Source organism: Molossus molossus, unplaced genomic scaffold (assembly GCF_014108415.1).
Source record: "Molossus molossus isolate mMolMol1 unplaced genomic scaffold, mMolMol1.p scaffold_m16_p_13, whole genome shotgun sequence".
NCBI lineage: Eukaryota > Metazoa > Chordata > Mammalia > Chiroptera > Molossidae > Molossus > Molossus molossus.
Window position 1 is genome coordinate 48,475,827 of NW_023425348.1, and position 66,000 is coordinate 48,541,826.

At 39.4% G+C, this 66,000-nt stretch overlaps 5 protein-coding genes and 1 pseudogene across 7 annotated transcripts; 1 reads left to right on the plus strand and 5 right to left on the minus strand.

Moving 5' to 3' along the window:
• Window positions 1–4,367: 4,367 nt before the first annotated feature.
• On the minus strand, window positions 4,368–11,841 carry LOC118628480 (olfactory receptor 51I2-like). 3 transcript variants are annotated; one of them, XM_036259473.1, is made up of 5 exons: window positions 11,824–11,841; window positions 8,566–8,681; window positions 6,637–6,716; window positions 5,950–6,026; window positions 4,368–5,360 (listed from the first exon to the last, which is right to left on the minus strand). In XM_036259473.1, exons 4-5 carry the CDS (start codon window positions 5,977–5,979, stop codon window positions 4,368–4,370), a joined length of 1,023 nt encoding a protein of 340 aa, XP_036115366.1. In that variant the 5' UTR covers window positions 5,980–6,026; window positions 6,637–6,716; window positions 8,566–8,681; window positions 11,824–11,841. The 3 variants fall into 3 exon arrangements, with proteins under 3 accessions (XP_036115366.1, XP_036115364.1, XP_036115363.1); XM_036259471.1 differs by having other exon boundaries at window positions 6,637–6,755; XM_036259470.1 differs by having other exon boundaries at window positions 5,950–6,029; window positions 6,637–6,755.
• Window positions 11,842–27,404: 15,563 nt separating this feature from the next.
• Window positions 27,405–28,749, minus strand: LOC118627627 (hemoglobin subunit beta). Its single transcript, XM_036257991.1, has 3 exons — window positions 28,588–28,749; window positions 28,250–28,472; window positions 27,405–27,659 (listed from the first exon to the last, which is right to left on the minus strand). The coding sequence occupies exons 1-3, from the start codon at window positions 28,677–28,679 to the stop codon at window positions 27,531–27,533; spliced, it is 444 nt and encodes a 147-aa protein (XP_036113884.1). The 5' UTR covers window positions 28,680–28,749; the 3' UTR covers window positions 27,405–27,530.
• Window positions 28,750–34,291: 5,542 nt separating this feature from the next.
• Window positions 34,292–35,598, minus strand: LOC118627626 (hemoglobin subunit beta). The gene is made up of 3 exons (XM_036257990.1): window positions 35,449–35,598; window positions 35,111–35,333; window positions 34,292–34,521 (listed from the first exon to the last, which is right to left on the minus strand). The coding sequence occupies exons 1-3, from the start codon at window positions 35,538–35,540 to the stop codon at window positions 34,393–34,395; spliced, it is 444 nt and encodes a 147-aa protein (XP_036113883.1). The 5' UTR covers window positions 35,541–35,598; the 3' UTR covers window positions 34,292–34,392.
• Window positions 35,599–39,468: 3,870 nt separating this feature from the next.
• LOC118627629 (hemoglobin subunit epsilon-2) lies at window positions 39,469–40,922 on the minus strand. Its single transcript, XM_036257993.1, has 3 exons — window positions 40,831–40,922; window positions 40,488–40,710; window positions 39,469–39,597 (listed from the first exon to the last, which is right to left on the minus strand). Exons 1-3 carry the CDS (start codon window positions 40,920–40,922, stop codon window positions 39,469–39,471), a joined length of 444 nt encoding a protein of 147 aa, XP_036113886.1.
• A 7,243-nt stretch (window positions 40,923–48,165) lies between these two features.
• Window positions 48,166–53,179, minus strand: HBE1 (hemoglobin subunit epsilon 1). The gene is made up of 4 exons (XM_036257992.1): window positions 53,132–53,179; window positions 49,485–49,633; window positions 49,138–49,360; window positions 48,166–48,313 (listed from the first exon to the last, which is right to left on the minus strand). The coding sequence occupies exons 2-4, from the start codon at window positions 49,574–49,576 to the stop codon at window positions 48,185–48,187; spliced, it is 444 nt and encodes a 147-aa protein (XP_036113885.1). The 5' UTR covers window positions 49,577–49,633; window positions 53,132–53,179; the 3' UTR covers window positions 48,166–48,184.
• On the plus strand, window positions 51,282–51,919 carry LOC118628579 (annotated as a pseudogene).
• Window positions 53,180–66,000: the final 12,821 nt, after the last annotated feature.

The window sequence follows — 66,000 nt, forward strand, 5'->3', positions numbered from 1 at the left end:
TCATGGTGGTGATATCCTTACTCATGCTGTTGAGCTTCCTCAAGATCATGGCTCTGAACTACCTCTGATAATTTGTTTAGCTACATTTCATTGATCTCATCTTTGATAAAGTTCTCATGTTCTTTTATTTTTGATTTGTTTATTTGTTTCACTATTTTGGCTATCTCAGTGGGTTTTGAAGCCTGCCAAATTTTTCCTGTGGGTGTTGGTGTTCTGCTGTTTGTGGCTCCCTCCACTGGGTTTGGATAAGCCTGGGCAGGCCCACGTTAAACACCACTGTGAAGTCTTAGTTTCCTGGGGAGATTTTCAAGTCCAGGAATGGTTCAGTTATCCTCTAGCTTTTTCCTGGTGGCTAGTAGTCTCAGTTACTCAGTGCCTTGGAATGTAGCCCTGGTGTTTTTTTAAGAGGATTTCCAGAGAGTGGGATAGATGCTGGTTGTTAATGCGTCTCAATTTTTATTTCTTTGCCTCACCTGGGAAAGGCTGAATCTCCGGGGGAAGGGGCGGGGGGCTGCTGCTTTCCCCCACAGCTCTGGGAAGGAGAACACTGGCCACTGTCCTTTGTGGCCACAACTCAGCAAAAACTCTGAGTGCCCTCTCAACCCCAGCTGTCCCCACAGAGTTTCAGCCCAGTCTGCCTTCCTTCTGCCATAGCCCCCAGTTGAGTGGCTGTGGCTATTCTAGGGCTCTGTCCTGGCTCTCCACATTGTGGAGAAGGCTTGGTCTTTATTCCCCAAGGGCACTGCTCACAGCTAAGACTGCTGCTGTCTGTGGGCTCCCAACCTGCCACCCTCTCACACCTCCATAGATCTTACCAGGTTATATGGTTATATGGTCCTATCTCTGCTGATTTTCTTTTGCTTTTTTCTGAGGATTTGTTTTTATTTTAGTTGTAATTCCTGTTTTGTCCTGAAAGATTGTCTATGTAGCTTCTATTCACTCCCCTTCCATTTTCACATCCTCTATGCCTATGTCACACAGGCCTCTCTGGTGCTTCAGCACCCCGCAGGTCCCATGGGTAACTGTATAGCACAGTCCCTGCTGGGTTGAGCAGGCCTCTCTGGTGCCCCAGCACTCTGCAGGTCTAGTGGGCGGGCAGCTGGATGGCACCAGTCTCTCTGGGGCTCTGGCTTCCCACTGCTCTTGTTGCCTACTGGACCGCATAGGCTTCTATGGAGCCCCAGGTCTCGCCGCTGGTGGTTGGGGAGTGCTGCTGCCCTGTGGGGCTCAACTCTTGCTCAGCTTTTTCTGTAGTCTTTGGGGATGGGTCTCAGCTGCTGCTCTGTGCTTCTGTTGCCTGGGGATGGATATATGCTCCCCAACCTCTGTTACTGGGGGTTTATCTCGACTCTGATAGGGCTGCTACTATGGGGGATGGTGCTGAGCTCCAGGCTTTCTGCAGCTTCTGTTGCCAGTGCCTTGGGAGCTACACTATTGTGCACTGGTCTGTGTTGACAGTGTCCACTGGTCTGATGGTGCCAGGTGCACTTGTGGGCTCGGATTGCTGGGCCCTAGCCACTCCCACTGCCTCCTTCGAGGGAAGACCCAGGATCTTCCAAAATGGTGGGACCTCCCTGTGGCTCAGGGAGAAGTGCCCTGAAGGGCAGCTTACCGTGGTAGCTGGCTGCTCAGGTCCACAGCACAGGAACTTTCTGCTCTGCGTCTCTGCACTGCTGGGGTTTGGTTGTCCACCTTCACATCCACTCACACTCACATACTCGCTCACTCTCTCACACACTCACCCTCCTTCTGGTCCTGCCCGCTGCCATCTTCCAGATTCCAATTTAAAAAATGGATTTGAATTGTTAATTAGAGAACTCAGAATATGGCCAGTTGGAAAATAAGCATTTGAATTTGATTGTCTAGTTTTAAATCTGGATTCTGACATGTACTCACTCTGTCATTTGGGGGATTACGCCGGACTTTTCTGCTTTCATTTCCCAGACAGCAATGTGTAGAAAAGACTGATAATTGTTTCATATGTTATTTCTTTTAAATAATTGATTTAATCTCTATAAATCATTTAGCATGATATACTGTATTGAAACTTTCATCAAATAAGTTTATGACTTTAATTATGATGTTTTTGAACTTAAAATTAGGACATAGAGCTATTACGATCAGACATTGTGAAATTTGGCTGTGAAACTCACATATTGATCAGATTTGGTGTAATAGTATAATAATAATACAATCAAGGTTCTTAGTAAGCAAATTCTACCAGGAAATATGCTAATTGTTTTACATCCATCATTTTATTTATTTTTAAACCATATTTTCTTTGTGTGGTTTGGATACTTTTTGAAAAAAATGTTTTTATTGATTTTAGAGAAAGAAGAAGAAAGAGGAAGAGATAGAAACATCAACGAGAAACATTGATCAGCTACCTCCTGTAAGCCCCCTACTGGGGATCTAGCTCTAAACCAGGGCATGTGCCCTGACTGGGAATCAAATCACAACCTCCTGCATGGGCCTATGCTCAACCAATTGAGCCACATAGGCCTGGAAGTTCTGAAAAATTCATGTAGCATTTTTATTTTCTTCATTTGTATAATGAGATAAATAATACTATGTAATTTAAAGAATTGTCATAGAGATTACCAACAATTATTGTTATCAAATGGCTTCTGAACTACCTTAAAAAATTAAAGACTAGGCCCTGGTCAGTGTTGCTCAGTTGGTTGAGCATCATCCATGCACTGAAAGGTCACTGGCTTGATTCCTGAAAAGGCCACATACCCAAGTTGTGGTAAGGGCACATGTAAGAGGCAACAGAGCTATGTTTCTCTTTCACATCAACGTCTCTCTTTCCCCTTCCCTCTCCCTTTCTCTCTCTAAAAATCAATAAAAAACTTATTTTAAAAAATTAAAGACTAGGCTATTAAAAATATCCTAGCCCATTTTCATAATTTCAGTGAACTGAGCACTTTCAAAGACAGATATATAAAAATAAACAACTCAATAATTTAAATGCATTAGATAAAAGCATAAAAAAATATATAGATGATGCCACCCATTATCTTATACCCTTATCGTTTAATTTAAGACAGGAACCTCTCTTAATTACTTGGTTGACCAAAAATCATTCAAGTCTCTCTGGTTAATATGATATTCACCACTGTAGTTTGTGGAATGTGAAAATCATTTGGGAAAAAAAAAACAAAAACTTGCAAGCCCTACCTAAGGGAGTTACTTTAAGTTATTTCTTTCTTCCTACCTTCCTTTGACCAGAAAGTGTCTACTACTGAAAGATTTGTATCAACTAAGACTATTACAAAAGCAGGGGCTTATTTTTTTTAGTTGTTTCTTCCTAAACCATTATTCCTAGATTGCTGTGGTTTTTTTTTTTGTTGTTTGTTTTTGTTTTTCTAACCTTAGCTCATTAAAAATAAAACGGTGTCCTAAAGTGAAATCATGTTCTGACCAAATCATTTTGACCAACTGAAAGTTGTCTGCTTCATGGCACACATTCAATAAAGATTTAATATTATCACCATTAGTATATTGTTTTTATTTTTATTATAATTTTTCTAACATATACAAAGTAAACAGACTATTAAAATGAACTTCCATCTACTCATCATCCAGCTGCAACAATTATCAACATTATGCCATTCTTGTATCTTCTATACTTCTACCCACCATGTAACCCTGTGATTATTTTTATTGTTATTATTAACCTTTCAATTATTTTTATTATGAGTTTAGAGGTAAAATCGAGATATACTGAAATGCACAAATTTGAGCATTATATCCCTAACACAACTTAGAGTATTTCTCTGGGCCGACACTCTAACTGCTGAGCCAAACCAGCCAGGGCAATATAAAGTATTTCTGTCGGCCACTAAAATTTTTCACATTTCCCCAGTCTTTCTTCCCCCTCTACATCCATCACAAGTAACCACTGTTCTGTTGTTTTGGGCACTAAAATACTAGTTCTTCAACTTTACATAAAGATAATAACACAATACACACTCTTTTGTGTCCTGATTCTTTTCGTTCATAAATATGTATCACTAAACTGCACATACCTGGAAACAGAAAGCCTCCAGGATCCATTCTACTTATTTGAAAAGGGGAAAAATGAATTGAATATTTAAGTATTTGATAAACAAATGGTGTCCATACCAGAAAACACACCAGGTCCCATGTCAGAGTAATGACATTACTCTATTCTCAGGGAGAAAGGGAGGGACTATTTTTCTTTTCCTCATCAATTACAGCATATATATATATATATATATATATATATATATATATCATTCATAAGCAATAAGAAACTATGGAATTATTCCCATTTGTAAGGCTAAGATCTAGGCAATAGTTCTGATCCAAGTTCCCATGTCCTCAGGGTATTGTCTGTTTGATTAGACCTCACCCCTCTTTCTAGACAGTGTACGAACAATGCTATTGCGAATTTCCTTGGTTTTGATACTATAGACAATGGGATTAACCACAGGTGGGAAGAATAGGTATGCATTGGCCATGAAAGTTTGGAGGAGTGGAGGTAAATGCCGTCCAAAGCGGTGCAACAAAGAGAGGCTGATCATGGGAACATAGTACACGAGCACAGCACAGATATGTGACACACATGTGTTGAGTGCCCTCCACCGCCCTGCCCCAGAAGCTATTCCCAGGACTATGTGAAAAATCAGCATATACGAAACCACAATAAGCAGTGAGTCCAGCCCAAATGTGGAGGTAATAACAAACAGACCCAGGATGCTATTGGGGCGGGTGTCTGCACAAGGCAGTTTGATCAGATCTGAGTGGAGGCAGTAAGAGTGTGTGAGGGTGTTGTGGCCACAGAAAGGCAGATCCTTCAGAAGGAAGAGCAGTGGTAACATGAGCATCACACTTCTCAAGGCAATGGTGGCACCCATCCCAGTGATGCGGGGAATTGTCAGGATGGTTGTGTACCGCAGTGGGCTATAAATGGCCACAAAGCGGTCTACAGACATAGCCAGAAGGACACCTGACTCCATGAGAGTGAAAGAGTGCATAGAAAACATCTGCAGCAGACAACCACCAAAACTGATGTCATGAATGCCAAAGAGGAAAATGCCTAACACAGTAGGCATGGTGGAAGCACAGACTCCGAGTTCAACAAAGGCCAGCATGGCTAGAAAGAAGTACATTGGCTGATGCAAAACAGGGGCAATCCGAATGATATGTAGAATGATACCATTTCCTATGAAGATGATGCTGTATGTCAGGCAGAAAGGGATAGATATCCAGATGTGCTCTGCTTCCAGTCCTGGGATACCAACAAGAGTAAATGTTGCAGGTGTGAATTCAAAGGAACCGTTGGAAATAACAGAGGGAGACTTCATTCGAAGATACTGGGAAGTACCTGAAGACTGGAAAATATGTATCACTTGTCAGTTATTGTACATTAAAGTCTGAGTCTTGACAGTTACAATGAAGACATTTTCTTAGAGAAGAGATAAAAAAATTATTTCTGAAACAAGGGACATGAAAACCACAGAGTATGGAATAGAAATCTGATTAGATGTATGGAACAGTATTCCCTCATGCCAAACACAGAAGGCAGTAATAGAAATCTCAAGCTGGGTCATTTATGACAGTGAAAGGCAGTGATAGTAATCACAGAGATGACAATTTTCTGTGAACATTAAGGACTGAAGGACCAGGTAGCTTTCTGTTGTTTGTACAGAAGTGAATGAGTACAAAAGTGATATAGTAGTAGTCAAGAACATTCTTGGTTCTTATATTTAATAGACATGTATTCTTGGGGGTGTCACATACCTCAGATCCTGGTATTCACTAAAAACACAATAATAGCAATATATGATGCTATATTTAATTTGTTTGTTATATTTGACCACAGTAAATATTCAATGCATGAAATAAAAAAATTAATGCATTAGAAAACTGGGATCGTTTCTCCCAGTTTTTAATATTTTCCAATGCTTTTCTTTAACTTACCATTTCGCTCCTTCTCCACCTGCTATCCATGGATGATGGGTAAAGCTTCTCTGTATCTTGCAGTCAGTCAGTGTCCCCTGCTGGAACAAGGGGTCAAGGTTGAGAGTAACACTAATACATCAGGGTCCCACCGGCTGAGGATGATCATGGTGCTAGGATTCAGCACCAAGGTTCTTTCTCCAGGAACCAGTTTATTACCCTAAACTTCCACTCATCTGTAGCAGAGTCTTGGATTGAGATTAGGGGCCAGAAATGGGATTCAGAATGGGTCTCAGAAATGGCAATGGTGAGTGAGAGTGAACTCTTCCTCTCATACTGGGATAGGGTCCTTGGTTAGGTATAATCAGTGGAGTGCTAATAAATGTTTAACAATCAGCTCTCTGAGTGAAAATACCCAGATCTGTACCAGTTATCAAGTTCTTTGGATAAATACTTCTACTGTGAGCAATTTTGTGTCACCACCGTGATAATGTAGAACTGAGATGTTTACAATCAGCTTTCCTAAAGTGGTACAAGCCAGTATCAGTGTATCATTAGGCATAACTATGGCTAGGTAAGCCTAGACATCAGATACTTACTTATCCAGCTGGAACTGGGAGCAGGCACATTCATTTATGCATCCTCTTTCCTGCTGTTACCTTCTAACTGGGCGGTAGGCAGTTTCCACTTCTACTTATATGCACTTACCTGACTAGCAGGGGAGGCAAGATGACATATCCCTGAAGGAGCAATTAACCGTGACTATTCTCAGAATCTTCAGCTAGATGCTAGAGAAGGCAAGAGAATGATTCTCCCTAACAGGCATGCTGGGAAATATATATAAGTACATGCATACACAATCATTAGATATAATTTAGATGTCGAACAGGTTTATATTTTAGACATTTTGAATATAATTTTCTCTTGTCTTTTGACTTTGTTCATTTGGTCACATACAAACTTTTATGTAGTCAATTTAACATATTTTTATGACATACTATTTATTCTTAAGAAGCATACCTGCTTAAATAAAAACCTTCACTCTTTTAGAAAAAATAAGCTTTTCCATACATAAAGTCAAAAATACAGTAATTAAGATAGAAACAAAACAGTGGATGGAGATAGAAAGTGATATAACTAATGATTAAGAGAAAAAGAGACAGCAATAGAAGAGGGAGAGAGAGAGATACCTTGATTTGTTCCAGATATTTATGCATACATTGGTTGATTGTTATTGGTCATTGATATGTGTCCTGACGGGATCGAACTTGAAACCTTAGCATATGGGACAACACTCTAACAAACTGAGGTACACAGCCAGAAGTCTTCTCACTTTATTTAGCCATCTCTTATTGCCCTAATTTTTTAAAATATATATTCTATCTGAAAGAGTATGTCTGTTTTCTTTAAGCACCTTTGGAACTCTCCATTTCTACTTTGTGTGATACTCTGTCTTCCTTAGTCATTGTTAGCTAGCTGAGGATTTAGTGGTCAAGGATACAGGGGGACATAAAAAATCTTCAACAGCTCCAGGGCCACAGCACAGTGTTATTGCATTCCCCAGTTAAGCACAGACAGTGATCTCCTAACTCCCTTCAGCATGTATAAATTCCCGAGCCAAGTTTCTTTAAAACTAAAGCTGTCAATTGATAGTTTGTTCCTATCCTCATCCATTGTGAATATGAAACTGGTATTTTCTTTGTTCCCTACTGCCAAGTGCAAGCATAACAATTGTTTTAAGGCTACTTAATCATATATTCTGTCATCATTCTGTAATCTACTGACTCTCTTACTCCCCTTCATTTCTTAAAGATTTTGCCTTTGAATCAGAAACTTCTTATATGCTGCAACTGCTATCAACATTTTATGTGGCGTCAGTATCTAGAATGGTAACCCATTCCAAACATTTTTTTCTGAGAATTATTGGAAGCAGGCGTAGGTTTTTTGGTAGATTGGGTTCTTTCATGCATTTATTCATAAAAATTACCATCATTATCAAAGCCGAAAATATTTATTTAAATATTGAGTATGCCATATGACACATTTTATGTAATTATCAAACCAATGAGGATGGTACTAAAATAAATCCATTTTACTAGTAGATAACCAACAGTTAACATAGAATGCCAATTTTATACAATTAGTGTCTGACAGGCAAACCAGAATTACTAAATCAAAGCTTTTTGAACCCCTAAAATTAAAGTGAATAGAATATATATTTCAAATCAAGGTAATTCTCCAGGACATCAAGGGTCAAGTTAACAAGCTAATAACCTTTTAATTTCTTACACTGAATGTCAGTATTAATTTTTAACTTACCTTTGTGTTAACTGATGAACCTTTTCATAATACATATATTGCTATTCTAAAAAGTTACCTGAATCATATTTTTCTTTCTTAAAGTTATTACTAGTTCCACATTATTTGGACAAACCTGGGTTCCTGTCCAAACCTGACCCTTTCTTTGAGAGCTTTAGAAAATAACTTATCTCTCTGTTCTACATACATGGCCCCACCTATCAAGTGCAGATATTGTTACTTGCATTAATTAATAATTAATTATAATTATTATAACTATAACACTAAGCATAAATTTCACAGCAAAATATCTGAAGTTTTATAGGAAAAAATACCTACTTTGAATTTTAAAAAATGTGGCGGTGAAATCCAAATATTTCGAAGATAAAACAAGTGTTTATTTAGCCTAGTACCACTAGGCACAAATCACTTGTATTTTCTCTGTCTTTTTCTCCCTTATTCAAAATAAAAATGATATAGGAAAGTCTGTTCAAAGCTTTCTTTTTTTAGGGTTGACGTGTGTGTGTGTGTGTGTGTGTGTGTGTGTGTGTGTGCATTATAAAGAAACAGACAAAAAAATCTAACCTTCAAAAGATTACAAATATTTAAGGCAATATTTCAAAGTTGTTGTTTTTTGTCTTTGTTTAAGTGTAAATAAGGTCAGATTTGACATTCTCATGGCACTATGCTGTGCCTTGAGAAGTAGAGATTGTATATATATTTTCTATGAAGGAATTAAGGTACAGTCTATAGATAAATTCATGGATAATTTCTATGACCTTCAATACATTTAGTCGCTCTTATAGATATGTCTCTGGTACATTATCTGAAATCACTGGGTTACATTTATTTTCATTACTCACCCAAGTATATTTTTCTATTTATCATTAGATAGAGTGAGAGGGAAGGAGAGAGAGAGAGAGAGAAACAGAGAGAAACATCGATGTGATAGAGCCACATCGACTGGTTGCCTCCATGTCACATGACCCGACCAGGGCCGGGGATGAACTGCAACTGAGGCAAGTGCCCTTGACTGGAATCAAACCTGAGACTCATTGGTCCATGGGCCGACCCTTTAACTGCTGAGTCAAACTGGCCAGGGAAGGTTGCAATTTTTTAGAAAAATAATTTTCTAGATTTTAGAAAAGTTACAAGATCATATTCTTGATATTAGTTAACAATATTATTAGGGTCTTGGTGAGTCCCTTATAATCAAATATTATTTCAACAAACATAGAATATAAACTATGCAGATAGCCTCACAACAGTTTATGTCAGGTTTTGTCATTGCTTTAGGCCAGGCTATGCACCCAAAGCTTCAGGTTTCAAAGTTCTATGGATTTCAGTAGAATTAATACGGGATTGTGGCTCCGACACTAAAATAATTTCTTGAGCCTTGGCTCTCTTTTCTGAAAATTGAGGATGTTGAACTGGCTGGAAATTTTCCCTTTAAATATGTGTTAATATTTAAGTTTCTCTAAGCTGACTTTACATAGCTGTTTTACAGGTAAGAGAAATTCCTGAATGCTGCTAGTATGTCAGCCAAAAAGTAAGAAAAGTCTAATAAAACCCTCATCTTACCACAGGATAGAAATAAAGACAAAAAAGGCATCCTCTGTGCTCCACCTCCTCCACCCTCCCACCCTCAGAACAAAATTCACTTCCAGCTAAAAGGCAGTGGAGTCCACATATAAAAATATAACAAAAAGTAAGGCTTTCCATTTAAAGTAGGTGTGGTAAAAGTTGAATCACAAGTCGTATTTGATTATATGTTCTTTTTATATTCTACACCTGCACTGCCCAATACAATGGTCTTTTAATACTTAAATATAAATTAACTATAGTTATCCAGAATTTTAAAAGGAGTTGCCCAGTTGTATTCAGAAGCTGTATATAGCTATTGATCTATTTATTGTATATTATAGAACATTTCCATTATTTTAGAAAAATCCTATTGGATAATTACATTCCATAGAGTTATCACAATATTCCCATGAGTTTGATATTTTTCCCATTTTGGAGATTAATTAACTGAATCTCAGCAAATTAAAAAGTTGCAATTTATCTACTTTTGAAATTGGAAGACCTGGAATTTAAATTTAGCTTTGTTTTACTGCAAAGAAAATTCTTGGAAGTCTATTTTGGGCACTTAACTACTTTTATACTTTCTTGAATAGGATTATACTTATGGAATAACCTACATATGTTTTGTTTTGCACAAATCAACACTTGATAGAGTTTATGAACCTGCAGCTCTAAGAACAACTCATTTCCAAGACATAGATGAAAAGGGAGTGTGTTTGTAGGTGATTCTCTGACTACATTTTTTTTAAACTACCACAAATTATGCAGTCAAGTTTCTCATATTTGAGAGAGAGAGAGAGCGAGGGAGAGAAATATTGACGTGAAAGGGACACATCGAGTGGCTGCCACCTGCATGACCCAACCAGGGCCAGGGACAAACTGCAACTGAGGTACCTGTCCTTAGCAGGAACCAAACCCAGATATCTCTGGACCGCAGGCCAATGCTCTAACCTCTGAGCCAAACCGGCCGGGGCTATCTCTTTATTTTTTTAAAGACCTGCATATCCCAATGTATTTTCAGAGAAAAAAGTCTGAGCATTCTCTTATGAATCTGTTGGGTCTTGACACTGTAGATGAAGGGTTCATCAAAGGAGGGAAGAGGGTGTAGCTGTTGCCATGAGGACATGAGCCATGGGGGAGAGAGGGCACCATTGTTAGGCACTGTTGATAGGAATATAGAATATGAGGGCAGCACATATTCTGCTGTGGGAGATGCAGGCAGAAATGACTCATGCAGCTCCTCCTGAGAGGCAATTGCCAGGGCTGACTTAAGAATCAGGACATAGGAGAAAAGGATAAGTACAGCATCTAATAATGGTGTGCAAATGACCAACATCAGGGCATAATAGCTATTGATTCAGATGTCTGGGCAAACTCGGTGGAGAAAGTCCTGGTGCAGGCAGAACGAGTGAGAAAGAATGTGGGGATGGCAATAATTTAGGAACTTTAGGTGAATGATGACCAGAGGTATGAGTAATGTACTCCTACATAAAATTAACACCCCAATTTTTATAATTTCATTAGTTAGGATGGAGGAGTAGCATGGTGGGTGACCAATGGCAATGTAGTGGTCAAAAGCCATAGCGAGGAGGACAGAGGACTCACGACCTAGTTCATCTCCTATACTGTAAACCATGCCTTCACTTCCTAATCTCTAAGCATCTTTCTCTTCCTCAAAACAAATTAAGACTATTCCTGTTTCAGGACCTTTGCTCTTTGTCTTCTCTCTGCTTAGAATTATCTACTCCAGGTATCTGCATAAAATCTCCTTTCCGCCCTGGCCAGTTGGGCTCAGCAGTTGGAGCGTTAGCCTGTGGACCAGAGAGTCCTGGGTTCGGTTCTCGCTAGGGGAATGTACCAAAACAAAACAAAACAAAACAAAATCTCCTTTCCTCATTCAGGTTTCAGTAATGCTGCTTCCTCAGAAGAATTTTTATAACCCCACCATCGTCTGTTTTCTGTCAAATAAGTGACTCTTACTGGAATAATCTGATTTGTATTCATACTACTTACATGCTGATTATCCATTAGATCTATTGGAAGTTCTAGAGGAACAGGAACCATATCTGAGTTTTGCTCATTGACATGCAAAATGAGGTTTAACATAAAGCAGGTATTTATTAAATGACTGTTAGATTAATGAATTCGATTAGTGAATGAATCTATGAGTTAAAAGCTGCACAATTACATCGGTAAAAAGAACAAGGTAAATGCAAATACATTGTAAAAATGCTCTGAGACCTAAACACTCTTAAAGCACACATCTGTTCCTTGCTGCCCACACACTATCAATCTGGTGTCACTGACATGGCATACAGAACAGAATCCGTATTGATTTTGGTCACAACTCTCAGAATTCAAATATGAGTCCTATCATTCTCAGCCTGACCCAGACAAATAGACAAAGCCCTGGGATTGATGACGAAAGAACCAGAGGATTTAAGCATATATTACAAGCACATACTCTCATTTAGTCTCCTTCAAACTAACCACAAATGTTAATGGTACCTCCACAGAGACTATCAGCATTTGAGCAAAGATCAATAAATGCTGGAAAAAAATTTAACTTCTATTTTGAGATACAGAATGGGAGTCAGGAGATGATAGTGTTGATGAGACCAATCAATGAAGATTTCAAGAGAAAAGTGTTCAGATATGTCAGATGCACCATGAACTCTACCTGCACTAAAAAATAGAGGAAAAAAGGCCCGTCATTTCCCTAAATATCATGTTGTGCTATGCCACCCCAAAGTCAGTATGCATAATAATTTTCTGAATTTCTAGCAACCAGATCATTGTCTAGCATAAAAAAATTATTTAAACAGGATAAGCAGCAGTGAATATGAGTCCGGGGCAGTGATAGGATTATGGTATTCCTTCTGTGTACTTTGTCTGGAATTCTGTAATGTTTGTTTAGAAAGCATATCTGTTATCAAATTAAACAGATCATGCTTTCAGGGGACTTTGTTCTTATCTTTTCTAATTCAAAGTGACCTACATGTCCAGGCATATGTATTCTTTTCTACCCTTGGAAATGATTCTCTATGTAATAACTCATTGCCTTTTTCAGATTAGGTAGGTTAATGACCAAAGGTCTTTGCTTACCCTAAAGGCGGAAGAGTAGTGGGTCTAGAAGTCAGTGGCTATAATTGTATTGAATAGAAAACATTGGAGGTTTTGTTTTTTGTTTTGTTTTTCAAGAAAGTCTGGGTTTTTGCTTGTTCTTCAGCATAATCATTTAATGACACGCACACAGAAAACCTGCTTCGAACAATTAGTTAATTATATTGCCACTCTTGGGTAGCTAATTCCTCTAATGGTCCTAGCTGGCCACCAGCAGGGGGCAGAAGCAGTCCATTGATATTTATCCTTTCTTCAAGGAGGCATAAAGCCGATTTGTTTCAGAGCTGGTTAAGCATAAGTGGCACTGAAGGGTCCTGGCATGGCTAAAGATCTAAGAGCCTTCTGCAAGGCTAGCCCAAAGAGCTGTGTGTTCAAAGGTTCTGACATGCTAAGCCTGGAGACAATTTCGTCACCACAAACCCAGAGTAAGCGTAAAATCTGTTTTCATGAAGGGTTATGATTATTAATTTTGTGAATGAGCTCTTTATTATATGTTATCTTTTATATCTTTATATAGTCTTTATTATATATTTATATATTTATATTGTATAAGATAGCTATAAATAATACTGTCATCATGATTGAAATAGTGAAACATTATTCTCCATAATTTAGAAGCACGATACATGTTACATTGCATGGTGCATCTGTTTGTGGCCATCTGGGTATGAAAACATTTTCCTTAGGATTCGTATGATTTGATTAAACTATGACATAAATAATCTCTCTCAGGGGAGTTTACCTGTTTTATTTTAATACTATCTTATATCTAAGAAAATGTGAAACAACTTAAATAAAAAGCAGATATAGTAAAATGACAGTCAATGAAAGATGAAATCCAAGCAGAAAAGTTCAAAGAAGGTGGCAACTAAATCTGTCTTTAATTACATTAAAGTGCACATTAAAAATTTTAAGAATAAAATACTTAAAGTGTTATACATATTTTAAATTATCCCCTGAAAATTACAGACTAGGCCGATACAATCTAATTCAATCCTCTCATTTTCAAGATAAAGACACTTGAAGGGGTTTTCTAAGAAGTTAAGTACCGAAACCCAGGTCTGAATTGTTCTCCAAGGCCTTGTTCTGGCTTCTGTGAAGCCATCTGTAATCCCCATCTCTGCGCTTTCCTCACTCTCTGATGCTCACATGGGACAGAATAGCTTTTCCAGCAAAAATTAAAAAACAAAACAAACAAAAACAAAACCCAACATGTTGTATCAAATCAGTGAGGTCTTTAGAAAAAGACTGTATGACCTTATGCGGTTGTTCTAGGTTCTGCCTTCCCCTTCTATAGGTAGAGTTGTAACTTTTTTATGTCCTCTTTCTTCTCCATGGAGTTAAGACTGTCTACCAAGATTTAGGTGCAAAAGCTGACATGGTGGCGAACTTTCAAACCTGTTTAATTAAAGCCATTTAAGAATGTGTTAATACCTCAGTCTGTAGGCATTCCTTGAAATCCAAAGAAATAAGCTGACTTTATCCGTCAATTTAAAAAATATGTATTTAAAGTGTAGTATTCATTTAGAAATGCAAATAAATCACAAGTGTACAGCTGAATTAACAATTGCAAAATAGTACACCCTGGGATGACAACTCAGAGCAGGACGCAGGATATTAAGTTATCCTGGAAGTGCCACACATGCGTCCTCTTTGTCACTAGCCTCGTTCTCTCCAAAGTTAACCACTATCCTGACTTGTCCCATCTTATCTATCATGATTGATTCATTTTCCCTTTTTTGAGAAATATATGAGTTGAATGTTACTCTGCTCTTTGTGTCTGAACTGTTTAAGCAACATAATATTTGTGAGTTCCATTCATGCCGTTGCCATAACAGTAGTTGATTCTTTTTCATTGGTGTGTGTTATTCCATCTCATGTATATTCCACAATAAATGTATTGATGCTACTTCTGATGGACATGTGGGTCTTTTCTAGCATTTGACTTTAGTAAATAATCTTGTTATGAATATTCTTGTACACTTTTCTAGACACAAATGAACACACGTGTACATATATGTAAATTTCTGAAAAGTGCTGGGTCATAGGGTATGCGTGTTTGTCTCTAGTACATACTGCCGAACAGTTAATCTTTACATTGAGGAAACTGAGTTCCAGCAAGTTTAAATTGTCCACGGCTATATCCTGGAACAACAACTACCAGGCCACATGTTGTCCAGACTTGCCCAGGAATCATATGAGAACAATTGTACGGATAAAGTCAGCTTATTTCTTTGGATTTCAAGGAATGCCTACAGACTGAGGTATTAACACATTCTTAAATGGCTTTAATTAAACAGGTTTGAAAGTTCGCCACCATGTCAGCTTTTGCACCTAAATCTTGGTAGACAGTCTTAACTCCATGGAGAAGAAAGAGGACATAAAAAAGTATGATGCACATACAAGAACTGTTAAAGATTCACAATTAGGTGTGCAATTGTGTGTTTTATCATGGGTGATCTGATGTAAGAAAAAAAGAAGACAAAGCTACAGGGAATGTCATACCAACTGACCCCCAATCCAGATGAAGCTTTTAGCAAATCTCCCAATTGTCTTTGGCAAAGAAAAGAGTAGTCATTTATTATTTGAGAGCACTTCAGGTAGAATTTTTATCAATTCCAGCCTTTTTGTCAACCTCACTTATTTGTTTTCCCCAGAACATTTTTTAGCTTCCAAGTCCCCTTCAGTTGATGTCTCCTTTGTTTTCTTACAAACTGAGTTGTATCTGGATCCATGACTCTGGAATCGCCAACAAAAGAGAAAGTTAATCCAAAGTCTGAGGTCTGAAGAAGACAGACAAGATCTTTGGGTGAGTGTCATTTCACAAACTGACATGTAATGAAGGGTCCAAGAATCCAGTACAGCACCGGCTTCCAAGCACTGAATGATTCTTCGACCTCTGTTAGAATTTAGCAGCAGCAATACTTCTGTGCTCTTATTATCTGTTCTTGAAAATACTCAGCAACGGAAAAATGTAAGAGATCATCAGATGACCGATGCAACAGCCACTGACACGTTTTCATATTAATTATTGATGTCTCTGTCTCTTTGTTTTTGTTTTATTTCAACGAGGCTATTTCCAAACCCCTTTCTATCTTCAATCATTTTTGTGCTCATGATTTGATCTCTTCATTTGAAAATATCTGAATTATAGATGAGAGACTTTTCCCAAACTTGTTGATTCCAAATGCATGTAGCAATTCAGTTTGTTTTCTAGATCTGGATCCTGTTAGCATTGCCTTGATGTTGTTCCGGTCCATTAAAAGCAAGGTTCCAAAATTCCCTACTGCTCCGTATCGCCACCCCAACCTGAGACCTTTGAGATTTTAGGAAGAGATGTTAAATGAGTCAACTTACTCTGTGTAAATTCTCTTCTGGTACAATTTTATGTTAAAAGGCAAAATAAGGAAGTCACTTCTTATGATTCAGCTGTGCCTAGTGGTCCCTGGCATCATGCCTGGTCTTTCGTATTCCAAAGTTAGCTCTTCCAAATTCCTGCTGACAGGTTTTCCAGGATTAGAATGGGCTCACTGCTGGATCACCATCCTGATATTCCCGTGTACCTGGCAGCAGTCCCGGGCAATGCCACTGTCATTCACTTTGTCTGCATAGAAACACCCTTATATCCGCCTATTCATGTACTGCTTTTTGACCACGTGACAGGAAATGACCTGAGTCTCTGTGTGTCAGCCATATCCACAGTACTGAGACTGCTAGGGCTAAATTTTAAAATATGTCTGTGTCTTCCAGCTCTATTTTGTCCACTCCTTTTCTTTCATGGAGTCAGCCATGCTTTTAGCCTTGGGATATGATGGCTTTGTGACCGTCACTGACTTCTAGGATGTCCCTCATTTCTCACCAGCTCCCTAGTAGTGAAGATCGAGCATTTGGGGGGATTCTTAGTACATTACTCACCACCCCTGGCATGTGCCTCTGTGGATTTTCCTACTGCAACAAAAATGCCCTTTCTCATTCCTACTGTCTACACTAGGGTATGATCTGACTCCTGTTCTCACACACGGTCCAAAGCCTCTGTGCTTTGCCAGGGCTCAGACTTCCTTTTCATATTGTTCTTTAATACTCTTCTGATTCTCAGATCTGTAATGGCCATTGCCTCACACAGGGAGCCACTCAAAGCTCTCAGTACTTGTGTATCTCACATTCTGACTGTCCTAGTATTTTATATTTCTGTGCTACGACTTTCCACTCTGCCCAGGGGTGCAAGGCATTCCTTCCTGCTCATCCATGTCATCATGGGCAATGTGTACATCCTATCTCCACCATTTCTAAACCCAGTCATGTACAGCATCAAGACCCAACAGATCCAGATCCGCATAGCCATTGTCCAGGTGTTTTCTCTGAAATGGACGGATCTAGTATGTTCTCAGTTAGTCAACTCCCCTTCAACTGGATTAGTGTTTATAAAATTTCAGGTCTTGTTCAGCTCTAATGTCAGTCCCTCATATATGTCTGGGAATGAATCCCTTTCACATTTATTTGTGAGAACATAGTCCATGTCTTTATTTTAACATAACTCAGAGCCAAACAATCAAACACTAAAAATCACCCTTGAAGAAAAATCAATAACTTTATAAGACAAGTTTCAGAACCAAGATTAACTTTGAAGAAGACTCTGGCTCTGACCCATTTTACTAATATGAATAATTGAGAGTGGCCTGTACTCTTTGGCAGCTTTCGAAGTGAAAGACTCCTTTTTATGAGAAGCACAGATGCTACTGGACTTTCAAACAAGAGTAGTGATCTAGTCCTATGATAAACACATGCTCTGCTCTGTCCGTCTCTTACATCGTTCCCTGCCTCCAGCTAATGTTAGTACAGGAATAGTGCAATAGCCAGATAGTACCTGGTGGCCAAAGCTGGGCTTCCAAGGTGAAATATTAGCCAAAGAACATATATACATAACCCATAGACACATGAGGGAGGGGGGGGAGCAAGGACTGAGTGGAAGTGAGCAAAGGAGGTGAGGATGAGGACATCCGTATAGTGTCAACAATAAAAATAACATTATAAAAAAATAAATAAAATAAAGTCAAGTAAAAAGAAATCTTGACATTTATCAAAATATAAGATAACAATTAAGCCCGACCGGTGTGACTCAGTGGTTGAGTAGTGACCAATGCACCAACAGGTCGCCACCAGTTCGGTTCCTGGTCAGGGCACATGCCCAGGTTGTGGGCCTAATCCCCACCAGGGGGCATACTGGAGGTGGCCAATGGATGTTCTCTCATTCATGTTTCTGTCTTTCTCCCTCTCCCTTCCGCTCTCTCTAAAAATCAATAAAGAAAAAATAATAATTAAAAAAAGACAATAATTAAAATTGAACAAGGTTTATGAATAGGTAATTTACACAAAGAGAAGACTGATTTGCCTAAAAGAGAATTAAATGATACTTAAATAAAATAGTAATTTAATACATTTAAATTTTGAAAAATGTGATATGTCTTTGTACTTGTAATGATACAACATTAGGAAATTGAATAAAATCAAGCCTTGAATAAAAAATACTGATAAGGTAGATACCCAGAAGACAGGTTGCTGGGTCATATGGTAAATCTGTTCTTAATATTTTGAGGAACTGCCATACTGTTTTCCATAGCAGCTGTACCAGTGTACATTTCCACCAGCAGTGAATAGGGTTCCTTTTCCTCCACAACCTCTCTAACACTTGTTGTAATTAGTTTTGTTGATAATAGCCATTCTGATAGGTGTGAGGTGGTATCTCATTGTAATTTTGATGTACAGTTCTCTGATAGCTAGTAAAGTTGAGCATCTTTTCATACCTGATAAATTTGAAAACATTTATTCCCAGAGATATATGTACCCCTATGTTCATTGCAACATTATTCATGGCGGCCAAGACATGGAAAAATGGAAATGTCCTTTGATAGATGAATAAATAAAGATGATGTGGTACATATATAAAACAGAATACTATAATAAGAAAAAATTAAATACTTCCACTTGGAGCAACATGAATAAATCTTAAGAATATTATGCTAAGTCAGATAAAAAAGTCAAGAACCATATGATTTCACTCATTTGTAGACTATAAAACTGAAAGCAACAAATATGCCAGAAAAACAAACAAACACAAACTCATGAACACAGACAACAGTATGGTGGTTTCCAGAGGGAAGGTTGGTGGGGAGAAAGCAAAGGGTAAAGGGGGTCAAATATATAGTGATGGAAGATGATTTGGCTTTGGGTGGTTTGCGCACAATACAATATACAGATTATGTATCCTATAAATGGACACGTGAAACCTATATAATTTTATTAACCAATGTCACCCCACTAAATTCAATTAATAAAAGATAAAAAGAATGCTAATAGGAATATAAACTGTACATACAATTCATAAAAGCTATTTGCCAATTTTTACAAATTAAATAGTAATAAGTTTTATAACCAAGTCCTGTCTGGTGCTTGTTCAATGGTTAGGTATCGGCCTGAGGACTGAAAGGTCATGGTTAGGTTCCCAGTGAAGGGCATGTTCCTGGGTTGCATGTTCGATCCCAGACCCCAGTCAGGGTGTATGCAGGAGGCCAACAACCGATGTGTCCCTCACACATTGATGTTTCTCTGTCTCTGTCTCTCTCTCTCCCCCTCCATCCCTTCCACTATTTCTAAAAAATCAATGGAAAAAATGTCCTTGAGTGAGGATTACAATAAATAAATAAATAAATAAATAAATAAATAAATAAATAAATCTTATAACCAAAAAATTCTACCTATGTTTACATCCACAAGTCTTTTTGGTTTCCTCTAAAAGAGTGCATTGAAAGATGTTCATTTTATTGATGTTCATGTTGCTGAAAATGGGAGACAATCTCACTGTTCATCACAAGGGGAATGGTCAGGTAAAATGTAATAAATTAATATTATTTTTGCAGCTGTGAGAAACAATCAATTGAATTTCATGTAATGTACTGAGTGATAAAAGCAAACAAAATGAGATTTTACAGGAAAATACAATTTGTGTAAAGTGAAATACATGGAATCACTGTGTATTTCACAACAGTGCATAAATAGTTTTTAAAATATTGTTTTTAATTACAGTGGACATACAGTATTATATTAGTTTTAGGTGTAGAATTGTATGATTAGACATGCACATAATTTACAAAGTGAGCATCCCAATAAATCTAGTACCTATTTGACACCATATATAGTTACTACAATATTATTGACCATATTCCCTATCCTGTATTTTATATCCCTATGACTATTCTATAACTACTAATTTGTTACTTCTTAATCCCTTCACCTTTTTTCCCCATGACTTCAACTCCCTTTCTATCTGGCAACTGTCAAAATGTTCTCTGTATCTATGAGACTATTTCTTTTCTGCTTGTTCATTTATTTTGCTTTTTGGATTCTAATATTTAAAGTAAAATCATCTGACATTTGTCTTTGTCTGACTTAGTTCATTCAACACAACACCCTCTAGGTCCATCCATTATGTCACAGAAGGAAAGCTTTCATTCTTTCTTACAGTTAAATCATTTTCCATTGTATATATGCACCACTTCTTCTTTTTTTTTTAATCCTCACCCGAGGACATTTTTCCATTTTTTGTACAGATAGAGTGGGAGGGAGAGAGAGGAAGGGAGAGAGAGAGAGAAACATCTACGTGAAGGGACACATCGAGTGGCTGCCACCCGCACGACCAACCAGGGCCGAGGACAAACTGCAACCGAAGTACGCGCCCTTAGCGGAAACCGAACCCAGGTCTCTCCGGACCGCAGGCCGACGCTCTAACCGCTGAGCCAAACTGGCCAGGGCTGCACCACTTCTTTATTCACCTAGTGATGGCATTAAGTTTGCTTCCATATTATTATTTTTTTGTATTTAGTATCTATTGCTGTTTTATTATACACATTTTTAATGTTTTTTCTGACTTCTTAAAGAAGACCCTTTCATATTTTTTGTAATACTGGTTTGATAGTGATAAACTCCTTTAGCTTTTTCTTGTCTGGGAAGCTCTTTATCTGTCCTATTGTAAACGATAGCTTTGTTGGGGAGAGACCATTGGTTGTAGGTCATTGTTATCATTTCGAATATTTTATGCCAATTCCTTCTGGTCTCCAAAGTTTCTGTTGAGAAATCAGCTGACAGTCTTCTCATGGGAGCTTTCTTGTTGGTAACTAACTGCTTTTCTCTTGCTGCTTTTAAGATTCTCTCTTTGTCATTAACATTTTGCATTTTAATTATGATGTGCCCTGGTGTGGGCCTTTTTGGGTTCATCTCGTTTGGGACTCTGCTCTTTGGACTTATATATCTATTTTCTTCACCAGGATAAGAAAATATTCTATTATTATTTTTTAAAATAGGCTTTTAACTTCTTGCGCTCTCTCTTCTCCTTCTGGTACCCTCATTATGCAAATGTTGGTATGCTTAAGGTTGTCACAAAGGATCCTTACACTATTCTCATTTTAAAAATATATTTTTTCCCTTTTTGCTGTTTTGATTGGGTGTTTTCTGCTTTCTTATGTTCCAACTGATTTGATTCTCTGCTTTATTACTCTACTATTGATTCCATGTAATGTATTCTTCATTTCAATTAGTGTATTCTTTATTTCTGACTGGTTCCTTATTATGTTTCTTATATCTGTGCTGAAGTACTTACCAAGTTTATCTACTCTTCCCCTAAATTCATCTTTATAACCAGTGTTTTCATCTCTGAATCTGGTACATTGCTTGTCTCCATTTTGTTTAGTTCTTTTTCTGGAGTTTTTTTTTCTGTTCTTTCATTTGGGGTTCCCTCCCTTCCTTCCTTCCTTCCTTCCTTCCTTCCTTCCTTCCTTCCTTCCTTCCTTCCTTCCTTTTTTCTTTTTTGTCTCCTCAGTTTGGCAACCTCCTTGTGTTTGTTTCTATTTATTAGGTAGAGCTACTATGTCTCCCTGGCTTGGTAGAGTGGCTTTATGTAGTAGGAGTGAGTCCTATATAGCACAGTCACTTAAGCTGGGCACTTCAGGTTCACCCCACATGTGGGCTTTATGCACCTTCCTGTTGTAGTTGAACCTTGATAGCTGTTGCCACATAATTGAGAGGGATTTACCACCAGAATGATAGGCTGAAAGTACTAGCTGCTACTACCATGGAGGATCTGCTGTTCAAGGGCTGACCCCATGGAACAGAATGTAATTCAGTGGAGCTCGGGTACCTGCCCCATTCACTCCTTGAGTGTGTTGCTCAGGGAAGTTATTGGGTGGTGCTTCCATATGATCTGAAGCTATTTACCAAGTGTGCTGGCTCTGGACCCTACCAGGAAATGCAGGCCAAGGTCAGTTGCTGCCTGTGTCCTGCTCAGGGCAACCTGGCATGATCTGCAGATCTACAAAGCGATCTGCATATGGCTCAAATTTGTGCTGGACTTGGAGGAGCCCAGGAAAGGCCAAGCTGTGAGCCAAGGCCACCTGTTGCCAGTGTTTGGCCTGGGGTCACTTAGGGAGAGGTATGGGGCACATAGAAGACAGATGCTGCTTGTTTGAGAGATTTTTAGGAAAATTGGCTGCATGAGCCAAGACAGACCTTTGGGGGTGGGGGTGGGGGTGGGGGTCAGGAAATCACCATGACAGGGGTGAACAGTGTTAGCCATGTTGATGTAGAGTTAGATATGATGCCCACCTGCCCACTCTGCGGTAGGAGGGCTCAGCAATGTCCTCTGCCAGCACTTATGTCTGGTAAAAAGCTGCCTCTCCAGTCCCTGCCTTGATGCCAAAAATTCAGTTCCTCCTCATATGTCCCTGGTGCCTTTCAAGCTGCTGCCTCAGTGCTGGAGCTAAGTGAATGAATCAGAGTAAGGTAGTATGCAGACCCTTTATGAGGAATGCCTGGGGTTCCAGAGGCCCTCCTTTGCACTCAGCCTCAGTCCTCATTGTGTCTACAGTCAGAAGTTATTGGGACTTCCTCTTCCCAGCACAGGGACCCTGGGCTGGGGATTCTGGTGTGAGGCTGAGGCTTCTCACTTCTAGGGGGGACCTCCATCTCCAAGATATCCCTCCCAATTTTTAATCAACACATATGGGAGTAGAACAAGCCTCCACTCCTCCTACACGTCTTCATGTGGCTTCTTCTTTACATCCTTAGTTGTAGAACTTCTGTTCAGCTAGATTTCAGGTGTTTCAGAATGATGATTGTCCTGTAGTTTAGTTGTAATTTTGATGTGGTTGTGAGAGGTTTCCAATACTCCATTTACTTACATTGCCATCTTAACTGGAATTGTACATCGTTTTTAGTGAGGTGTCATCTGTTAAATTCTTTGGCACCAAATAGTTTTTAAGTACATAAAAAGGCATAACAATGTAAGGATGAATGATAAATGGGAACATAAAATAAAACTTTTTTGTAGTGGTGTTGAAAATTTGTATTAAAATTAAAAGTATAATGAACCCAGCTATGTGCTGGAATTTCAGAATTATCACCATCATGGTCATTGTTGAAACAAAACCAAAAAGGATTCTTTCTGTTTGGATATGAAAGTGCAAAAATGATTTATCTTCTTTGCCCAGCATCTGAACAAGTTGAAAGACGTCTCTCACATTTATACAGAGAAAAAACTTAATCCAAAGTCTGACATACTGCTGTTGTTGACTTTATAAGCCTGTAAATACTGCTTTATTGTTTGATAGTTCTAACTGGGTTTTTCTTATCCTATGCACTTTACTGACAAGCACCTACTGCACTCTAGTGTGTCAGTTATCGATGGATTGCCTCTCATTTCCAAAGCCACTCTTTAGTGGACTATTCTATGATAATGGAGGTAGACTTAAAAATCCCCCTTTTCCGCCCTGGCCGGTTTGGCTCAGCGGTTAGAGCATCGGCCTGTGGTCCCAAGAGACCCGGGTTCGGTTTCCGCTAAGGGCACGTACCTCTGTTGCAGTTTGTCCCTGGCCCTGGTTGGGTCGTATGGGTGGCAGCCACTCGATGTATCCCTTTCACGTCGATGTTTCTTTCTTTCTCTCTCCCTCCCACTCTATCTGAACAAAAAATGGAAAAAATGTCCTTGGGTGAAGATAAAAAAAAAAAAATCCCCCTTTTCCAGTTGGCACAATGTTAAGTTGTGTCAGCAGAATGTGCTGGCAAGGCCCTAGGGAAGGGGAATTCACTTTCTAATTCTGATGCGACTCTCTAGGCAGGGCCCTACAATAACCTCTGTCTCTGTAGCAGTAGACCATGACAAGGTGTTCAGCTCCTGTGGTGCCAGCTTCTAGCAGCACACATGGCTTTGCAGCAGAGGGTTTCAGTCTAGCACCTTCTGCGAATGGCTCCCTTTTACACCCCATTGAGTGGCTTTGCAATACAGTGTTGTTCTTATACCCTCAGTTTTATAGAAAGATCTGAGGTTCAGTTACTTATCCATGGGTAGCTTCCATTGGCACCCAGGGAGCAGATTCTCAATAAATGCTGCTGACATGGCACCTCCCAATGGGTGGCTTCTCATGCATCTTCCCTTGGGCAATTTTGCAACCTCAAAAATTGTTTCATTTGTTGAGACTTGGGCATACTCTCTCTCAACAGGTTTGGTGATGAGTCTCAGGAGAAAGCCCTCTCCCAGGCTGTTTCTTAATTGATTGCTTTATCTAAGAGCTAGGAGCAGGCCCTGGCTGGTTTGGCTCAGCAGTTAGAGTGTCGGCCATTGGACCAGAGAGTCCCAGGTTCAGTTCCCACTAAGGGCACATACCTCGGTTACAGTTTGTCCCCGGCCCCAATGTGTGGGTGGCAACCAGTCGATGTGTCTCTCTCATGTTGATGTTTCTCTCTCTCTCTCTTCCTCCTTCTCTCCTTCCCGCTCTATCTGAAGATAAATGCAAAAATGCCCTCAGGTGAGAGGTGAGGATAAAAAAAAAACAAAAAACTAGGAGCAGTGACTGGCTACTCCCTATGTCCTATATTCTTATATTTTTAGAGTCTTCTTTACTCTTTATTGACTAATCTTCCACTTCTCCAATCTCCAATTATAGTTAACAATTCCTTATACTTAAATGTATCTCTTCAAATTGCACTGTGGTTTCAGCCTTCTGACTCAATGGTTCTCAACCTTCCTAATACCGTGACTATTTAATACAGTTCCTCATGTTGTGGTGACCCCAACCATAAATTTATTTTTGTGGCTACTTCATAACTGTAATTTTGCTACTGTTATGTGTTAGGCGACCCCTGTGAAAGGGTCGTTCGACCCCCAAAGGGGTCGTGACCCACAGGTTGAGAACCTGTGTAACTGAAGCTGATATGCTGAGCTGGGGCTGTTCAATAATGAACGAATCACACAGATTCCTGAATATGAGGCTGGGGGACATGAATGGTACTAGGTAAGCAATAATATTTTTTACTAGGGTTTTTGTCTTTCATGATACAACTCTTTTAGACATCATTATCCATATTAATGACATAATTTTACCTTTATTATTCATCATAATTGTAATAAACCACTATTAGATTACATTTGCTAAGACACATATTAGGTACTGTGAAGTGTTAGATGCTGCAATAAACTTTTTTGTTTATCTTATCTCATTTTAATCCTTACAGTCACACCATAAGAAAGACACATATCATTTTGGGTATTTTATAGGTGAGAAAAATGAAACATAAGCGAAATGGTGATGTTGTATTTAATCCAGTCTGTTTGATTTCAAAGTTTATGTTCTAAACTGCTATAGTATTTTGCACTCATTTGTTAATTTGCAGTACTTATACTGTACCTCATATGCATAATGGCTAGATTGCATCCTTTTTATTGTAAAATAAATAAATAAACAAATAAATAAATTTTAATATATCCTTTGCAGAGTTCATCAAAGTTTATATGTATTTTTTATTTTATCCTGTCCTGCCTTATTCTATCCCCTTGCAGGCAGTTTCTCTTCAATGTCTTTTCTATTTACTGGAAATTATCAGAATATTAAACACATTACTACTGTATTCATCAATAAGTTGGCACATGCCATTCACCCTTTCTGTTCCTTTTTTTCTTCTTTCTCATTAATATCTAATCATTCTTATCATTCATTCCACCCTCTGATCTCATTAAGTCTTGTATACACTCGTTTACGGTCACTTGTCAGATGCCTTACTTTCAATATCTTCCAAACTGGATTCATAATTGAGGTGCAAGAGGAGAGAAGAACCATTTCGAATTCATATTTTACTTCAAGAATCCAGCATCCGTCTAAGTGGCTATTGAATGACAAAATGACATGAGGGTGCTGCTGATGGTAACTCTTTGCTAATGGCCACACAGGGAGAGACACCATCAGAGATAAGCTAAGAAAGGGAAGAGACCTCCAGTCACTTTTTTTTTTTTATCCTCACCGGAGGACATTTTTCCATTTTTTGTTCAGATAGAGTGGGAGGGAAAGAGAGGGAGAGAAAGAGAGAGAAACATCGACGTGAAAGGGACACATCGAGTGGCCACCACCCGCACAACCCAACCAGGGCCGGGGACAAACTGCAACCGAGGTACATGCCCTTAGCGGGAACCGAACCCAGGTCTCTCCGGACCTCAGGCCAATGCTCTAACCGCTGAGCCAAACTGGCCAGGGCCCCAGTCACTTTTTAGATATGAATGCAAAAGCATCCTGAGGAGAGTGGGATTCCTTTGGTGTAAGACCGTGACAAGATTTCGAGACAGAAGTGGGTATCAAGCCACACAAAGCCCCTCAGTCCTATTTTTATCACATTAGCAGCCCCCTTCTTCCAAATGCAGACTCTGAAAGGCTCCAGGGAAGGGCAGGGAAGCCAGCTCTCCCTGCTTCCTGTCCCTCATGCAGAGCTCTGTAATAAGAGGAAAGTAGCATCACAGTGATGGGAGGAAGAGCAATGGGAACAACACATCACGTTAAAAACCTCAGAGGAACAGGAGTATCTTTAGGCAGAAAGATTTAATGGGTTTAGGGCTGTGGTGCTCTCAACGACTGGAGACATTTATGAGAATGGCTGAAAAAATAATTGATATAAATAAAACAAAGCAAAATTATAACCCCCAGATCAAGTTTCAACTGAATGATTTTCTTTAAAAAAAAAAATACTTTTTTATTTTAGAGAGAGAGGAAGGGAGAGGGAGAGAGAGATAGAAACATCGATGAGAGAGAATATCGATTGGAATTGGCCGCCTCCTGCATGCCCCCCATTGGGGATTGGGCCCACAACCGGGGCATGTGCCCTAACTGGGAATCAACCTGGTGACCTCTTGGTGCATGGGTTAACGCTCAACCACTAAGCCACACTGGGCGGGCAAAACTGAATGCTTTTCTGAGAGAAACAGGAATAAATAGCAGGCTCTGCTTCCCACATACTACTATTCACAACCTCTCTTTTCATGGAGTCCAAATATAGGTATGTTTTCCTGGGGCCTGACCTTGCTCCTCATTTCTTTATGTTTTAAATACCTTGCGCTCCCATGTGTCCATCTAAATAAATATGCAGAAGTCATTTAAAAACAGCAGTGCAATGAGAATAAATGCTTTTTATTAGGCAGAAACCAGATGCTCAGAACTCTTCATAAAATTTCTATGTGCAGTTTTGGGGCTGTGGGGAGAAAGGCACCTTTCCTGGGAGGCAGGAAAAGGAGCTCAGTGGTATTTATGAGCCAGGGCAGTGGCCACACCAGCGGCCACCTTCTGGAAGGCAGACTGCACCGCAGGGGTAAATTCCTTGCCGAAGGTACGAGCCAGCACCACCACCAGCACGTTGCCCAGGAGCTGTGAGGAAGAGACAAGAGGCGTGGTCACGGTCAGCAGACAAACACTGCTTGGACTCAGAATATTCTAGCCTCATTCCAAGCTATGTTTTTCTAATATAACAGAGACATAGCTGGATCTTTGATGTTACCATTGATGCAAATCCACCCACATCAGCCTGAGTTTTTACTTGGTAATGTTCCTTTCTTTCTGTCTTACCCCAGAACTTAAGTTATCACTGTTATTTTTTTGAACCATGCAAAGAAGCAATAACATATTTGAAAGGAAGAGATAAAGAAAAGGAAGTATCTGATAAAGTTAACTGGATTAAAAGGACATTTTTAAAAAATCGCTCAAAATAAAATGTAAGCTTAAAAAATAAAGAGAAGACATTGCAGAGAACAAAAAGGGGGGAAAAAAGAATAAATAAGAGAAAGCAATGTTTATGAGCAAAGAAGGCAAAAGAAATTAAACGATCCTGTGGCATCTGCAGTGATGAAGCAGAGTACCTCTTTCCATTCTGAACAGCATCCTGACATTTATGCCCTCTCCCCATAGCATGAGCTTGACCATGAAAAGGAAGAAGAACACTGAGTGTCCCAGAGACTCACCCTGAAGTTCTCAGGATCCACGTGCAGCTTGTCACAATGCAGTTCACTGAGCTTAGCAAAGGTACCCTTGAGGTTGTCGAGATTCTTCAGACCATCGCTGAAGGAGTTCAGCACTTTCTTGCCATGGGCCTTCACCTTAGGGTTGCCCATCACAGCAGCGGCATTGGACAGGTCCCCAAAGGAGTCAAAGAACCTCTGAGTCCAGGGGTAGACCACCAGCAGCCTGAAGGATGAATGTAGCAGAGGGCAGAGGGAGTCAGTGCCTGTGGGAAACCCAGGGACTGCACTGTGTCCACATGCCCAGCTTCCACTCACTTTCCTTATGCCTTGATACCAACCTGCCCAGGGCCTCACCACCAACTTCCTCCTGGTTCACCTTGCCCCACAGGCCAACAACGGCAGCCTTCTCCTCACCGGTCAGATGCACCATGGTGGCTGTTTGTTTGGTTGCTAGTGAACACGATTGTGTCAGAAGCAAGTGTAAGCAGCAGCTGGCCTGTTCTTCCTTTTATGCCCAGCTCTGGTCCCTGCCCTCCCTGCTCCTGTGAGCAGATTGGCCCAGGGTGGGGTGTGGTTCTGCAAGGTGAGGATTGACTGATGACAGCTATAAATTTCCTTGGCAGTTCTGGCACTGGCTTATGAGTCTGACTTCAGACCTCAGCACTCTCTCTTGGTATTTCTAGGTCCCATCCAGCAATACAAATTGCTATTAAAATCATCCTCCTTGGCAATTTTACTTGTATAATTTTTAGAATCCCAGCCAGGTAATATCTTAGAGGTCGCCTCCTCAGTTTTCTTATTCCACAAATGAAGAATCCAAGATCCAGAAAGTGGAAGATGTGCCTGCTGTGGTTCAACTTAAAAGTCCTGTGTCTTCAGAACACACAACATATTTACAAGGACAGTGTGGATGATACTTTTGACTCAGTTCTAAGTATATCTTTTTTTTTCTTGGTTTGGATTTAATCCTTCTGGTAAGAAAATACTTATTCATTAATTTTTTAAAAAATATTCATACCACCAAGTAAATGATGATTGAAAAGCAGAATAAATATAAATCAAGAATGTCCTGTGAAATAGCTACCTTGTCAAATTTGGGGATCCACTGATGGAAACTTGGAGATCTCTCAATGTTGTAAAAAATATAGATGAGTGAAAGATAAATTACAACCCCAAATCATTAGTAACACTGAGGGAAGCAATGGTTTCAAATACTAACCAGAGACATACAGTTTTCTTCTTCCTGGATGGATCTGGGAAAGTGTTCGAGAGAACAGGGAGGTTGTCTGTGGCTTAAAAGAAGAGCTGGGAAGTGGAAGGCTTTCCAGCTTTGGCCCATGTTATTTTTCCCTTAGGCCATTAAGAATGCTGTGTATAATCTCTCATGTAAATTCATCAGCTATAATCTCATTTTCTCTATATATTTTGCTTGTTTAACCCTTCTTTACTACAGTTTACTCTTTTGTCTCTACAGCTTTTTAATACGCATGCCCCACCCCACCCCCATAATCCTTGGTGCTCCTTTTTCTTGTGTAATAAATTCTGTTAACTTCTTGGGCTAGAAGAATGTTCTAAAGTGTAGAGTCCTTCTCCTTGCTATTCAAAGATGCCATGAAAAGGTCTAAAGCAGCAAGTTTTTCTGAGCTCAGCACAGGATCTTTGAGTTCCCTGAGGACCCTACTAGTTATTTTTTCTAGTTTTCATCATCTCTACTTCCTACACTTTTCCTTCTACCTGAATTTCATTTCCTTTCGGTAAGAAAAGGGGCATACATTTTTTCCCCATGTTTCTCTTACCTTAGACTCTTCTCCTACCTTAGACTTTTCTCCTGATTCAGGTGCCCAAATGTCTAGAATTACTTCTCTCCTTTGCCATCACTGGCAACACATACGTAGCAGAAATCTTGTATCCTTTTAGATAGAATATTCTGAAACTCCAACTACAAAAACATTTTTAGGTGAACCAAAAGAAAAGGACTTTTAATTCATTAATTAACTAATTAATTAATTATTTCATTCAGCTGAGGGCTACAACCTGAGACTTATTAAATAACTGAGACTAATAGCCTGCAGGCAAAAGCTATAGGATAACTGAATCTTTGCTTGGCCTGCGAATATACCCAGGAAAGCAAGATTAGACATTGCTGTTTAACGTGAACCCTTCCACATTCATTCAAACCCACTAGAGGGAGCCACAATAAGCAGAATACTGACACCCACAGGGAAAATTTGGCAGGCTCCAAAACCCACTGAGACAGCTCAAATGGTCAAACAAAGAAACAAATCCCAAATGAAAGAACATGAAAATTCTACAGAAGAAGGGATAAATAATATGGAATTAAGCATGTTATTAGAGGTAGAGTTCAGAATAATGATTATGAAAAAGAAGGACTTTTTATTTTTACTTGTTCCAAAATTCATAAAAATCCTGCTTTCATCCTTTCATTCTCCAAAATATGTTCACCATCATTGCTAAATAAAGATTCTTCACCCCATTACCTGTCCTAAGCCCCAACAAGTAATTGTGAACAAGCTCACTCTGATGATTCTCAAACATGTAGGGAAGGCTTAGTTCTTGTCTGCCTATCTGAAAGTTAGGTCAGAATTAAATGCCCATAAAAGATAACAGGTATAAGAGATAGAATTTGAGCACTTCCTATTTGTATTCATTGTTATTGAAAACCCTGAAGCAAAGAGGATCTTACTAGGAAAACATTCCACATGTTGACTTCTTGGAAAATAAGTCTTTTAAATATTTTACATGTTAACAGCAACAACAAAACATCCCTTGTTTTGACCTTTAAATTTTTAGTTTTGTTTGATTACATTTAAACCTTTGCTACCTTATTATTTTTTTTTAATTCTCACCTGAGGATATTTTTCTATTTATCTTCAGATAGAGTGGGAGGAAGGGAGAGAGAGAGAGAAACATTGACATGAGGAGACACATTGACTGGTTGCCTCCCACATGTCCCCGACCAGGGCCAGGAATTAACTGCAACCAAGGCACATGCACTTGACCAGAATCGAACCCATGACTCATTGGTCTGTGGGCCCATGCTCTAACTGCTGAGCCAAGCCAGCCAGGGTCTTTGTTATCTTTTTTAAAATTTGATTTTATTGTTGAAAGTATTATAGATGTCCTCCTTTACACCTTTTCCCCCTTCACCTGGCTCTCACCCCACCCCACCCCAAGCCTTCACCATTCAGATTGTTTTCAAAACCCTATTTTCTACCCCTGATCAGAAGTCAGGCATGTGTATGTGAAAGGAGGTCTTATAGGGAAAGTTTGGATGTGTCTTTTGCAGGAATCACATTGAAGAGGCACATTGTCAAGGCTACAACTCAATCAGTGGAAATTAGCCCCTACTTAAAGACTTTCTTTACCATTTCTGTTTTTAGAAATGGTTGCTAAGTTCTTCTTTCATGTCTGTTTCCTTAAATCTTCTTTGGCCGTGAATGATTTATGGGTCACTCTTATACTGCATGGCTACAGCTACCAACATCCTGATTTCAGGACAGAAGTTGCTCTTTCTCTCACTGTTTCTATGGCCAAGGAGTAAAACAGCCTTTTCTTTTTTTTATCTTCACCTGAGGACATTTTTCCATTTTTTGTTTAGATAGAGTGGGAGGGAGAGAGAGGAACATCAACGTGAAAGGGACACATCGAGTGGTCGCCACCCGCACGACCCAGCCAGGGTCGGGGACAAACTGCAACCGAGATACGTGCCCTTAGCGGGAATCGAACACGGGTCTCTCTGGACCTCAGACCGACGCTCTAACCGCTGAGCCAAACCGGCCAGGGCAGCCTTTTCTTTTTATTACCCATAACCCTGCAAGGACAAGGCTACAAGTTATAATAAAACACCAAAAGCTCTGACATACCACACTATAAATAGTAATAAATGTTGTTATGTTCAGAGCCTCAGGCTCAAATCCAGATCAGCATTCAGATTCTGGAAAGCTTCTTGCGTCCACTGCCATCTTCACCATTGTGAGTTTACATCTCTCCTGCAAAGGATTACCACAGGATGTCTGCTCTACTTTGACTCCAGACCCACTGAGCACTACACACACACACACACACACACACATCTAAGACAAAAGTTTCTTTCTTTTGCTCCAGTCTGTCAAGTTAACCTAACTCCTAAAGTTCTATATCAGAATGGGCCTAGTCTGACTATGACTAAGAGGATAAGTATTAAATTATTACACAAGAGTCATGACATTCATCCAGAGGTACATGGTTTTTTCACTTGTTTAATAATTTTTACTCGACTGCAACACTTTTACATGCTCTAGTGTTCAATTCTAAATTCCTCAAGAAGACCATATCAGCAATCTAATCTATATTTTCCTCTGTCAAGCATAGTTACTTTTTGCTTTTTTCTCCCAAATGCACAATCTATTTATTGGTCACTTCTGTTTAGCACCCTCTCAAAACTTAAATGAAATTAAATTAAAATACTACAGAAAAAGCATAATTTATAAAAAACAAAGAACTTATAAACACTGACTATTTTAGGAATAGGACAGTTTAACTCATTTTTAAGTAATATTTTTCTCTTCAATATTGGAATTTTAGGCCTGATTTCTTGTTTGGATTCATTGTCTAGTTCCCCAGGTAAAGGAACAAAAGAGGGTATAGTAAGTTTTTATATATTTTTGTTGTTTTCATGATCATTTGGAGGAAAGAAGGGTACATTGTTTACTCTTCTCCAGACCATGACACTGACAATTTCTCTTGCTTTTTTCCAAATTCTCAGAAAGTCTCTTCCTCTCCAAATATCTGATTCTTATAAGGACTTTTTTGTGATCAAGGGTATGGAAATAATCTCCCTAACCTTTTTCCTGGGGTATCTCTGAGTCCATGGTTATTAAAGATCATATTCAGGTATAAACAATTATCAGTGTCTACTATGTACAATAATATGAGAAGGAAAATATAAAAGCAATTCAAAATATAGTGGTGAAACCATAAACTGCATTGTCTATATCCTGGTAATACATGCAGTTATTATGAAAGCACTTCCATACAAAAGGAAGCAACAAGGTCTATTTTAGGTAGTTAAGTCTAAAATTAAGTAATAGGAAATTTTATAGATTTAAAGAAATGTGTACAAATTAGAAGGTTCTAGAAATCCTTCAAAGTTATTTTGCTAGCTATAATTAGAAAATAAATGTCTGATTAGTACTTTACTTCTCTACCTCATTGTATATTGTATTATTAACACTGTGCAATGGTCTATTGTTCATATTGTCCTCTTGTCCCAGGAGTTTTAGTACAAGGAATAATTATCTACTCATTGACTTATTTCATTTAATAAATATTTTCTCACTGCCTATAGAGGAACTTAAGGCACAATACTCAGGCGGGAGAATGCTAAGTAGGTAGAAATATTTACACAGCATAGAGTATGAATGTGATAGATAATAAAAAATTTGAAAAGTGAGGAGGGGTTTAAAAGATTCCCTTAGGAAATATTAGAAAGTTCACTGAAGCCAGGATAAAAAATGATGACAACTGATAGTCTAGCATTAAACTTTGCTTGAAGGGGGTCTGGGAACTAGTTTTGGAGGTGTTCTGGGACAAATAAAAGAGGTAGGTTAATTCTTAGAGCAGGAACACCTGATGGAGTCTAATTTTGGGGGCTACAATATGCAGGAAAGAGAAGTAGAAAAAAAGAAAACATAACAGTGTCTTGAGCAAGCACGATGTCTCTAATTGAGCACATTATATTTTGAGTAATTGTAGGAAATGGATCAGAGCATTAGCCTGAAGGCCATGTCTTAGGCTTGAGGTCCCCATAGAGCCCCTGTAATGCTAGAATCATCTCTCTATTTCAGAACTCCTTGAAAATTCCTATGCTTTGGAGGTAGAAGTGTCATCCTTTAATGACTTTGCATGGTCCCCTTCCTTTTCTCATTTTCCTTGACCTCCTTGTATAAGACACAAGAGTTCCCTATGTGCAGATCCTCAGAGATGTTCCCATACCACCAGAATAAAAAAATAATGCTAAAATAAGTGAAATGAATCAAGAAGTTGAGCTGAAAGTTCTTTATTAGACAGAAGCCATGCCCCTGAGAGTGGGCTTTATTTCCTGAAGTTCAGAAGATAGGCTATAGGGAAAGAGGACAAGGATCTCAATGGTACTTGTGAGCCAGGGCAGTGGCCACACCAGCGGCCACCTTCTGGAAGGCAGACTGCACCGCAGGGGTAAATTCCTTGCCGAAGGTACGAGCCAGCACCACCACCAGCACGTTGCCCAGGAGCTGTGAGGAAGAGACAAGAGGCGTGGTCATGGTCAGCAGACAGACACTGCTTGGACTCAGAATATTCTAGCCTCATTCCAAGCTATGTTTTTCTAATATAACAGAGACATAGCTGGATCTTTGATGTTACCATTGATGCAAATCCACCCACGTCAGCCTGAATTTTTACTTGGTAATGTTCCTTTCTTTCTGTCTTACCCCAGAACTTAAGTTATCACTGTTATTTTTTGAACCATGCAAAGAAGCAATAACATATTTGAAAGGAAGAGATAAAGAAAAGAAAGTATCTAATAAAGTTAACTGGATTAAAAGGACATTTTTAAAAAATTGCTCAAAATAAAATGTAAGCTTAAAAAATAACGAGAAGACATTGCAGAGAACAAAAAGGGGGGAAAAAAGAATAAATAAGAGGAAGCAATGTTTATGAGCAAAGAAGGCAAAAGAAATTAAACGATCCTGTGGAATCTGCAGTGATGAAGCAGAGTACCTCTTTCCATTCTGAACAGCATCCTGACATTTATGCCCTCTCCCCATAGCATGAGCTTGACCATGAAAAGGAAGAAGAACACTGAGTGTCCCAGAGACTCACCCTGAAGTTCTCAGGATCCACGTGCAGCTTGTCACAATGCAGTTCACTGAGCTTAGCAAAGGTGCCCTTGAGGTTGTCGAGATTCTTCAGACCATCGCTGAAGGAGTTCAGCACTTTCTTGCCATGGGCCTTCACCTTAGGGTTGCCCATCACAGCAGCGGCATTGGACAGGTCCCCAAAGGAGTCAAAGAACCTCTGAGTCCAGGGGTAGACCACCAGCAGCCTGAAGGATGAATGTAGCAGAGGGCAGAGGGAGTCAGTGCCTGTGGGGAACCCAGGGACTGCACTGTGTCCACATGCCCAGCTTCCACTCACTTTCCTTATGCCTTGATACCAACCTGCCCAGGGCCTCACCACCAACTTCCTCCTGGTTCACCTTGCCCCACAGGCCAACAACGGCAGCCTTCTCCTCACCGGTCAGATGCACCATGGTGGCTGTTTGTTTGGTTGCTAGTGAACACGATTGTGTCAGAAGCAAGTGTAAGCAGCAGCTGGCCTGTTCTTCCTTTTATGCCCAGCTCTGGTCCCTGCCCTCCCTGCTCCTGTGAGCAGATTGGCCCAGGATATGGCAGCATTTCATTGGTTTGTGATAATGTGAGGTGCACCTTCATTCTCCGTTTTTTTCACCTGGCCTTGTGATTGGGTGCTCTAGGTCTTGTGTGTCTCTACTCTGACACTCTGCTCCTCCTCCTTACTCATCTCCTGACCTCATGTCTTTTGGCAGTTACATCTGCAAGTATACTCCTAATCTAATTTATGTGTAAATGTTTTAGTCTGATGTGGTGTAATGTATCTTAGAGTTTAACTCATTCAATTCTTTCATTTGTAGATAAGAAAACTAAGTCCTAGAAAGCAGAAATTTGATTAAGCAGGCTCTTTATGGAACTTTTTTCTTTGTCTCCAAAGATATTTATAAGTCAGTAGAATGAATAATTCTTTTGCCATAATTTTAACTTGTCTTTTTTTCTACTACTTGGGTAAATACTTCAAGTCAAAACTCTCTCTCTCTCTCTCTCTCTCTCTCTCTCTCTCTCTCTCTGCAGTCTTTCCTTAAAATAAATGTGTATTAATATAATGAAAAATAACTAACACTGTTTCTCTACTAACTATTGGAAATGGGTTTGGGAGCATGAATTATAAGGGGTAAAGTCTAATAAAGATAAAGAAAAATATCGGATGCCTAGAACATAATTGTTTAAATCTACAATCTGCTTAAAAAAAGAACTCAGAGAAACAAAGAAGAAGAGGAAGAAGAAGAGAAAATGTATCTTATTCAGCCAGATTAATATGGTAGGCTTTCAAGAAAAACTCAAGTGTGGAAATTTTCCCAGCTATGCTGTCAGGGTGAAGAAAACGGAAAGGAAAAGAATAAAATGAGAGGGAAAGAGGAGTGAAAAGAATGTAAAGAAGGTGAGACGAGAGATTGAGAATTACAAAATCTGCCAAGGATATAGATTAACAAAAACTTTCATACCCTATTGGTAAGAGTATAAAATAGTCTCATGGCTTTGGACAATATTTGATAGTATATACCAAAGCATAATATATCCATGACCTATAACCTAGCAATTAGACTTTTAGATACACAGAAATGCAAGCTTGTATGTATCCAAAGACAAGTCTAAGAACACCTGTTTCATCAATATGCATAAGCATCTTCCACACTTAGTGGCATACATAAATTATGGTATAATAAAATGTTACACAGGAATTGTATCTCTTCACGTGCAGAGATACAAATGAATCACACAACATAATGTTGATTAAAAGTAACCAGACAATAATTCAACTACATGATTTATTTATAGAAAGACAGAAAGTGTGACTGTAATTCAGATTCACACAATAGAAAGATACAGACGAGCCACGAATGATCTGTAAAATAGGTTACAGATTATTTTTATCTAACCTGAAAGCCAGGAAATAGTATTGAAAAATTCAAGAAGGTGGGTGGCATGATTTGATTTATATTTTTCAAATATTATTCTGGCCCTGGCCAGTGTGGCTCAGTTGGTTTGAGCATCCATCCATGCACCAAAGGGTCCTCAGTTTGATTTCCAGTCTTACACAGGCCCAAGGTTTGGGGTTTGGTCCTTGGTCAGGGCACGTGCAGGAGGCAATCAATTCATGTTTTTCTCTCAAATGGATGCCTCTTTCTCTACCTCACTCTCCCTTTCCCTTTCTCTCTCTCTAGAATCAATAAAAAACATATCCACTGGTGAGGATTAAAAACAAGTGTTCTGGCTTCAATGTGCAAGTGGATTTTAGGAGTAGAATAAGTAAGAGACAAATAGGATGATATTGTAGTAGGAGAGGGAGGCAAAAATGCAATCTCTATGTTCATGCTTAAGCAATGAATGATGTGTTAGTCACTGAGATGAGGAACACAAGAAGAAAACTAAGTTAGCAGGAATAAGTTAGCAAAAGATTAGTTCAGTCTTGGACATATATTTGATACACTCCTGAACACTCCAAAATTAGATATTAAGCACATAAATTTATATTATAGGTCTTGAGTTCAGATAAAATACAATCAGGTCAAGAGTACACAGTGAGTCCAGCCAGTGTGGCTCAGCGGTTGAGCATCAACCCATGCACCAAGAGGTTGCCGGTTCAATTCCTGGCCAGGACACATGCCCATGTTGTGGGCCCGATCCTCAGTGGGGGGCATGCAGAAGGCAGCCAATCGATGTTCTCTCTCATCAATGTTTCTATCTCTCTCTCCCTTTCACTTCCTCTTTCTCTAAAAAATCAATGAAGGAAAAGAAAAAAAAATAAGGAAAAAAAAAGAATACACAGTGAAACAGGGCAGAGAAACTCATCATAGTACATTGTATAAACTATCACCACTACCTTTCAAAAATGACAGACAATGGACTTCACAAATACCTCCTTGAAACCTTGGAATGTATTTATGAAGTTGGAATTATTACTCTAAATTATAAATGAAAAAATTTTAATAATGCTTTGCAAGTTAGTGGGAATATAATTTGATCTTTCTTCATTAGATCCCCAAACCCTAGATTTTTACTTGTGTGTCAAGGGCCTGGGTACAGGATTTTGAAGTGATTGCCACAGAAGTGGCTGTGCACAGACCAGACCCAAACAAGACACTTCTGGGCATTTTCTGTGCTTTCAATAGATTTTTCTTCTTCTCATTCAGGGAACAGACAGGAAACCTGGCTACCATTGTGACTTCTCTAGTTTCTACTTTACTCTATTTTAAGTCCTACAGAATCTTTGCTAAAATGGTCCCTTATTTATTTATTTTCTTAGTTTCACTGCATCTTCAAGTTCAGTCCTTTACTTACCACTTCACTATAATCTCAGCAGACTCCTATGGCTATATCCAAGTTAGCGTCTGTCTTTTTGTTCTATTCCCACATGTGAATCAATTCCTTCAAACTTCCTATTTATTGTGCCCCTCTCCTGTGCAGGAAACTTCTTTGTTTTTGTTGTTGTTGTTTGTTTGTTTTGCTTCTAATAACATCTATTCCTGCTTTTTTTGATGTCTCTAGTAGCTTCTCTAATTTCATACCACTCTACTACATTTAAAGGGTACATTTCACATCTGTTACTTAAGCCTAGCATCATGATTCCTGGGTTTATCTTTTCCCCATAAAAATGAACTTTTACCTCCATGAAAGGCTTAATGGAATTAGACATATGATCCATGTCACAGAGCTAGCAGGTGACAGATATTCAAACCAAAGCAGTCAGTTCATATGCTTTAGGGATGGATCTCCCATTAATACCATTGAAGACACTAAGGAAAATGTTATAGCATGGTCCTTGACTGGGTCTGTGGGAAACCTCGACTTCACTGCATTGATGCTGGTAAAAACATGTTTCTTATGTTAAATAAAAGTGAACTATAGCTTAAATGGAGCTCTATTCTGAGTTTATACAAACAATAACATACATGGGACCCATACTAAGTTCTAACATGTCCTACTCACAATCAACCATTGTCTTACATGTCTCAAGAGTACCTCTGTTCCCTCCCTTTTTCTAAAGATATTGGCCAATTCATAAATCGACTTTATCTTTCTAGAAGTAACTTCTCCATTTGAGCCATTCTTATCTTGCAGAGTCTCACAAGAATTTCTTCTCTATCATCCCAAAACTACCAGTCTATTACTCTCATTCTCGTAGGAGTACTTTATTTTAGCTGAATCAACATAAAAGCCAAAGACAGAAAGAGAAGACAAGGATATTCCTTATAGAGCATACTTTTTATTTTATTTTTATCATATAGGAATTAAGTCTAGAGGCAAGGCATTACCCCTAGTCTTCAGGAGATGAACCCTTGGAATACAGGACCCTTCGATAGACAGTCACAGAGTCAGACAGGCAACTCAGTGGTATTTGTAGGCCAGAGCATTAGCCACAGCAGTTGTCAGCTTCTGCCAGGCAGCCTGCATCTGGGGGGTAAATTCCTTGCCAAAATGAGTTGCCAAGACAATCAATATCATATTGCCTAGGAGCTGGAGAGAAAGTAGGGGTAATAAGAAAATAGAGCATGGTAAACAGAAGATCTTAAACTAACCTTGCAACAAATAATACAGCACCCATTTTTTTTTCTGATAAGAATTTGAGCAACTTTCAGGGTCATGATACAACTGCATCATTATGGGCTTGACATTGGCTTCAATATGACTCCCATTCATGTGTCCCATTGAGTTCAATTCTTCTCTCATTTGCTCTGCCAACTAATGACCCCAGAATACTGCTATAATATTTCTATGAATTGCTTCTCTCCTTTAGAGAAGCTATGTCTTTTGGAAAGTAGGACTATAGTACTGAAAGGGTCTCAATATGAGGAGTCTAAGTCCCCAGATATTGTATATATTCAAATTGTTTAAGTACTCATATGACAAAGAATGATATGATGTATATACAAGAGCATTTCATCACTGCTAATCAAGGAAGGAGGGAGATGACACAATCATCTATTAAAATGATTGCTCTTACTTTTCCCTGCTTAGTCTTGGTTCTAACATCAAGAACCATGTAGCAATATATTAATTCACTTTCACAGAAAATTTTAGTTAGCCAAGGCAAGATGATTTTTTCCTGACTCAATTGGTATTCTCTAGGCAAAAAAAAATTTAGCTCAATTTTGGCCAGTGTTCTTTACAACAATATATTACTTTTTGGAGTATAAAATGACCAGTGGTTTCTACTGGTCACGGTAGTTACTCTACTTGGTTTTACCTTTGAAACAACTTAACTACCGAAATCTAGTTTTTCTCTGAAATATTTCTTCCTACAACTACCTATATAGAATAAGACTTAAGTCCCTGTGTTTCCTAGTGTATGCATGGCACCAATATCTAGAGTGAAAGAACAAAATACAAGCACACTCATAACTCACCTTGAAGTTCTCAGGATCCACATGAAGACTATCACAGTGCAGCTCACTTAGCTGGGAAAAGGTGGCCTTGAGGTCATCCATATGCTTAACAGCATTTCCGAAGGATGTCAGCACCTTCTTGCCATGGGCCTTGACCTTGGGGTTGCCCATTATTGCAGTTTCTGAGGATAAGTTGCCAAAATTGTCAAAGAACCTTTGGGTCCATGGGTAAACGACTAGAAGCCTACGGGATGAACATAATCAGAGACCAGATGAGAAGTCAGAATATGTTAGTGACCTGACCAATTTCTCTTTCAGGAACACTTTCTTCCTTTCCATCCCTTCCATTACTTCTAGCACTTACCTTCCCAGGATCTCACCTCCAGCCACCTCCACATTCACCTTGGCCCAAAAGCTAGCAACAGCAGCCTTCTCCTCAGCAGTGAAATGCACCATGATGTCTTAGAGCTTTCTGTTGATCACAGATGAGGCAGAAGTAAGTCTGTGCTGCTGCTTCTCTCTGTGGCCTTTTATTCCGTAGCTTTTGCCCCCAGGCCCTTGATTCTTCCAATGAAATGGGACTATTGGTCAAGGGTGCATTGTCACTACCAGGGGTGGGGTTTGGACAAGGGAAGGTCAGCAAGGTGGACATTTGTGTCACTGATAGTGTTAGTTGGCTCTATCAAGGGGATTCTGCTGTCTCTCCCCTGCCATATGCTGTGCAACTCATATCTCAAGCTCCCCCGACCACCATCCCTGGTGACTTCTAGGCTGACCAAGAGGCATGACTAGTATTAGGAGGGGTAAGAATTATAAGTATGTTAGACATTGTGTCAGGTGCTTGCAAGAAAACATTCTGTTGTTCACCTAGGGTATAAAAGAAGCTACAGTTCAACTCAGTTATTAATTTTTCTAAAGCTTAGATGAGACTCATACTATTATATTTCTTGTAAACAAGAAAAAGACTCTAGTTCAGCATCAGTTTGGAAACAGGACAGGTAAAAACTGGATAATTTAGAGAAGAATTGAGCATTTCCCCTTTGTCATTGAGTTCTATTAATAATATATACACTTGTCTGAGAAAATTTATTTCACTCTGATTATATGGACACGTGTATCTAGACCACACCATGTATCTACTCATTTGTGTCAGAAAACACACAGTCAAGTGTTAGGGAAAATAGGTGTCCCTGTGTTCAATTAACAGACAATTAGAGGACACCATGGGAGTGGGTATGGGTTAAGGGAGTTGTCCCTAACATATGCTGGATCCACACTTCTTGCATGTTTAACTTTTTCTCATATCTAATCAGGCAGAGGCAATCTTCATTGACAATATGGCACACACTACTTTTGCTGTGATTTAAGGTACTTTGACCTCATGCATCTCAGACAAGTATCTGTGGGACTAGACAAAGTATGACTTCAGTGGGAGAGGAAAAGGCTTATTTCATTGTTTTCTCTCAGCTGTTATTGCCCCCATATTTTGAGTTCCAGGCTTGTTTGTTGTTCTCCAATATCAGACACACACACACACACACACACACACACACACACACACACACACACAAAACACCTATATAGTTTAATAATCTCCATGTGTATTTACAGAAGTACTTTAAAATCTAAAGCATTCAACCCAATATATTAGAGCCCAGTTTCTGTTTTTATAAGAGAAATCCTTTCTGTCTACTTGATATAGTAATATACTTTTATACATTCAACTTGGAAAAAACTTAAATATGAAATGTGAAAAAGAATTGCTAAGGTGCCAAAAGCGAGTATACCGTGACAGACCTGATTATCTGTGAGCAATCAGTGCCAAGCTCTATTGATGTGAGCATTTTGGTACAGAGATATAAAGAAAAAGAGTTTGAATCAATCCCAAAAAGATTTACTTCAAGAGAAGAGGTCAATGGCCCTGGCTGGTTTGGCTCAGAGGTTAGAGCATCAGCCTGTGGACCAGAAAGTCCCAGGTTCGGTTACCACTAGGGGCACGTACCTCTGTTGCAGTTTGTCCCCGCCCTAGTCGGGGTCATGTGGGTGGTGACCACTTGGTGTGTATCTCTCACATTGATGTTTCTCTCTGTCTCTTCCTCCCTCTCTCCCTACTGCTCTATCTGAAGATAAATGCAGAGAGAGAGAGAGAGAGAGAGAGAGAGAGAGAGAGAGAGAGAAGAGGTCAATGAAGTAAAAGAAAAAAGAGAAAATGTTGACCACTGCAAGGAATCTTACTTATACTTAGTTGTGAGCCAGGGCCAACGGTATGGCTCAGGGTCCTTGCTCTCTAATGGCCCTAATGCTCATCTCCAACAGTGTGCGCATGCTGAAATCCCTCTGACTCGGGAGCACCTGCAACTCTGAGTGTTGGTGAATAGCCTCCTCCTGTCATTTCAGCAAGCCCGATGGTGATTCTGACAGTTATCTCTAACTCCTGCTTTTCTCGCACCCTCTTTAGACAATTTATTTCAAAGACTTTGATTCTTTCTTGCTCATTTGCCTTCCACACTTCCAGTTTATTCCCATGCTCCCCACTCCATCTGTCATCTAGACACTTATCACATCAATGCTAGATCATCATCACAGTCATCAAATACCTTTCCAATCACTCATCATATATTTTAAAAAATCAAATATTTATCAAGGCTAATCATGCCAGGCATTGTTTTCAACACTGGAAATCTTGGATGAACAAAACAGTTGGTCAAGTCTCATGATGCTCACATTCTAGTGGGCAGAGGAGACTGACACAAATGAATAAATATGAGAATTTCAGGTGGTGTAATATGACAGGAAGAAAATGCATCTGATGATATGGTATCAAGTGACTACAGAAAAATAACCCAAGGAAAGATGTTCTACAGTTATATTTGAAGTGGGACCTTAAAGGCAAGATGAAGCCACATATACAGTAGTTTGTAAAAGTAAGTTTCTCTCTTTTTTTTTTATCCTCACCCTAGGACATTTTTCCACTTTTTGTTCAGATAGAGTGGGAAGGAGACAGAGGAAGAGAGAGAGAGAGAGAGAGAGAGAGAGAGAGAGAGAGAGAGAGAGAGAGAGAAACCTCAATGTGAAAGGGACACATCAAGTGGCTGCCACCTGCATGACCGACCAGGGCTGGGGACAAACTGCAACTGAGGTACGTGACCTTAGCGGGAACCAAACCTGGATCTCTCTGGACTGCAGGCCAATGCTCTAACCGCTGAGCCAACCCAGCCAGGGTGAGAAGTAAGTTTCTGAAAGCAGGAAGAGCAGGTGAAAACCTCTGAGGCTGGAGAGAGAAGAAAGTGAAAGAAAAAAAAAAGAAACACAGAAACAATGAATGAAAGTGAAGAAGGGAGGAAGGGAGGGAGGGAGAAAGGGAGGAAGAAGGAAGGAAGGACAGAAGGAAGGAAGGAAGGAAGGAAGGAAGGAAGGAAGGAAGGAAGGAAGGAAGGAAGGAGGAAAGGAAGGAGGAAAGGAAGGAGGAAAGGAAGGAAGGAAGAAAAAAAGGGCTTAGAATTTCATTTAGAGAACGGCATCACAAGGTCAGAATGAAATATGTTCAGGGAAGATTAGGAAGAAGCAAAGATGGAGAGGTGGGTGCAGGGTACAGTGTATATTGTATTCAAAGACATGGAAAATTAGTAGAATTGTAAACCTGACATTAGCACGGTCTTTAATCTACTCAGCACCCACAGCCAGGCTCATATTTCTAACTTTTCTGTCCATCACATTCCACCCTTGCTTATAAATAGGTATTAACATCTAGTCATACAAATACCCCTGAGATCTGTCCTTTCTAACTACTCTGTACAATCTCTTTCCTTTTCCTTTTGGTCTCACAGTGATGATTGGTTGCTCTGAGCTGACTTCTGAGCTTCTGTTTAATTTTCCCCCACATAAATCTCCATCCCTCTGAGCAGTTTATAACAATGTCTTCTCCTTGTAATGCTGCAGCCACTCTGTACACTTGGGCGCTCTCTCTCTCTCTCTCTCTCTCTCTCTCTCGCTCTCCTGGTGGCAATGCTGTTTAATCTAGGCACTCACCACTTAAAACATAAAGTTCTTAATAAAGCCCAGAATCAGTTATTTGGAGTGGACCTTGATAAAAAGTATCCCCTGCTCTGATCTCTAACTCCTTCTATCCCTAATCTATCCTCCCAAGTGCTTGTAACAAACCAGCTGCTTTTAGAAAATATGTGTTTCCAGAAGCAGAAGGGAATTAGAATCCTTTTCTAGGCCTTATTGTCTTAATATGTGGGTTAATTTTTCTCTACCAGACCCCCATATTGATATTCTGCCTTCATCGAGATCCCTTGTCTTTTCTGAAGTCCTTGCTGAGGCCCATATATCTGGTTCTGAGAAGTTCTTGTCCCACGATGTCCATTTCTCCCATCAGAACTCTCCCATATCTTTAACTTCAACTTGAAGAACTCCCAAGTATTTGTTCCTTCCAAGTGTTTGTCCCAAGGGTATATTTCTTTTATTGCCCTGTTGTTTTATTTCCTTGTCAAAATAAAAACACACACCTCAACAGAAAATCCCTGGAGTTCTCACATACTTAACATCTAATGGGTAAAATAGAACTGAAGACAATTACAGAGGAATTCTTAGCACAACTTTTATCATTATTATTATTGTGACTACTAACTACTATTATTTGAAAAATAAAGTTGTTCCTTGCTGGGTCCACTTTTCAACTGGTCTTAGCTTAAGAATTAATGTCAGAAAGTACCTCCTTTGCTTTTTGCCATGTGCTAATGAAACAGCTCTGAAGGGAGAGAAGTTGATTTTTCTGTGACTAGTAGTCTACACAGTCATGCCTGGGACATGCTGCATTTAAATAACTTGCTGTAATTTACTGCAGCTTTTGAAAGGACACACCTACAATGTGACAGAGTCAGAGTTCCTACTAATATTTTTTCCCTCTGAAAGTGATGTATAATCTCAGATGTTACCTGATCAGGAGTCCGGAAGCTTTGGAAATCTGACTTGGTTATTCGCCTCTAACACCAAGAACTGCAGCTCAAATAAAATGCAGATTATGAAATTACATGGTGGAGTCTTTAGGGTTTTTTTATATAAAGAATTATTTCATCTGAAAAAGTAACACTTGGACTTAATTCTCAATTTGGATGCCTTTTATTTCTTTCTCCTGCCTGACTGCTCTGGCTAGGATTTCTAGTGCTATGCTGAATAGGTATGGGGAAAGGGAACATCCCTGTCTTGTTCCCAGTCAGAGAGGAAAAGCATTCAGTTTTTCACCATTAAGTATGATATTAGCTGAGGGTTTGTCATATATGGCTTTTATTATGTTGAATTACTTTCCTTGTATACCCATCTTGTTAAGTTTTTTAAATCATAAATGGATGTTGTATTTTAGCAAATGCTTTCCTGGCATGTATTGATAAGATCATATGATTTTTATTCTTTACTTTGGTAATGTGGTATATTAAATTACTCCACCAAAAAATAGAAACAGTAATCAAACACAGTAAAGTTTCTATTAAAAACTGACTTATCCAGCCCTGCCTGTATGCATGTGTGTGTTAATTATAAAGCTGTTTGAAATTAAGTTGTCTTAAAGTAACAAGATCTAGACCTAAATCCAGGTCCCTAAGGAATAAATAATGTATCTTCTGATTGGTGTTTCAGGCTTTTTAGGATGTATTCCTAGAAGTGGGATCACTGGGTCAAATGTCAGTTCCATTTTTAATTTTTTGAGGAAACACCATATTGTTTCCCATAGTAGATGCGCCAATACTTTCGACAATAAAAATAAATAAATAAAATAAAACTTCTAAAAAAAAAAAAAGAATGTATCTTCTGTCCACAATTCCAGCATCACCATCCTTGATCCCTTGACATTCAGATTCAGAATAATAGATGAAGGATAAGAAAGAGAAGAAGTTTATTAAAAATGCACATTGCTCTCATTTGTTAACTGGATAAAAAGTGCCACAAACTGCCTTCATTTACTCAGTTTAGGGGCATAATGAGAGGCCATAAGGCTAAGAGAGACCTGTGCTATTGACAGCCTACAGCTACAATAATCACTGGTTTGTCATCCTTGTTGTGGGAACGTAAGGTGAAATTAGAAAGTAATTCACAGGACACATTCTGATCACTTTGTGGGGGCAATAAAATGCCTGAAAGAGTTAAATTTGCCAAGAAATGATACTCAAACTTGTTCAGTAGGGAAGGTCTCAAGCTTTGATATGAGAGTTTGACTCAAGGCCTGAAGGTCAAGATTCCCTGAGCAAACTCCAATTACTCCCCCAAAAGTGATTCAGTTAATGCCACTCCTGCACGAAGGTCTGTCCACAGGTCAATGCATGGCCTCTTCTTATAGATTTACCCAGACTGGGAGCTTTCAATCATCTACCACCATCTCCTTTCTCCTCATCTACCGCAGTCAGTCATACCATGTCCTTCTCCCTCTCTCTGTGCTCACTTTTTAATTTTTGCAGACCCCAGTGTTCTCTTTGGGTTTAGCCCATTATGTATATTCCCCTGAATTGAATCCATGTATAGTCTCTGCAATTTTGAATTTATTTTTGTGTGCATTAAGCATCCCCCTCCCAACCTTATTTCTTGAGTCCTTTAAAGTTTTAAGAATATTTATTATTTATTCTTGCCAATAGCAATAGTAAAAAAAAAAAAAAAAAAAGTAATAAGTTTTTTATTTATTTAGGTCTCCACATTACCTAGTTTTTCTTAATACTCTACCTATGTCTTACTCTCTCCTCTACTTCCAGATAGATATTTTAATGCAAGTCATGAAGACCTAGCTTGCTGGTTTAGACTGTGAGCCTTTGTTGGTATCTTATCTCCTACAACAAATGGTTATTGAATGAATGTTCTAAGTCTTGGCCATTCTTTCCCCTTAAAATGCACACACCATCTTAACTCTAACTTTATTTTTGTGAATGTCACATTTAATCAGAAGGTATTGTACATGATCTGAGCCTTGGCTCTCCAGTGAGACAGTGGAACCCTTCAGGAATGTGTAGGTGATTAATTAGTAGAGACTTTTTCTGGAAAGCTCCCAGCCATCCCTCAACTCATCTTCTTATCTCCAATTCTATCTCACAAGGCATATGACAAGATAGGTGATTCAAAATGCACATTAGAACAAACTGAAATATTAACCTAAGCTTTGACCTTGGATCCCTACAAAAAAATTTCTTTTCTTTATTCTTTATTAAATTTATTGAGGTGACATTGGCTGATAAGAATACCCAGGTTCCAAGTTCACAGTTTTATAATGCAAAATATGCATATTGCATTGTGTGCCCACCACTCAAAATCTGAACTCTGACGTGTACAACAAATTTACTTTGTTTTTTTCTTAGGCACTACTTACCACCTCCTTCTACAGTAAGATTTTTGTCACACTGTACTGTAAGTCCATGCCTACTTGATTAACCCTTTTCCCAACCCAGAAAACGTTTTCCCATCTTGCCATCCACCCAGGCTCTGTAAATCCCCCCACAATGTACACTTCTCAAATGAGCTCTGTTTCTTCTTATGTTTCTCCCCGCCCTCCAGTCAATGAACACTTTCTTCTCTAACACAAGAGTATAAGATAGAAAAGATACAATATAATTTCTGATTACTGGATAGAATGTACTTTATTAAACAGAAACTGTGCTGTCAAGATCAAAGCCCAGTTCCCATTTTCAGAAGGAAGGCAATGGGGACACAAATGGTCACTGGTGAACTGGAAAGAGGACTCAGTGGTACTTGTGGGCCAGGGCAGTGGCAACACCCGCCACCAGCTTCTGCCAAGCAGCCTGCACTTCAGGGGTGAATTCCTTGCCAAAATGAGAAGCCAGAATAATCACCAACACATTGCCCAGGAGCTGTTAGGTAAAAGACAAAATGAAAAATAATCATATTGAGTAGATGTTTCCAAAACAGATTGCAGAAGAAAGAATGGCTTAATATCTAAACTCCCTGCTGACTCTGCAATTTAAACTCCTCTAAGGGTTGTACCTATTCAATAAACTCAGATAAGGTAGTCCCTAAATTCAATTTATCTTTGTGAGCTTTCCATTCAACATTCTGCCTACCTATATCTCCATCTTCACTCCCATTTCACTCCCCCGCTCTCATCTACCCGTTGTCGAATTTCTGTAAGCATACGCTTTCAGGGCTGCACGGACTCTCAGAGTGAGTTTAGTTAAAGTCTCCAACCATTGCTAGACAAGCCTTCACTTGGTCAAAATACCAACAACTGAACATATTTTAGAGGAGTTGTATGTCCTGAGACATTCTGTCTAAAAGTTTTTCTCCAAAATCTCTTCCTAAACTTCAAATGTCAGGGACCACAAAAAATCATGCATTTCTCCTTCCCTGAGATAGCACTTTATCTACCAAAAGCCAAATTCCATTCTTCCTTAAACAAGTTTGCTGTTCTGTGATATTATTTTCTAGGATAAACACATCCAGTTATGACAAGAGTTTCTGTAAAGTTTTAAGCAAACTCAGGCTGCTCGTCACCCTGTAGTGTCACCAGTCCTTAATCAAGGTGGCCTTGGTTATGCCCTCTGGAGGTCTGCTCTCCTAATCCCAAAATTTCTGAGATCTTTTTTAGTTTTCCCAAAGACTCAACTTTCATTATTACCCCAAAGTTTAAAAAGCAAACAAAACAAAACAAATGCACATGAACATTTTCTGAACTCACCCTGAAGTTCTCAGGATCCACATGCAGTTTGTCACAGTGCAGCTCACTCAGCTTAGAAAAAGCACCCTTGAGGTTGTCCATGTTCTTAATAGCATCTCCAAAGGAGGTCAGCACCTTCTTGCCATGTGCTTTGACCTTTGGGTTGCCCATTATGGCAGAAGCAGAGGACAGGTTGCCAAAGTTGTCAAAGAACCTCTGGGTCCAGGGATAGACGACCAGGAGCCTATAGGATGGAACCATAGCATATGGGAAATCAAAAATCCTCAAAAATCTTAAAAGACTTTGCTGATCAATTTTCAAGGCTCATATTCACCACCCTTGTCCATGTATTGAATCCCATTTCCTACCTGCCCAGCGCCTCGCCTCCAGCCTCTTCCACGTTTACTTTGCCCCATACATTAGCAATAGCAGCCTTCTCCTCGCTGGTAAAATGCACCATGATTTTGGGTCTGAGAGCTTACGGAGATCACAGAGGTGTCAAAAGCAGGTATGTCTGCTGCTGGAAGGGGTAGCCTTTTATGCTTTACTGCTCACCTTCTGGCCCCTTGTTTCCCCTAGTACTTGGAGGTCATTGGTCAAGGCTGAGCTGTGTTCCTCATGGGTGGAGTCAGGTCAGAAAAGGGTCAGCAAGGAAAAGTGCACTCTGGTTTATGATAATGTGTTTGGTTCCTGAGATATTCTTCCTTTGTTGCTCCTCCTTTCATCACAACACAATTTTTCATTCATTCCTCCTCTTGTCTCCCTATGTCATTCTCCAGGAAGACATTTAACTCTCCTATTCTCCTTCTCCAAGGAAGACTCTTAGAGAGGAGCTAAGCCCAAGATAGGGAGAGAGTTCCAGTCTAAACAGCTTAATATTTCTGTTAAGGATAATGACAGGGACAAAATTACATCTCTGTACTTTAAGAAAAAAAATACATCTCTGATAGTGTGGCTCAGTTCATTGGAGCATCACCCTGTGCACCAAAGGTTGTGGGTTTGATCCCTGGTTGGGGTGCTTACAGGGGGCAACCAAACATGTTTCTCTCTCTCTCTAGAAAATCAATAAAAACATTTCCTTGGGTGAGGATAACAAAAAAAAAGACACAGAATCTCATCCAGTTCTATCACTCTTAAGAAAAAGTAATTTATAACTAAGCTTCTGCATCTTAGTTTTCCAAGGGAAACAAAACACATAGGTGGTTACTTCAGGAAGCTGAACAGAGTAGCAAGGGATCCACAACAGGACTAAGAACTCGGGGTTGATCCTTCTCCTCCACATTCACACCCATTGCAAAGCCTGTAACTCCTTTTTTTAAATCCTCATCTGAGGATATTTTTCTATTTATGTTCACATAGAGTGGGAGGGAGAGAGCGAGAGAGAGAAAGGGAGAGAGAAAGAGAAACATCATCGTGAGAGGGACACATTGACTGGTTGCCTCCTGCACAACCTCGACCAGGGTCAGGGAAACCGCAACCAACATAAGTGCCCTTGACCGGAACCAAACCGAGATTCACTGGTCCATGGGCCAATGCTCTACCACTGAGTAAAACTGGCCAGGGCTGTAACTACTTTAGTGAAGGCTTTTGGGACCAGAGCTGGCTTGCCTCTAGGGATCTGGCCCATCTTTTGCTCTTTATTGCTAAAGATTGTGGGAAAAGACTTTAAAGAAAGGTTACAAGGTTGAAAGGCAGCACATCTGTAGTGCAGTGAGTCTTATGAATTCTGCTTCTGAAGTCAGGTAGGCTGAGTGTAGTCTCATTACTGCTTAGGTGCTTGTTGATTCAAGCTAAATTATCTCAGATGCTCATTTGGAAGTATTTCATTTATTTCTCCCATGGAAAATTATAATTATGTTCTTCTTTTCTTGATGGAAAAACCCAAAGTTTAGAAAGATAAGTGACATAGTTATCCAGGATGGAGCAGAAAGCCTAAGGGGTCAGAAAAAAAGTAAGGTCAAGATAGCCATTTATTACTTATACAATTAATAATTAATGAAACAAAACACATTTTATCTCAAGGAACTTAAATAAAAAGACTTTTAAAAAGTAATTCTGGGAGCCCATGCAGCCCTGAAAGCGTATGCTTACAGAAATTCGACAATACTCATACTCACGCTCGCTTTCTTTCTGCCACCATCTTGGCTACATGCTCCCCCCACAAAATGCCCAGCGAAGCCACAGAGACCACCCTGCTGCAGGCAGGAGTTGCCACAACCCCAAGCTGAGACAAGGTCCGGAGCAGAATCTGACAGTGGCGAATCAGTACCAGAGCGGGAGCAACAAGGTTCCACATGGACAACCACACACCAAGCCCAGCTGGCAGCAGCAGCTGAAGTCAATGCAGAACCAGTCAGTACAGCAGAACAGAGCCAGTGTGAACAGAGGACATGAAAGGCTATTTCCAACCTCGGTCTTCGGCAAGGGTTAATAGGGTCACTCTTCAGAAATCTAAGAGTATCTGTTTTGTCATCACAAAACCAGATGTCTACCGGAGCCCAGCTTCAGATCTCTACATAGTTTTGGGGGGAGCCAAGTTTGAGGATTTGTTTCAGCAAGCACAGATAGCAGCTGCTGAGCAATTCAAAGTTCAAGGTGAAGCTATGTCTCAAACATTTAAGAAAATGCAGACTCCAACTGTACAAGAGGAGTGTGTGAAGGAAAAGGTTGATGAAACAGATGTGGGAGTTGATGACATAGAATCAGCCATGTCACGAGCAAATGCAGTCACAGAACAAAGGCAGTCAGAGCCCTGAAGAACAACAGTAATGATACTGTAAATGTTATGGAATTAGCAACGTAACCATCTAAAAATGAGAAACTTTTTTGGTATTTAAAAAGAGTAACTGTAGCTTTGTTTGAAATTTGTACTGTTCCTATCATTAATAAAGTTATGGCTTCTTGTCGTGGGCTGAAAAAGAAAACTCTGAAATGTGTTAAAAATTAAGTCCTGCCTCTCAGGGTATCCAGTAACATTTATATGTTTGTAAATGCTGTGTAGGGTTTTAATAAATGTAAGAAGCCTCTTTTTAGCAGGGATAAAGCAAGTATTTCCTTAAATCTTGCTAGCTAAAGTATGACATGTATTCTAATCCTATGAGTCAACTACTGTATTATCTTTAGGTGCTATTAGTGTGGAGAATTATATAAATTACATTGTTGTTAGGTAAAATAGGTCTTTAATCTCACTGCATATTTTCTATACTATAATATAAGAAAAATACTTCAAATGTTATTTTTTATCCCAAATGAGTTATTTTCTTTTTTATTTAAAATCAAAAAAATATAGACAGAGTTTATAAATCACTAAAAATTTAAAAAGCTGCTTAGATTCTTGATTAGAGAGGATGTCCGTTCCTCTGCTTTCTTTCATTATACATCTGAATTTATGTTCTTATAATATAAATAGGTGAGATCTCTCCACACTAATAGCACCTAAAGATAATACCCAGAAATGAATGAAAAAGATTAATTCTACGCTAAGATTCCATCTCACTGTGAGAACATTGGGATGTCCTTGACTTGGTGACTTTTGAATTCTCAAAGATGTTAATGACATTTTTTTTTTTTAAACCTAGACATGCTATCTTAATACTTTGGACATTCAGTATTGAAGCTATAACATGTTTCATGAACAAAAAAATCTGCATCTCTCTGGAAAAGGGTAAATTTGAGGTTTGGTAAGTATGAAGGGTGTAATGGAAGCAGCAATGACTGGCTAGGCCCCATGCATTAGCAAGACCATGCACCATGAGGAATTATGAGAAACAGAACCCTTGGTTTGTATGACCTAGTGGGGCAGTTAATGATTGTTTCTCCTATAAACCCCTTTTATCTGTTGCTAATTGTAGCCTTAAAAGGGTTATTCCTGAAACCAAACTCCCACAACCCTACCTTATTGAGTCTCAGGCATATGGTAGGGAAAAGAACACCCCTTTTTTAGACCAACATCTGCTGCGGCTCTTCTCAGTACAAGAGCCTCATTAGGCCCTGATATCACCTGTCTTTCTTGCACCTGCTTTTTGTTTTTGTTTCTTCCTCTTTTTCTTCTTCATTTTATTTATTCATTTGTTTTCTGAGGTTTTGCAGGCATTCATTTTGTTTTGTTTTTATTTGACACAGGCAGGAAGATCTAATATTTTCTTCCTTCTGGGGACTTAGGCTGGTGATAGCTGGGTGGAGTCAGAACCTGTGGGCACAGATAAGAGCTCAGGACAACATAGAGCTGTGGCAAGGGTGGGGGCGGGGGTAGCTAAAGACAGTGAGAGCCAGTGTGTTTCTCTTACTACCTTCAAAGACCCATCCACAGTTCCTATACAAGTAGATACATGGAAGTACTTGAGTGTCCTGCATGATTAACTCCTCAGAACTGCCTAATTAATATGCTTTGTGCAATGCGCGCGTGTGTGTGTGTGTGTGTGTGTGTGTGAGAGAGAGAGAGAGAGAGAGAGAGAGAGAGAGAGAGAGACTACAGTGACTCGTTAACATGCAAGGTTCAGGAAGACAGGAAAACAAATTGCATTCTTTAAATTTAGTTGAAATTAAAAATAAATGTAGTCACAAAATTGAGAGACTCAAAATCTCCTGAAAGAGACAGAATGACTCTCAGGCCAGATGCTCTTAATTATAATCTTATGGAAAGTTCTGATGTATAAAAAGAGGTATGTTAATCTTTAGAAAGTTGGCCAAAAAAACAGTACTGTATAGGAGAAAAAAATCAAGAAGAGTATATATTTTTTTTAAAAAGTTGCTCTGTTGGTTTAAAGTCTAGATATGTTTTAAACCTCACATAATATTTATGTACAGGCCAAGGCTATCCTTTCCATGAAGATGGATGAATAAGCCATATCTGACCCCCTTGGTAAGATGATGACCTAATATGATTGCATCCAGCTACCTTCCTTCACACAGTTTGTTTCCTCCACTTTTACCTGATTGATGTAAAGAAAGAATTTATTGTTCACATAAACATGAGTAGTCCAGCTATAAATCTCAATGTAAATTAATAAGTAAGTACCCTGGTTCCCATTTTAGCTTCATGTGCCTTCCCTCTGGCCAAAATAAGCCTTCAAGAGCCAATCACATCCTACAAAACAAATGGGTCACATCCTGGAACTCAGTACTCTGATCAAGGCCCTGCATATTGAGATCTAACTAGCTCTAGTTGGCATTACCTCTTCCAACAGCATCCCACAGATTTATTTGTATGTATATAGCAGTGAATGTATGTATATATGTCTTTGTACTTAAGGTTGTATGTGTGTTTGGCTATGCATTCATTCGTTCAATAATATAAAAGTACTAAGAATACAAAAATGAAAAAAAACAAAGCCCCTGTTTTCATGGAATTGATAGTGGGACGAATCAGACAAAAAGTAAATAATCAAGTGAAATATATGGTATATGCCAGATGATGTTAAATACTATGGAGGAGGACACTGGGTTGAGGGACAGAGTGTGATGGAATAAGGGTGGAAAGGTATTGCTGCTTTAAATAGTGTGGCAAGGATGTCCTCACTATAAGGAGACATTTGAGAGGATACTGATAGATAATAAACCAATTCATGTAGAATTTGGGCTAAGTGTTTAAGGCTTAGGGGATTGCAAATATAAATAACCTAAAGCTAGAGGATGCTTAGAATGTTCAGGGAATGATAAAGAGTCCAATGTAGGAGCAGATTAAGTGATGGAGAGTAGAAAATGTGATCATATAAGTGCTAGTCTATAAAATATGGAATAATAATACCTGTATTATAGATGTGTAAGAAAACATTCACATATACATATATGTGTATATATATATACACATATACATTCTTAGACACTCATAGATGTATACATATATAACATAAATATAATTATATCTGCATTTATACACATACATATATAAACACACACATATATTATATACAATATACATATATGCCAAAATAAGAAGTTTAATTCAGTAAATGAATCAAACATTCATTTGAAAATTCCTTGTGAGTTAAACTGATTTATCTGCTTCTCTTTTAATGTTTTTTTCATTTATAATATTTAAAACATTTTATTGGGATGATAATAGTTAAAATTATATAGGTTTCAGGTGTACAAGTCTATAATGCTCCATCAGTATATTGCATTGTGCATTCACCACACAAAGTCAAGTCTCTTTCCATCAACATTCATCCCCTTTTAACCTTCTTCCACCTTCCCGAACCACACCCCTTTTAAACTTTTTTCTTAAGTGTATAATTTCTTGTCATTTCACATTTCTGAAGCATCTTTTGCCACCATTAACTCCTATTGAAGGCTATTTCAACTTCAGCATCATTCTTCTGGAGGTTTTCACTGATCCCTTAGCCTCCTAATTTTTCTCCCCCTAGGCACTGTGTCATGGTGCTGATCTCTGTAGTCCTTGACAGCCACTGATGCATGGGAAGCCTGTTGGCTCTCTTTGGGAAATGTTTCTTCCCTGTAGGGTTGGAGTTGTCTACATTTTCCCAATAAGATAGGTAGCACCAAGAGTGTCCTGAGACTTTCCTTAAATTGAGGGTTTCTAAGTGACATCCCCAGTCAGATCAGACCCAGTGTGTGAGCATGTGCTCTCCAAGAGCACAGGCCCTTTGTCACCTGGATGTCTGGAAGTACTCCGAAATGGCATAATGGCTTCCTTCTTTTCCGTTTGATGCCTTCCTCTTTCATACTCATGTTTCTGTCCACGTCTACAATATTCTGTGCAAAGTGGGTATTCAGTATGTGGACTCTTAGAGAGGTGAAAACTAGAAAAATCCTTTGGTCGTCTAGCCCTGCGACATCTTTATATACAAGAGGAAATTTGGGTTCTGCTCTGGGTTATATGGTACATGAGAAAGGATCAAGGTTACCTCACTAGCAAAGATCCTATGCTTCAAGTTACTCTGATAAATTGACTATATTTTATGAACTAAAGAGCCATACACATGTACTGACAAGATAAATTTTTCTGTTTCGAGATATGTGAGACAACCTATAAGATGAATATCTGATGAACAATGACTGATAGTTTTATGGCATCTATTAGGACAACCAGAAATAACCTTTTAAATCTGAAGGAAATATACTCTAAGATATGTCACATTCTGCCTCAGGGATCCCTTTCTCTTCAGGATGTTGTTTGGGGTGAAGTTACCTCCTGCAGTCAACTTCTTCTTTTCTTGCCATCTGTCCTGTAAGTCTCCTCCTGGGGACCCAGATAGCAGTCATCACTCAAGGCTGAAAACATCTGGCCACACATGCTAGCTTCAGCATGACTCAGCGTGATTCAGCATGGCTGTCCTGGGCCCAGGTCCTTGCCTAGAAGGCTATGCAGATCATGAAGATAGAGAGCATGGCATTGACTCAGACTGGGGCCCTGCAGAAATGTCTATGCTGGGACTATGGGAAGGCAACAATGGAGGCTTAGACAAAAATCGAATATGAAGCTTATTTAGTCAGAAATGAGGAGGCTGGAGAGGATAAAGAGGGTCGGGCTTACAGAAAGTACAATAATCTAGTAAACATTCTCAGAGTACTTCTATGTGCTAGACACTAATTTTAGTGCTTGAATCATAAAAAGAATGATGCATATCTTGCTTTTCAGGACAAAACAATAGCACTATAATCCAGTATTATAGTTTCCTTTATATTTAATAAAGATGTATATAGGAGGGAGAAAATATGATTTTCCAGGTTCTCTCTAGGGAGTAAGGAATGGACCAAAAGATTTTACAGAATTGAGAAATTTTCAGATTGGGCTGGAGAGATGAAAATGAATTTTTCACGATGGAATAATTTTTTAGGAAAAGTACGTGTAGCTAGCTAAAATACAGTAAGAGTGATTTGGTCTAAGAGAGAAGCCTCGCTGTTGCATGGTCAGAGAAGAAAACTCCACCAGTTATCACAATTCTCCGTTCCTCCTTTCTTCAACATCAGAGGTTTCATATGTAAGCCCTCTGGGGTCAGGAAAATCACATAAAGGAATACAGTGTCAGGTGGCGTCTATGATGAATGCAAGCCCAATTCTAATAAAATAGGGCAGTCAGTGCTTCAGCCAAATGTTGCCATAAGACGTTGGGAAGAGCTCAGTGACTCCAACATTACCTAGTTACTAATGTAACCTTGGACAAGTTGCTTAATGTTTCCGTGTCTCTGAAATATAGGATGAAATTATGACTTAGTTCATAGTTTTTTTCTGATGAATAATGTTATTTATTGCATAAAGAAATAAGTATAGACTATGCTCACTAAGTGTTATCTGTTGTTATAATTTTATAAGTATATAGGTATAACTATAAGGGTCACATCTTATTTTCAAAAATGATTGAAAATACAAGTATTTTAGGCATTTCTTTTTTCCTTTTATGCTCACTAAACTAGTAAGTAGTTTATTTTCAAACTAAGTAGCATATCTTTTCCTCCCAGTTATCATTTTGTGTACGTGAAGAGAGCATGAGATCTACTCTCTTAACAAAAAAATATTTGACACTGTATCAGTGACTATAGTCATCATGCTGTTCATTAGATCTCCAGACTTATTCATCCTTCATAACTGCAACTTTGTACCCTTTGGCCAACATTTCCTATTTCCCCTACCTCCCCACCCCAGTAACCACTCTTCTACTATCTGCATTTATGTATTCAACTTGTTTATACTCTACATATAAGTAAGATCATGCAATTTTCCCCTGATCTCTGTGCCTGCCATTCTTTTGTTTTAAATGTTGGCAACAGATTCAGTGTATTTTGAAACACTATTCAGGTCTCCCAAAACAATTCTATGAGAGATACTTAGATAATAGGCTATCATGTTGCAACTTCTGGTCTACCTTCTCACCCTCATGTTTGACTTTTCCATTTTCTCCTTGTTCCTGTGATAGTGCCCTTCTCCTAGTCTTCCTTTGACCAATGAGTGTCTCCCAAGGCAATCTAAGACTTTATGCTCTGGTTTAGGAGAAAAACCATCGGCGGCTGATTTTTTAGTGTGAGGAAGTAGGAAAACTCAGTCCAATACAGATGATATAAGACCTTCTATAAAATTGATACCAAGTTCTTCTGTTTTGCTTGCAGATGAGAAAGACAGTGGGAAGTCCAAACTGATTTGGGAGAAGTTAACACATAAAGACATCTTACACTGGTGACACTTGGGAAGATTTTAGTTGTTAGGTTCTGCAAAGAGAGGTTCGGGGAACTTGCAGACTTTCTTCTTATTTTTGTGTCTCTGACTTAACACACAGCACTGCCCCTAGAATGGTGTAGTATCCTCAGTGCTTGGCGTAGTTAGAATGTCACACCGAATTAAATACACAGAGATGTATATGTTCTGGGAGCAGCGTGTTTCTAAGTTACTACAGGGTAAACAGAGAGGCAGTGGGTCAGGCCTGAGATGTAACTGAAGAATATAATACATGAAAGTGCCCTTCCTTAACTAAACTTGCAGCTTGGTAAAGGGTCATTTTGGAAGGTATGGGCCTCCAGTGTTATCAGAAACCTATCTATAGCCTATAATTCCACAATCTCTGTAATCCAAGATACAGCCTCATTCTATTTTGAATTTATTGCCATTTTTTTCTTCTTTTTATCTCAACTTTCCTGAGGAGATGCAACTGTGTTGAGGAAGTATGTCTGCAACTGTGGCTTGAACTCTGATCTCCAATCTCCAAGGTGGGAAAGTGCGTGGTCAAAGGCAAGAGTACCTGCTTCTGTTTCTTGAGTCCACAGTGGATGTCCATGTTGGTGTGTTGTTTTGTGAAAAGCATAGTCTCAGCAGCAGCAGAACTGGGCCTCCATCCTACCTCACTACTTACTAGTTCAGTGAGGTTCAATAGGTCATTCCATCCCTTTGACCATGTAGACAATAGAAGAGCCCAGACACCTGGGTTCAAATCACTAATTGAATACTTATTAGTCATATGCCTTCAAGACTTTTCTTATATTTTCTGTGCCTCAGTTTCCTCATCACTAAGATACATTAATCCACTTCTGATTATTAATATGAGGATAAATTAAGGTAGTTAATATAATGCACCTAATTTATATCTCAGTATATACTACATAATCAAAAATATTACTTATCATTAGCATGAATTAGAAAATGTTTAATGTATACTTCACAGAACTACCATATTTAATGAGATTATTTAAATACCCTAGAATGGCACCTGACATATAGAAATATTTCAGTAGGTATTAATTCCCACACCTTTTTCATTTCCCTCTGGCCTAAATCCCTCTACTTCTTTGAGTGTCTATCCTGTGGTCTCAAGTCCCTTAATCGTCCTGCTTCCTGCTTAACTGCTGATCAGATTCTTAGTGGACCTTTTATGCTTCAGAATCTTGGGTTCTAGATTCTCCCAGTAAAGTGAGATTTTCTTAAACTCCAAAATTGCTCTCAGCTGCCTTCATCTGTGCCCTGTGGCTTCAGGTGCCTCAGCCCTAAAAGCTAAGCTCTGGACTTGGACTCCAGTACCTGGGAAGATGGTCTTACTGGGAGAAAAAATTCTTCTGCAGCACATCTGAGGCCATTGCTAAATTAAATATTGGGCTCTGAGACTGTCTGTACATCTAAGCAGTGGTTTGTGTTATTTTCTGGACCCTATCTGCTGCTTTGAGACCTCTGGTCCCTATGAAGCCTAGAGCTCTGGCCTGAATTGTAACTGGTTCAGATGGTAGGTCTGGGTCCTCATAGTAACCTTATGAGATAGACACGATTATTATCCTTAGTGTATAGATAATGAGACTGAGTTCAGAGGAGCTAAGGCATTGCCTCTGGTTAATGAGGAGTCTCAGGTGATAGCAGAATATAAAATGCTGATGTGCTGAGCCTCCCTACCCTTTCCCATGCTCACCCCTGAACTCACAATCTATCTCCCCCGAGACCCATGGGCTCCACCCAGAGCCGCCATCCTGACTTGACCACCTATCTGAGCCCACAGACCTATAGCTCCTCTGGGCTCTGATAGCTGGCAGCTAGCCCTGGCCCTGCCCTCTCTGCAACCTCTGATAGACACATCTTACCTACCAGCTCCCAAAGTTCCTACAGGGGTCTTGGGTTTGCTGAGTCAATGTTTCCTGAAGTCCAAGCCCTGAGAGACTCTTGTACTCACAGCTCTACTTATCAACTTCTCCATTCCCATCTCCTTCATCCACAGCCCAGTTCCCCTGCTTTCCCAGTTCCATGCAGCAGATGCCCCTCAGAAGTGCAGGAAGGGGCTATGAGCAGTAGATTCAGTGTCTGACCTGGGTCCAAGCACTAGCATTGACCCTCATACGTCTGACCTTAGGCAAATGCCTTCAGTCCTCTGAGCTTAGTTTTGTCACCTAAAAACAGGGCCAATAATTGCATCTATATTATGAAGTTAGTATGAAAATAGAAAGAGATATGACACACTGTCTATAAAGCAGTTGTTTAATTGATTCGACTTTAGAACACACACTGTCTCAGCAAATAGTAACAGATTTAATCATCCATTCACCCTGTTCCTCTTCACCCAGAACTCTCCTACTCACTCTCTGTATCGTAATTCCCTTAATTCTTATTCATTCTCTCTTCCTTATAGGGATTATCCTTAAATCTAGTGTTTCCAGGTATGAAATGAGATTTGGAAATAAGTCATTAACAAATGAAATAGTTCTTGAAGAGGCCATTCTCACCAAACGGATCATCTCACAAGGTTTAGGGAGGACAGGAGAAGAAGGATCAAGGTCAATGGCGGAGCCAAGGAAGGAACACTGGGGAACTAGATTCAGGGCCTCCTACAATGGGAGAACAGGCTCTGGATGCTGGGAGGGTTTTCTCCTGGGAAACTCTTTCGACTAAGAGGGGCACAGAGTGTGGAAAATCAGTTTTTAGGTGTAGGGGAGGAGATTCTGATAGGACAGACTGAAGAGAAATACTCTGGAGTTTGCGGTCTGGAGGCTTCCTGAAGCAAACCTGCTCAGTATAGACACTTGTTTCTGTACTTTTCATATCCCATGGGGCTCCCAAGACGAGGCTAGGCTTCACGAGCTTAATTTCCCGTCAGTTTGAGCCCTGAATGGGGAGGGAGCATTGCAGTTTCCACTTCACTCAGAATTCTTTTTTGTTATGCTTCCCCATTTATCTCCACACATCAGTCAATACTTTCATTAATCCAGTCATGAAGTGCCGGGAGCCTTCTCCCATGTGTTTATATGGGTGTACATAATGGGGAAGCAGAGAATAAATGTGATGGCATAGGTCTTCATAGAGCTATGAGAGACTAGGAATTCATCAACCTTGACCTTGCTTAGGGCGAAATGCCCCTCTGAAACACCTCTGTCTTATTCATATAATCGTGGGTGAAAAAACTTTCTTTCATGGGGAGGATCTCATAGATTTTTCATTGAGTTATTTTCTTTTCTTTTTTTTTTAATGAATTTTTTATTTATTTTTTTGTTACAGATATATTACCTTTTTACCCCATTGGCACCCCCCCACCCCACCCCACCTCCGCCCCATCCCCGGCTTAGTTGTCCATGTCCATTGGTCATGCATACATGCATATAAGTTCTGTGGTTTATCTCTTCCCACCCCCCCCACCTCCCCACCCCCTCTTCTGAGGGATGTCAATCTGTGCCCTACTTCCATGTTTCTGGGTCTACTGTATCCCTCAGACTGTTATGTTCATTATATTCCGTATATAAGTGAGATCATGTGGTATTTGTCTTTTTCTGCTTGGCTTCTTTCACTTAGGATAATACTTTCCAGGTCCCTCCATGTCGTCTCAAAGGATAAGAGATTTTCCATTTGACCCAGTGATCCCACTGCTGGGAATATACCCTAAGAAGCCTGAAACACCAATCAGGAAGAATATATGTACCCCCATGTTCACAGCAGCACTATTTACAATAGCTAAGATCTGGAAACAGCCCAAGTGTCCACCAGTAGACAAATGGATAAAAAAGCAGTGGTACATATACACAATGGAGTACTATGCAGCGGTAAGAAAGAAAGATCTCTTATCCTTTGAGTTATTTTCTTATCTGACAACTTAATTTTTGCCAAGTTATTACAGAAATAAAAATCTTTTAATCTTGTGCCACCTAGTATAACTCAAATCTCTGTTCCAGATGATAACCATACTATATTAGAGAACTCATACATTTGTTAAACCCAAACCACACACATTGTAGCAAATGCTGCTGGCACAACAGCGAAACAGAGGCCGCAGTCCTTGAATTCACACATCCAACCATTTAAATGAAGACTGTGATCATAACTGCCACCTGCTCTCCCTGACCTTAGAGAAATAAATTAAACGGTGTGCCTGGCACATAAGTAAGCCTTCAATACACTCAGTTATTTTAATAATAGCTAGTATAAGTGAACTGATGTAAAGTGCAGAATAAACTAATTTGTGGCTGTAGCAAACAATTGCAGTTAGACACAATAAAGCAGCAAACATTTCTAACGTACTTAGCATGTATAAGTCAGTACTTCAAACTCGCTGGGTATATTAACTCACTCAGTGTCACAATAACCGTATGAGTATGTTACAGCCCATTCTATAAGGGAAAACTGAGTCATAGAGCTAGTAGGAGGTGCTTGGTTGCCCCCCACTCAGGCAGTGTGGCCCCAGAGTCTGTGCTCTTAACCACTGCTCTTTACTGCCTAAGACCTCCCTGCAGTAAAAGGTTTAAGTCTCAGAAATGAATAAACAGAGATGGTTAAGTGGACAGGGTGCCAAGTTTTTTCCCAGTGTGTATGAGAATAGGGGCAGAGGAACAGCCTTTCTTCATCCACCTTGTCCCCAGTGGGCCTGGCTGAAGAAGAACATTTCATTGCTGAATGACAGGACCTGGAGTCCTCTACTAGCTCAGTAGTACTGGGTTCAATGACATTCCCAGTTTAAGAGCTGAGGGAGCTGATGAATTTAATCAACAGAAAATCTGTGTTGGAACAAGGTCCATAGACTGTACCCTACTGTTTAGAGAAGAGGAAATTGAAGCTCAGAGAGGGTGAGAACTTTCTCAGTCTAATTTAATTTTCCATGGAAATACCCAGGTGAGGTCTCAAAGCTCCTGATTTATTGTTCAGGACACTTGCCTGGAGCCCCTTTGCCTCTAAGTGCTCATTCTGAAAGAAGGAACAGATGGCATCTAAAACACCTTAGGTCATTTCCACGCCACGGCCAGGGCTGGACGGACTCCAGGTTGTTTATTTAAAAGTAAATATGTCACTTAAATACATAAATAATCAAACCCTTCTCAGGGGCTGGGAGGGAGAGGTTGCCCCTCCTGGTTCCTGGCCCTACAGATAGTACTATCAGAGCCCTGACAGGGCTCCTCCCAGTGCTGGGCCATGGAATGAGTCAGCCTCACACAGGGACAGGACAGGCCATATCATTTCGACCTGGGTGCTGAATGTGAGAGAAGAAAAAAGGGCTCATGGTTATTATCTCAGGTTATGGCTATTCTCCCCCTAAAAAATAGAAACAACACTCAGAAGTCTAAGTGTATCCTGTATCCCTTTTTGTGTGCCTAAGCCACAAAGAGCTCTGTGCTCCAAGAGGGAAGGGAAGGTCATTACACCAAATGTCATCTCATCCAAACCCTGGTCTGGTTTCACCTGTCAGTCATTAGCAATACCCCTTCTTCTAGGCCAACATGCTTGCTTTTGCATAATAGCCAAGGCATCATTGAGAAACGTACTCTTTCCATTTTTCTTGTTTCAATGGCTCAGTGGGAAAAAATGTATGGTTTTTTTGTATTTGTTTTTTTCATGAATTGACAGATTTAATTGAACAACAACGTTGTTGTGTTTGGGTAAATTCACAACAGTTTTTAATGGCTAGTGTCTGGAAAAGCTACTTTATGGTGAATAGAAAAGAAAGCCCTTATGAATTCAGAAAATAAAAACTATTATCTCTAGGCCTCAGTTTTTTTTATCAATAATATAAATATTATACAACTACCCACATTATTGCGACAGTGCACAGATAGCACCTAGTTCTATGGCTGACATGTGGTAGAAAATCAAGCAAAGGCTTTAAAGAGCATTTTAATGACTAATTTCTGACCCTACCTGAGGAACAGTGGGTAGTGGAAAATCTATAGTTAGTGTTGCAAATATGTGACTAGGGTAGGGTTAGGATATCGGTCATAATTCAATATTTTATAACCAGAAATATCTTAAAACAGGAGAGCTTGAGTCTGTCCAACAGTGGGGACCAGGGTCCTATACTTCCTGGTTAGCTGACCTCAGATAGAAATATCTTCAAAGAACTAGTAGTCCCAAAGGGCATTGTTTAAAGGTAAATATTGCCTTCAGTATGGAGATGTTCTCTTAAAAAAACACAGGCATATCTTTTTCCTGTGCCCTGAAGCTATCAGAGAGGTGACCCCTGCCTACCCTCAGCATTGGAGAAGACTTGAGAAATTTGGGGTTGTGCCCTCAGGAGTTGATGTACTTTTTTCCTTCTGCTACAGGGTTCAGTTTTCCTGTCCACCTCCAATGCCTGTCGCAGTAGGAGTGGGACTGAAATTATTGAGAAGCTGGGAACTCAGATCAGGGAAAACAGGAGATATGAGTGTCCATTCCTTATTAGTAGGCTTCTGAATCTTTTTAGTTCCATCATTTATGAAGCATTAATTGTACATCAGAAATAGTTTTTTTTTAATCTTGTGGCTGCCTTTGACCTCAGAGTCTAACCTAGGCACTTATGAATCAAACAAAGGCAAGTATGCCAGATCTGAGACAGGCACATTTTAAACAGCATAGAGAGACAATCATGAAGTTAAGCATTTACACTGCCTATCCATTCATCCATCCATCCATCCATCCATCCATCCATCCATCCATCCATCCATGCATCCATCCTTCCATCCATCCATCCATCCATCCATCCATCCATCCATCCATCCATTTATTCACTCATAAATATAAACAAAAAGCCTGGAGTGTAGCATAATATGTTAGTACTCAGGGCTCTGTGCCTTTGGTGGGGGAGGGGATGGGGTTTGGTGGTTGAGGGTGGAACTGGAGTGGAAGCACAACTTTGGCGCCCCCTTGTAGTTTCTAGACTACACTGCAAATCTGTCAACTGCTTAGCTTAATTTTGAGACTTTTGGAGAAGTAGACTCTGCCTCTCTTTGTTTCAATATCCTCATAATAATCAGAGAATAATTTTTAAAATACAATAATATTGTCATGTGTACAAGGGATATATGTGCACATGGCAATATTAAACAAACAAAATATTAAACAAAACACAGTTGAGTTTAGTCTATACATAGGGCATTAAGACATTTAGTCAATTTCTGAGTCTGGCTTCTCCAGTATGAAATTGGTATAACAATGTTCGCTTTCTATTATTTAAATTAGACCTTAATTATCTAAAGCATCAGTGGTATTATTATAGTGCCCAACACAAAGTAAGAATCTTATAAATGTTACAATAGGACTATCTATTGTAAAATCACAGGCATAATGAAGTATTACTTATTGTGCTTATCATGAATAAGACCTAAGGCATCAAAAATGAACAGATTCCATGAGGGGGAGGGAGGAATCTGTGGGGGGAAAAGGAAAAACATCTGTAACAAAAATTAATTAATAAAAAAAAAAGAAAAACTTCAAAAAAAAAATGAACAGATTCCATAATATTTGGCTCAATCTTGCCTCTCTTAGCTCAAACTATATCTTATTACAAAGCACATAACTGAGACTTTGAAACATGTTTTGTCAAAAGTTATTTTATAATAGTTAAGAGACTGGGTTGAATTTCCCCCTCTTCTTTCTAGCTGCTTAATCTTGGGACATCACCTTGTGTTTCTACGCTTCATCCTGCTCATCTGTAGAAAGAGGGTAACAGTAATACCTGACTGACAGAGTTACTGTGCCTGTTAAATGAGTTACTATATGAGCAG

Excerpts from the sequence above, each read along its gene's own strand:
- LOC118628480 (XM_036259473.1), bottom strand. The coding sequence starts at position 5,979 with ATGGATAGCAGGTGGAGAAGGAGCGAAATG. Across the intron at positions 5,361-5,949 it reads GGTGGAGAAGGAGCGAAATG|TCTTCAGGTACTTCCCAGTA; the intron begins GTAAGTTAAAGA and ends CATATTTTCCAG.
- LOC118627627 (XM_036257991.1), bottom strand. The coding sequence starts at position 28,679 with ATGGTGCATCTGACCGGTGAGGAGAAGGCTGCCGTTGTTGGCCTGTGG. Across the intron at positions 28,473-28,587 it reads GGTGGTGAGGCCCTGGGCAG|GCTGCTGGTGGTCTACCCCT; the intron begins GTTGGTATCAAG and ends TTCATCCTTCAG. Across the intron at positions 27,660-28,249 it reads TGGATCCTGAGAACTTCAGG|CTCCTGGGCAACGTGCTGGT; the intron begins GTGAGTCTCTGG and ends TCTTCCTCACAG.
- LOC118627626 (XM_036257990.1), bottom strand. The coding sequence starts at position 35,540 with ATGGTGCATCTGACCGGTGAGGAGAAGGCTGCCGTTGTTGGCCTGTGG. Across the intron at positions 35,334-35,448 it reads GGTGGTGAGGCCCTGGGCAG|GCTGCTGGTGGTCTACCCCT; the intron begins GTTGGTATCAAG and ends TTCATCCTTCAG. Across the intron at positions 34,522-35,110 it reads TGGATCCTGAGAACTTCAGG|CTCCTGGGCAACGTGCTGGT; the intron begins GTGAGTCTCTGG and ends TCTTCCTCACAG.
- LOC118627629 (XM_036257993.1), bottom strand. The coding sequence starts at position 40,922 with ATGGTGCATTTCACTGCTGAGGAGAAGGCTGCTGTTGCTAGCTTTTGG. Across the intron at positions 40,711-40,830 it reads GGAGGTGAGATCCTGGGAAG|GCTTCTAGTCGTTTACCCAT; the intron begins GTAAGTGCTAGA and ends TTCATCCCGTAG. Across the intron at positions 39,598-40,487 it reads TGGATCCTGAGAACTTCAAG|CTCCTAGGCAATATGATATT; the intron begins GTGAGTTATGAG and ends CTTTCTCTCCAG.
- HBE1 (XM_036257992.1), bottom strand. The coding sequence starts at position 49,576 with ATGGTGCATTTTACCAGCGAGGAGAAGGCTGCTATTGCTAATGTATGG. Across the intron at positions 49,361-49,484 it reads GGAGGCGAGGCGCTGGGCAG|GCTCCTGGTCGTCTATCCCT; the intron begins GTAGGAAATGGG and ends TCCATCCTATAG. Across the intron at positions 48,314-49,137 it reads TGGATCCTGAGAACTTCAGG|CTCCTGGGCAATGTGTTGGT; the intron begins GTGAGTTCAGAA and ends TTTACCTAACAG.